Consider the following 59,073-nt stretch of genomic DNA (forward strand, 5'->3'; position numbering starts at 1 on the left):
ACGAGTTCCTGACATAATTGTTCATCATCAAAGCACGTATATAAAACAATATGCCTGCGCCCACCGCTGGCATGTCAGATTCCGGAGGGGCGAATCCTGCCCAAGCGCTTATCATAATCATTTAGCCCAATAGTGAGGCATGGTGCACGCATCGCCCCAGAATAATAACACTTAGAACAACATGGGCATGGCGTACGTGTCACCTCAATATCAATACCAAACCAAATCTATGGCCCAAACTCAATCATTTACCATTCATGTCTCAGATAAACATATCTCAAAATGCTCAGTTTAACAGTATTACACATAAGAGGGATCAACAACATGTGAGGAATCAAATAAGAAGTACTGAGACAGAGATATCATACACGGAATATGGCATCATGATTGAGAACATGTGTACAAATAAAGCATATAGCGCTAAGACAGCAAGAATAGCCCTATAAAGTCTCAAACAAATAACACTTAGCCTAGACCTGATGTCTAACATAAATCACATTTCAAATGATTACACAAGTAGGGAAAATGTGGGGATAACAAGATATGATATCAAAACTACCCGGTAATATCCTAAAGGCCTCCTCAAACCATGAACACACCGGTGCACGCACACACGCCCGTCACCTAACGCGTACGTCACCCCAATATCTTTCATACGACGTAGTTCTCAGGGTTAAATAACCTCAAATCCAAGTTTAGATGTGTTACTTACCTCAAAACGCGCAATTCAATATTCTAATAAGCCCTTCCCACACGTATCAGCCTCCAAACGACTCGAATCTAGTCATAAAAACTCAATATCAACAAATAATGTCGTAGGAAACAACTTCAAAAAATAAAGTTTCGTTCTTTATCAAAATCAAAAAGTCAACCTCGGGCCCGCACCCTGGAACCCGGTCAAACTCACAAATTTCAAGCACCTATTCAAAAACCAATTCAACCATACCAAATTCATCCAATTCCGACCTCGATTCGACCTTCAAATCCTCAATTTTCACTTTAGAAAGTTTTTAAAAAAATCTCTCATGCTTCACTTTAATTCACTAATTACATGCTAAAAACAAAGATGGAATCATGAAATAATAACAAATTTGAGTAAAAAATATTTACCCCGATCCAAATCTTGAAAATCCCCTCCAAAATCTTCCCAAATACGAGCTTCACAAAGCGAAATATGTTAAAATGAACCAAACACTCGAAATAAAGTATTATATTGTTTACCCAGGTACTGCACATCGCGAACGCAGGACCCTTGTCGTGTTCGCAAAGACCAAAATTGATCTGCCCAGAAAAAGGCCTTCGCGTTCACGTCCTCCACCACGAGAATGCGACGAAGCAAAAGTCTAAGCCTTCGCGAACGCGACCTAGACCTCGCGAACGCATAGACTAAAATCCCTCCCAGCACCTAGCTTCTTCGTAAACGTGAAATATCCCTCGCGAACACGAAGATGGGTGACTTCCCAACCCCATAACCCTTTGCGATGTGACCGCCTTGTCGCAAACGCGAAGAAGGAAACCAGAATTGAGGCATCAGCAGTCCAAAAACAAGGTGGAATGGTCTGTAGCCCATCCGAATCACACTCGAGGACCCCGAGACCATGTCCAAACATACCAACAAGTCCTAAAACATAATATGAACTTGCTCGAAGCCTCAAATTCACCTCAAGCAACACCAAAACCATGAGTCACACATCGCTTCAAGCCTAATGAACTTCCAACTTCTAAAACTAATGTCTAACCATATCAAATCAACTCCGAATGACCTCAAATTTTAAAGGGAAGTCCCAAATGACACAACAGACCTATTCCAACTCCCGAAACAAAAATTTGAATCTGGTATCAACAAAGTCAACTCTCGGTCAAATCTCTCTACCTTCCAAACCTTCAACTTTCCAACTTTCGCCAAAAAGCGTCAAACCAACCCACGGACCTCAAAATCAATATCCAAACATACGCCTAAGTACAAAATCACCATACAAAGCTATCGAACCCATCAAAACTCCACTTCGAAGTCGTCTACACAAAAGTCAAACTCCGGTCAACTCTTCCAACTTAAGCTTCCAACCTTGGGACTAAGTGTCCCAATTCACTCTGAATCATCCTCGGAACCAAACCAACCACCCCGAAAAGTCATATAACCACAAATGAACATAGAAAAAGGAATAAATAGGTGAACGGGGCTACAATACACAAAATTACCGGTAGGGTCTTTACATTCTCCCCCTCTTAAACAAATATTTATCCTCTAACGGGTCTGGAATCATACCTGGAGTATCAAATAGGTATGGATATCTGCTCCACATCTCATGTTCGGTCTTCCAAGTAGCTTCATCGACTGGCTGACCTCTCCATTGGACCTTTAATGATTCTATATTCTTTTATCTCAACTTTAGAACTTGCTGATCCAAAATGGCCATCGGCTCCACATCATAAGTCACATCCCTATCTAATTGAACCATGTTGAAGTCCAAGACATATGACGGGTCACAATAATACTTTCGGATCATAGAAACATGAAACACTTGGTGAATACCCGATAGACTAGGTGGCAAGGCAAATTTGTAGGCCACATCTCCAACTCTCTCAAGCACCTCAAAGGTACCAATATACTGATGGCTTAACTTACCCTTCTTCCCGAACCTCATCACACCCTTCATGGGTGAAACCCTAAGCAAAAACTTCTCACCCACCATATATGCAATATCAAAAACCTTCCTATCAGCATAACTCTTCTGCCTAGACAGTGTTGTACGAAGCCTATCATGAATCAACTTGGATTTCACCAAGGCATCCCGAACCAAATCAGTACCCAACAACCTAGCCTCTCCCGGCTCAAACCAACCAACTGGAAAATGACACAACTTCCCATATAAGTCCTCCTGAGGAGCCATCCGAATACTCGATTGGTAGATGTTGTTATAGGCAAACTCTGCAAGCAGTAAGAACTAATCGCATGAACCCCCGAAATCCATAACACAGGCGCGTGGCATATCCTCCAAAATCTGAATGGTGCACTTGGATTGCATGCCCGTATGGGGATGGAATATTGTACTCAACTTCACACGTGTACCTAACTCACGCTGTATAGCTCTCCAGAAATGTGATGTGAACTACGTACCTCGATCGGATATAATAAACACTAGCACACCATGAAGACGAACAATCTCACGAATATAGATCTGAGCCAACTACTCTTAAGAATAGGTAATCACAACCAGAATGAAGTGTGCAGAATTGGTCAATCTATACAATAACCCACACTGCATCAAATTTCTTCAAAGTCCATGGGATCCCAAAAATGAAATCTATACTCAAGTCTCTGAATCAAACCGCCTGGCCTCTGATGCTCGTACTTCACCAGCTAGCAGTTCAAACACTAAGCCACAAACTCTACTATATCTTTCTTTATTCTTCTCCACCAATAGTGTTGCCTCAAATCCTGATACATCTTGGCGGCACCCGGATGAATGGAGTACCGCGAACTGTGGGCGTCCTCAAGAATCAACTCACACAACCCATCCATATTGGGCACACAAACCCGACCTTGCATCTGCAGCATCCCATCATCTCCAATATAAACCACCTAGGCATTACTGTATTGCACCGTGTCCTTAAATACAAGCAAATGGGGGTCTTCATACTAATGCACTCTGATGCGCTCATACAAAGAACACTGAGAAACCACGCAAGCAAAAACCCAGCTAGGCTCCGAAATATCTAACCTCACGAACTAATCTGCCAAAGCCTGAATATCCAATGCTAGCAGTCTCTCACCAACTAGAATATATGCAAGGCTACCCATATTTACAACCTTTCTACTCAGGGCATCGACCACCACATTGGCCTTCTTTGGATGATACAAAATGGTGATATTACAGTCTTTTAACAACTCTAACCACCTCCGCTACCTCAAGTTTATATCCTTTTGATTAAACAAGTGATGTAGACTCTGATGATCTGTGAAGACACGCCGTAGAGGTAGTGCCTCCAAATCTTCAATGCGTGAACAATGACGGCCAACTCTAAATCATGAATGGGGTAGTTCTTCACATTGGGCTTCAACTGAAGAGAAGCATAAGCGATTACCCTAACCTCCCACATCAAGACACACCCGATACCAATCCGTGAAGCATCATAATAAACTATATATGAACTCGATGCTTACGGAAAAACTAGAATTGGAGTTATGGTCAATGCAGTATTGATCTTCTGAAAGCTCTCCTCACACTCATTAGACCACCTGAATGGGCCACCTTTCTGAGTCAATCTACTTAATGGTGCAGCAATGGATGAGAAACCCTCCACAAAATAGCGATAATGACCTGCCAAATCAAGAAAGCTCTGAATCTCAGTAGCTGGAGATGGTCTAGGCCAACTCTGAATTGCCTCAATATTTTTTGGATCCACCTTGATCCTCTCACTAGACACCACGTGACCCAAGAATGCCACATAATCAAGCCAAAACTCACACTTGGAGAATTTAGCATATAGCTTCTTCTCCCTCAAAGTCTGAAGCAAAATCCTCATATGCTTCTCATGATCCTCCTGGTTGCGTGAGTACACCAATATATCATTAATGAATACTATGATAAAAGAATCAAGATATGGCTGGAACACATTGTTCATCAAGTGCATAAAGGATGTTGGGGCATTGGTCAGTTCAAAAGACATCACCAACAACTCGTAGGGACCATAGCAGGTCACAAATGGTGTCTTTAGAATATCAGAATCCCGAATCTTCAACTGATGATATCCTGACCTCAAATCAATCTTCAAAAATACTCTAGCACCCTGAAGCTGGTCAAATAAGTTATCAATATGTGGTAGTGGGTACTTGTTCTTAATTGTAACTTTGTTCAACTTTTTTGTAATCAATACACATCTGCATAGTACCATTCTTATTCTTCACAAATTGAACCGACGCATCCCGAGGCGACACACTGGGCCGGATGAAACCCTTTATCAAGCAATTCTTGAAGATATTCCTTTAACTCTTTCAATTCCTCTAGTGCCATGCGATACGATGGAATTGATATAGGCTGAGTGTCTGACACCAGATCAATAGCAAAATCAATGTCCTTGTACGGTGGCATGCCCGACAGATCAGCAGGAAACAAATCTGTAAAGTCTTTCACTACCAGAACAAACTCAATGGTAGAAGTATCAGCACTAACATCCCTCACAGAGTCCAAATATGACAGACATCCCTTCTCAACCATTTGTTGAGCCTTCAAATGTGAAATCACTCTACTGGGACATAATCCTGGGAACCTCTTCACTTAACCCTAGGCAACCTAGGCATCGCCAAGGTCACGAACTTGGCGAGACAATCCAGAATAGCATGACATGGAGACAACCAATCCATGCCTAAAATCACTTCCAAATCAACCATGATAAGCAGTAAAAGATCAACTCTCGTCTCTAATCCCCCAATAGCCGCCACACACGACCGATATACACGGTCCACAACAATAGAATCACCCACTAGCATAGACACATGAATAGGCGTAACTAAAGAATCACAGGGCGTATCCAAATAACGAGCAAAGTACGATGACACATATAAATAAGTGGAACGAGGATCAAATAATACTGAAGCATCCATGTGGCATACTGAAACAATACATGTGATCACAACGCGGAAGCAACTTCCTCTAGACGAGCGGGAAAAGCATAGCATCGAGCATGACCACCACTTATCTGACCTCCCATTTCTGGGGTGACCTCGACCTGCACGACCTCCACCCCAAGCTGGCTGAGCGGGTGGTGTAGCAACTGGTGCAAGGATCAAAGACTGGCCTTCCTGTTGCACTGGACCTCTATAGTAATGGGGACAATACTTCCTCACATGCCCCAACTCTCCACAATCGCAACTACCTCGAGCTGGAAATGACGGTGGGCCCTGAATCGGACCCCGAGAACTAGAATAACCACTGGAAGAACCTGGTACCGATGAACCCTGAACTGATGGAGCACGGTACGAGCTTTGAGCTGGAAGTGCACTAAAAGATGACTGACTCGTACGAGTATTATATGAATCATGGCTAACTAATGCACCACGATGAATTGGATGAGTCATCTGAGCGGTCCTATAAGGACAGCCTCTGTTGTGTTGGGACTGACCTCCAAATGAAGTACCACTGAAACCACCTGAACCACGGGGCCTCTTGCCCTCCCACTCTTCGCGCTCAAGCCTGCGAATCGACTCCAAGCGCCTGGCAATCTCGACTACCTGGTCAAACCTAGCATCTTTATCGGCCTCTTGAGCCAGACTGTTATGTAAACCATAGTTGAGGCCATCAATGAACCTTCTGATCCTCTCCCTCTCAATGGGAACTAACCTTATAGTATGATGAGCCAAATCCGCAAATCTCATCTCATACTGAGTCATAGTCATATCCCTCTACCGTAGCTACTCAAAATTTATACGCAGTTCCTCTCTCCGAGTCTGTGGGACAAACTTCTCGAAAAAATATAATAGAGAACTTATGTCATGTGAGTGGCACTACGCCAACTGGCCTGCTCAACTCATAGGCCTGCCACCATCTGTAGGCTCTATCAACTGAAAAGTGGTAAATGAGGTCTCTAAAATACCCGTTGTGTGAATAATTCGCTGACACCAGTCTAGAAAGTCCTGAGCATCCTCTGACTCCTCCCCGCAGAACTCTGGAGGCTTAAGCCTCCTGAACTGCTCCAATCTCTTCTGTTCCTCATCACTCATAGGTGGGCCAACCTTGGTTCGAGCAGCAGCAAATGGCTGGGCTGGTAGTACCCCCGGAGTCTGGAGTCCCTGAGCTAGCTACTCTAGAGTACGGGCGATGGGAGTCTTGGCACCTCCCCCAGCCTGTGAAATAGTTGGTGCAGCGGAAATCAAAACTTTCTGAGCCAGAATCGTGCGCACAGTCAAAATCTGGGCTAAGACCTCCAGAAGGCCAGGAATAACAATGGGCACTATTAGTGCCTGAGATGGTCCCACCAGCTCACCAGTATTTGGTACCTTCTCCTCAGCTGGAGTAACTGGTGGCTCTATAGATATTTCTGTGACTGTAGTACGAGCCATGTCTCGACCTCTACCGCATTCTCGACCTCTCGCGGCCCGAACTGGTGGTACTGGTGGTCGTCTGCCTGATCCAGTTGTACGTGTCCTTACCATATGTGAGAGAATAAAAGCGTCAAGGTTCAAACTTCAGAAATAACAAATTTGCATGATAAGATTGCAAGAAAGTAAAGTTTCTTAATAGTTCGGTAGCCTCTCGAAGTTTAGTACAGACATCTCTGTACCAATCCGTAAGACTCTACTAAACTTACTCGTGACTCGTGAGAGCTAAGAAACCTAGTGCTTTAATACCAACTTGTCACGACCCAAACTCACTAGTCATGATGGCACCTAACCCCAACCTGTTAGATAAACAAACAGTCATATAATAACAATAAAATCGAATAAACATGGTCTGATAACTCAACAAAGAAAAAATAATATGAAATATCTGAGAATATAACCATAAAACTACTAAACATATCCCCAATATCAGGTGTCAACGAGTACACGAGCATAACTGAATAACAAGATACAAACAAAATCCTGTAATACAATTGTCTGAACAATCGAATAGTAAAGATAGAGATAACTGAAAGAAAACTTCAAGGACTGTGGACAATATAGTAGCTACCCCGTAGTCTCCCAAACGCTGGCAACAACTCAAGTCTTGAAATCACCTCGGACCAGATGTACCTAGATCTGCACAAGTAGTGCAGAGTGTAGTATGAGTACAATTGATCCCATGTACTCAAAAAGTAACAACACTAACCTTGGGCTGAAAGCAACGACGAGCTCAGAACTGTAGTCAAATGCCAATGGCATTAACCGGTAACAGTTCAGAATCTAAAGAAAAAATATAGAAATAAGTAGCTCAATGATATCATGTTCAATTTGTTCACATTTTAGAAATTTAGACATGTTTTCAAGTATAACGGTTAAAGCCCCAATAAGGATAAATTATTTAACAACTAGCATGTGGGAGGTATATTTTATGCCTACATGTCAAGTATACATGTCAATCAACAATATCACGGTGGATCCATCAATACTCACATTTAGCATTGTTTAAGTGCTTGGCATAACTGTCCATCATCAAAGCAAGTATATAAAATATTGTGCCTCCGCCTATTGCTGGCATCTCAAACTCCAGAGGAGCGAATCCTTCCCAAGCACTAATCATAATCATTTAGCCCAATAGTGAGGTCGGGTGCACTCGTCGCTCCAAAACAATAACACTTAGCCTAATATGGGCCTGGCGTACGTGTCACCTCAATATCAATACCAAACCGACTCCACGGCCCAAACTCAGTCATTTACCGTCCATGTCTCTAATAAACACATCTCAAATTGCTCAGTTTAACAGTGTTACACATAAGAGGGATCAACAACATGTCAGGAATCAAATAAGAAGTTCTGATACAGAGATATCATACACGGATATGGCATCATGGCTGAGAACATGCGTACAAATAAACCATATAGCGCTGAGACAACAAGAATAGCCCTATAAATTCTCAAACAAATAGCACTTGGCCTAGACATGATATCTAACATGAATCACAATTCAGATGATTAAACAAGTTGGGAAAACACATGGATAACAAGATATGATAGCAAAACAAGCCCGGTAATAGCCTAAAGGCCTCCCTGGACCATAAACACACTGGTGCACGCACATACGCCTGTCACCTAGCGCGTACGTCACCCCAATATCTTTCATATGACATAGTTCTCAAGGTTAAATACCCTCAAATCCAAGTTTAGATGTGTTACTTATCTCAAAACGCGTAGCATTTCCCACGTGCATCGGCCGCCAAACGACTCGAATCCAGTCACAAACAACTCAATATCAACAAATAATGTCGTAGGAAACAATTTCAAATAATAAAGTTTTGATTTTTATCAAAATCAAAAAGTCAACCTCGAGCCCGCACCCCGGAACCCGATCAAACTCGCAAATTACGAACACCTATTCAATAATGAGTTCAACGATACCAATTTTATCCAATTCCGACCTCGATTCGACCTTCAAATCCTTAATTTTTACTTTAGGAAGTTCTTACAAAAATCCCTCATTTTTTCACTTTAATTCACTAAACGAATATGGAATCATGAAATAACAACAAGTTTGAGTCAAAAACACTTACCCCGATCAAAATTTTGTAAATTTCCTCCAAAATCCATCAAATTCGAGCTCCACAACTCAAAATATGTTAAAATGAACCAAACCCCTGAAATAGAGTACTATATAGCTTGACCAGGTACTACACATTGCGAACGCGGGACCCTCGTCGCATTCGCAAAGATCAAAATTGATCTTCCCAGAAAATGGCCTTCGCATTCGCGTCTTCCACCTCGCGAACGCGATGAAGCAAAAGTCCAAGCCTTCGCGAATGCGTCCTAGACCTTGCTAGCGCGTAGGCTAATATCCCTCCCAGCACCTAGCTGCTTCGCGAATGCGAAATATCCCTCGTGAATGTGAAGAAGGGCGACTGCCCAGCCCCCATAACCCTTCGCGAACGCGAAGAAAGAAACCAGAACTGAGGCATCAGCAGCCCAAAAATACAGTGGAATGGTCTGTAGCACATCCGAATCACACCCGAGACTTCCGGGACCCCGTTCAAATATACGACCAAGTCCCAAAGCATTATATGAACTCGCTCGAAGCCTCAAATCACATCAAACAATACCAAAACTACGAATCTCACATCGATTCAGGCCTAATGAACTAATGAACATCCAACTTCTAAAACTAATGTCGAACCATATTAAATCAACTCTGAATGACCTCAAATTTTGCATGCAAGTTCCAAATGACACAACAAACCTATTCCAACTCCCGAAAGTAAAATTCGAACCCGGTATCAACAAAATCAACTCTTGGTCAAACCTCTCAACCTTTCAAAGCTTCAACATTCCAATTTTTGCCAAAAAGCCTCAAACCAACCAACGGACCTCCAAATCAATATCCGGACATACGCCTAAGTCCAAAATTACTGTACGAAGCTATCGAAACTATCAAAACTCTCTTCTAACTTAAGATTCCAACCTTGGGACTTAGTGTCCCAATTTACTTTGAATCATCTCCGGAATAAAACCAACCATATCGGGAAGTCATATAATCACAAATGAACATAGAAGAAATAATAAATAGGGAAATATGGCTACAATACACAAAACAACCGGCATGGTCATTACAATAAACATACATGAACCCTGGTTTGCTAAAGGTGACCCTTTCCACCTCATTGGGGGAAAATATTTCGATCATATTCCAGTCACAATCTTCCTTCACGACGAGAATGCTAACAGGGCGAATCGAAGAAGGATACTTATAGATAGGCCAATTTTTGTCATTATGGGGGTTGATAATTTCCTTTTGGACTTGAACATTTGATTGTAAGTTAAGGTGAAGAGTTATGATGGTGTTAACGGTAGGAGGCTTGGATTCAACATCGACTTCCTTTGTTCTGTTCTTTTTGGGGCCACCACCGATGATAATGCTAGAGTTTTCGGGGACAGAAGAAGTAGGAGACATAGTTGTTGAAAATTTGGATAAGAAGATTTTACTGATAAAGTGGGGTTTTGGAGTTGAATTCTGAGAAAATTCGATGAGGATGGATTTGTAAAAGTGAAAGAGAAAAGTGAAAGGTAGTGGAGAAGTTTATAGGCAACAGAATTCACAGTCATGATTACCTTGAAAACTGGCAAAAATATTTGTTGAATCATGGAATAACACGTGTTAGGTTCATTAAATGCAAAGAGATGTTCGTCCTTTCAAGTGTCAGAAACCATTCAGAGACTTACCCGCTAAGGAAAGTAGTTTTATCTACTTTCCGGCAATACCAAAGTGTTGTCATCGAAAAGTAAGGGGATTATCTATATAGGGTAAAATTGATTAATGCCAGGTGAACGCTCTACGAGTTGACACGTGGAACTGAAGACCGATATGATATGAGTCAATAGGTGGTACCGGATATAAACATGTGACTGGTGTTGAATAAATTTCAAAGGCATTGGAACCAAGAACAAATATTTGAAAGGAAGACGTCAGTTGAAAAAGATAACATTTAATGAGCAGTCGTTATAAAAAATCTCTTTGTTAATGATCAATTGTTATGTAGCCATCAAGTGGGGTTTTATTCTCATTAAATGAGAGTTTGATTTGAGAATCTTGTCTCCCTGAATAAAGCTATAAATAGGAGAATTTGTATTCATAGTTGGACACGAAACATTCTGTACGCACAAGCTAAATTTATTCTTATTCTATCAATCTACTTTCTTTATTTTGCACTTGATATTGTTCTTACCATTGCTTCTGGAGAAGCTAAGTCCATAAGTAGGCTTGTATTTTTTTTAAATTTATTTTGATAATATTATTTATGTTATTATTTTTCTATATTCTTGAATCAAATTAATTCACGTGTCTATAAATCACGCTACAAATTTAACTGCATCGCTTTACGGGTAAACAATATCATGATTTGCTTCTATCTTCTCAAGACAAAATTATAGGCGGATCCAAGATTTAAACTCAATGAGTTCAACCTTTATATTTGTTAGTATTGAATGCATTATATTTTTAAATCTATGAGTTCATATATATCTACTATTTCTTACAATATTAGTAGATATTTATACATAAATTTATACTCCGCACCGAAAATTATGGGTTCAATCGAACCCATCACTTTAATACTACATACGCCCCTGAACACTATATATTCGAGAAGCTGTAAGATAGGAAAAGAAATAAAAGTATAATAAATCTTTGTCCTCATTTAATATTAATTCGAGCTAGTGGCACATATTTGTTGGCATGGCTTGGGCTCGATCTCTAGGTAGAATTTGGAGGCAATGGAGTGTTTAAAATTATATTAGAGTTCAAAGGCAGAGCGTAGTTTTCTGAAATAAGCCAAGACCATAGAAGACATTGTCAACTTGAGCTCCCAACTTCCCATTTGTCCATTTCTCCAACCTCACTCTTATCACCTCTCAAACTCTCTCTCTCTCTCTCCCCCTTTGAGCTTCCCATGCATTCCCACACAATTAATCCCATTCCCTTGAGATAATGTTGAAACTTTTTTTGCATGCCCAGCTTACAGCGTAAGCCATATTATTATTTCTCATTTGTAGCAGCCCTTTGTAAGGGCGCGCACCCACAAGTGTGCGCACCCCCACTCCTAGTCTATGCAATGTCGGCGGCTTACCGTTACAGCAATCACAACCGCCATCATCATCCGCGCCACCGCCTTCTCCTCCTTGCCGTGTTGCTTGCGGCGGCTGTTGTCTCCGCCTCCTCGGGAAGTTCGGAAGCGGAGATTCTCTTAAGGTTCAGTAAGTCCTTGTCGAAAAATGACGCATTTTCCAATTGGAATCCCAACGTACCACCTTGCGATCAAAAGACCGATAACAACAATTGGGAAAATGTCATTTGCGAAAACGGTTTCGTTTTCGGTTTGCGGTTGGAGGATAAGGGATTAAGTGGTACAATCGATGTGGACGCTCTTAAGGAATTGGCCAATTTCAGAACCATTAGTCTCATTAACAATAATTTCGAAGGCCCTTTGCCAATTTTGAGTCAACTTGCGGGATTGAAAACTGCTTATTTTTCAAACAACAAATTCTCTGGCCAAATTGACAATAGTGTTTTTGAAGGGATGCATTGGTTAAAGAAGCTTCATATTGCTAACAATCAATTCACAGGAAAAGTACCCTCCATTTTAGGTCAATTGCCTAAGCTTACGGAATTGAGGCTAGAAAATAACAAATTTGAAGGACAATTACCTGATTTTAATCAAGAGAGGATTATGGATATGAACTTCTCGAACAATTCTCTTGTGGGTCCAATTCCTCGTGGCCTTTCTAGTCTCAAACCTTCATCGTTTGAAGGTAATATTTTATTTTTTTTTGTACATTGCGAAAACTTACATACACCTGATATTTACCAAACGAACAAAATGTGTGATAATGTGTCGATTAAATAAACTTACATCATCTAGCTAACAATGGTTAATTAACATGTAGTCTTACTTTAAAATGAATCTTAAGCTTAAATTATTTCGTCTGAATGCAAACTCAAGGTGTCTAATTTTCGTAAGTCCCAATACGTGACTGTCTTGTTCCTTCCTCTATTTTCTTAATTAAACTGCCATAATTTTAGGTCCTTATGCTATAGGTATTTATGATTTATGTCCTTCACTTCTCTTAAAATGCTAGAAAAATTAATGCATGTTTTACATCTCATGAACTTGTACCCAACAAATTCCTCTGATGAGTTAAATTAGAAAATATGCTCTCATTTTCATCCAAATAATGTTCTGATCAAGATTATAATATCTTGGTTAAAGATATGTGCGTGAAATTATATTTGATTCTCCTTTTTATTTCTTTAATAAAATAGGTAATGATCTTTGTGATGGGCCATTATCCAAATGTACAAGTGAACCAAAGATAGCACTTTGGACAATTATATTGGTGGTTATCGCAGTGGCAGCAGCTATAGCTGCAATTATTGTTGTTATCGTCATCCTTCGCCAACGCAAGCAGACGCCTGAAACGGAAGCAAGATCAGGCGCAGCTAATAATTCACCTGGGGGCGCCACTCACCAGAAGGCGCCCTCGGCAGATTTAGATAAGATGGAACAGGGCCAAGTAGTGGCTCCTGACCGTTCTCCGGAGGGCGGAAAGAGACCTGAACAAGCTCAGAAACTTCTATTTTTAAAGGATGATATGGAGAAATTTGACTTGCCAGATTTGTTGAAGGCATCAGCTGAAATATTGGGAAGTGGAGTATTTGGATCAACTTATAAAGCTGCACTTAGCACTGGACCTGTTATGGTTGTCAAAAGGTTTAGGCAAATGAATAATGTAGGCAAGGAAGATTTTCATGAACATATGAGAAGGCTAGGCAGGTTAAGTCATAAGAACTTGCTTCCTGTTGTCGCTTTCTATTATAGAAAGGAGGAAAAGCTTTTGGTCTCCGAATATGTCAACAATGTCAGCCTTGCAGTTCATCTTCATGGTACGTACTCTATGCTTATATTATTTTTGCACTTTTTAAAGATCAATGTTAACATGTCAAAAATTGAGCCGTCCAAACACATTTTTAATTTCATATCAAATTTCACCCAAATCAGTTTTTTTTTTTTTAATATTTGGGATATTATGTCCAAAGGGGTCCTAAGATATCCTCACCTGAACCTCTGGAGTATTGAAATTTGAGCCTTGATTAGTTGGTCTCTGTAAATTTACCTTTAAGCTAAGGTAGGTCTGGACATGAATCTACAGAGGAATCGCTTTTTCACGCTTATACCGAATTGGCGTCTCATCCAAAAAAATTAATCTTTAAAAAAAAATACATTTATTTACTTAATTGTATTTGGTCTCCAAATATGTCAACAATGTCAGCCTCACAGTTCATCTTCATGGTACGTATTTTATGCATATACTATTATTTTTGCACGTTTTAAAGATCCTATGATAACAAATAATTAAGAAATCCTCACTTGAACTTGGAGATTGATATTTGAGCCTGGATTAGTTGGTCGCTACAAATTTTACCTCTAGCGAAGGTAGGTCAGGCCATGAATTTGTTAACCGATTCAAGCCTATCCCAAATTGGCCATTGTAATATGTTGAATTATATGATCGTCTCATCCTAATCTTTTAGAACTATCAATCTACGATTCATCCTTCATATATGATTCTGATTCTTTTTCATTAGCTATGAACGTGAAAATTCTTTCTCTAATATTTTGTTAAATCATGTTACCATTTAATCTAAAACCTTATACTTTTAGAAAAAAATACATTTATATATTTATTTAATTATGTCGTCGTCAACATATATTTATGTGAATTTTTATCAGGAAATAAATCCCGTGGGCAGCCAAACCTAGATTGGCCAGCTCGGTTAAAAATAGTGAAGGGAGTAGCCAAAGGACTTTTATACCTCTACAGCGAGCTTCCAAGCTTGACAGCACCCCACGGTCACCTCAAATCCTCCAACGTTCTACTAAACGAATCCTACGAGCCGTTACTCACAGACTACGCCTTACTACCAGTTGTGAACCTAGAACATGCTCAAGAACACATGATCGCATACAAATCACCAGAGTTCAAGCACACCGGCCGAATCACACGTAAAACTGACGTATGGACACTCGGAGTTTTAATACTTGAGATCCTAACGGGGAAATTCCCGTCCAATTTCTTGCAACAAGGAAAAGGAAGTGACACGGATTTGGCAACTTGGGTACGTTCTGTTGTTAACGAGGATCCGTCAAACGTAGAGGTATTCGAAAAGGACATGAGAGGAACAAAGAATTCCGAGGCGGAAATGACGAAGCTATTGAAGATAGGATTGAGTTGTTGTGAGCTTGATATGGATAAGAGGTTTGATATGAAGGAAGCAATGGAAAGAATTGAGGAAGTAAAAGAGAGAGAAGGGGATGATGATTTTTACTCTTCTTATGCAAGTGAAGCTGATATGCGTTCTTCTAGAGGATTATCTGATGACTTTTCTCAAGTCTCATTGAACATTTGAAGTGTACGTTAAGGCATTTTAATTTGTTCAACTCATAATCATCGTAATGGAATTGGACTTTATTTTGTTTTGATGCATGGTTGGGGGTATAAGGTTGATTTTTTATGGTTGGGGATAGCTATATAGCCACTGAACAAAATAAATAATATTTTTTTAAAAAAAAGTGATAGAAAAAGTACTTTCACTTTTTTTTTTCCTCCAATTGTTTTCCTTATCAACAGAAAAAGAAAAAGGAAACATTTTATAAAAGAAAATATTTTCCAAAACTCTTATTAACCTTCCCCACCCTATTCCCCACCCTCACCAACACACCCCACATCCACTCATCTAATCCCACCCTATGCCTACCCACCCCACCCTCTCTCTAGAAAAAGCTTTTATTTTTTCGAATTTTAGTTTTTTTTTCGTCATCACCCACCCTACTAACCCTCGTAATTTCAAATTTCTGTTTTTGTCGTTTTTCTGCACCATTCATCCTGCACAAAAAAAAAATTACTTTTTATTTTATAATTTTAAATTTTTATTTTTTCCTTTTTCTGCACCCCCACCCCCCTTTTTTTTAACTTTTACTTTTTTTTTGTAATTTCAAATTTCTGTTTTTTCGTTTTTCTGCACCACCCTCCCCCACCCCGAAAAAAAATATTTTTTTTTTTATATATTTTCAGTTTTAGTTTTTTCATCTTTTGATTTACATGTTCGAAATTTTACAAGTTCCAAAGTTATGAGTTCGGAGGTTTATGTGTTTGGAAGTTTACGCGTACCAAACACCGGAAAATGAATAAGATTACTACTTATTTTCCAAAAAAATATTTTCTTAAAAAATATTTTTCACGGAAAACATTTTTCGTTATACCAAACACACCCTAAACTTCTACCCAGTAACCAGATACTAAGGTCAGCAAAATAGGAGAATGGGAGAGTAGTTGAATGAGTAGAGGCACTAAACTGGGGCTTCATGTCCAGCCAGTGTAGTGCGAATTAGCTAGTTTGCTGTGTTTTCGTTTTTTGAGCTGTATATATTCTCAATTTTGGTTAATAAAATTCTTTATTTACCAACCAAAAAAAAAAAAGCAAAAGTCATAGACTTTTAAAACTTTTAGACTAGATCGGGTAAAAAGAAATTACACAATGAAGCTCTGAAAAGTTTCCAGTCAAACTGACTTTGTTTTTAACCAAAAGAGTGTGTACACTAAAAATACTGAAAGAAAGAATCAAAACCGCGAATGTCAAAGATATTTCGAACACCTTTCAGCTACATTTTTCAGTTATGTTAATTAGAGGGTTCAAAATTTAATATATTTATATTTTCCAGAAAACACCTTTCAGAAAAAAAATATTTTACTTATATACAATATAGTTTTTTAACGAAGGATGTTCTACGGACTAACCCGACATTATAGCCCAAAACAGTATGGGAAAGTAGATGGCTGGACTTGAATGAGATCTGCAGAAAGATTAACTGAGATTACGTTTAGCAAGAAAACTTGAGATTTACAATTTGCAAAAAATATTACGTAATAGACTTATCTTGATGTCAATATTTTTGACAAATCAGTACTCCGAAGAGGCGAAACAGAAGTAGAAGATCAGTATCCCCAAATTTATTCATGTTAGTGCGTTCCAAAAAGAATGATACATTTGTACAATTAAAAATAATTCAATTTTAAACTTTTCATTTTACTCATTTTATCCTTAATGAGAAACTTTTATAATCACACAAATGTCATGATCTTACGGAGCTTTTACCTTTTAAGTTGATAAGACCACAAGTTTCAAAAAAGAAAAAAAAATCTTTCTTAAACTTCGTACTGAATCAAACTACCTCGTTTAAATAAGATAGAAAAGAGTATTATTTTCAGCAACGAATTTGGGAAGAAGAGTATTCTGCCCGTTGATTTCAATGTATAGTAAAGGGCCCTAGTGAAGAGTAGACTGACAGTGTAGTAACTCAATTTTCTAGGGACAGCACCTGCTACTCCTAAATATGCGGGGAGTATCTCTTTTTCTCCGCGGAATATGTAGGGAGTTCTTTTTTTACTTAGTTCTTGCAATAAAGTTAGTACTTAATAAAATAAAGAAATGAATCTCATATCCAAAAATCATGTTTAATCCTATCGCATTTGTTCAACTTATTCAATTACGTTTTTGCTTGTGGTTGATAAGAATGATAAATAAAACTAAAATTGCAAATATGTTATTCCCTTTATCTCAAATTATCTGTTGTGTTTCTCTTTTATACGTCCCTTAAGAAACATTAATTGGGAAAGGGATTAAATTATTTTACCCTTATTTATGTCTTAAATAAAATCTCTCTTCATTGAATATTTATTCTATTTATGTATTATCTCCATCTTCAAGAATAATTATTACTAAAGGTAAAAAATATATAAAAAAAATTAATTTTATCTTGAACTTCTAATATAACAAATAATTTGAGACAACTATTTTTAGTAACCACGACTGATATTATAAGACGGAGGGAGTAAACAAATAGTATTCTCGATATCCTATTTTATGTAGTACACTTTCTTTTTTTCCAAAACTGATGACACCTTTTATATTTAGAAACACTTCTGATTTTAAACTTTTAATTTACTCTCACCGAGATGATGTATAACTATACAAATGTTTAATTAAAACTTGTTTTAGATCACAAATTTTAAAATATTATTTTTTCTTAAACTCGTCCAACCAAATAAAATGAGACGTAAAGACTGAAAACTAAAAAAGAAAAAGAAAAAAAAAAAGACACACTAACTAAAATATTATTTTTGTATTTTTTTTAATCTTTTATGTCTTTCAATTTTCTTAACAAAACCACTTAACCCAAATTAGGAGCGCGGTGCATGGAGTATTTTATCAAAGAGAAGAAACATTACACATTGAGGAATGCACAATTCCCCATATGGAGAAATCTGCGCAGGTCAAAATCCATTAATCAATAAGGTCAACTTAAATAGAGGATTTCTAGATATCTGCGACTGCGAGTATTAATTTAGTATATATTTTGAACTAACTCACAATCATGTGCAACTCCGTGTTAGATCTGAAACAAAGATATAAACTTAATATTAAAAAATCTCATTTCCGAAAATCATGCTTGATCTATTGATGATACTTTAATTTCTTCTTGCTTCCTACTATACGCCACGATTATATATCCTTTAGTACTCCATCTTCTTCTTCTTCTTCTTGATATTAAACTGTTATGGCAAAACATCAAACCACTTTTTCCACTAGTTTCCGATCTTCTAGCTGCATTCTTGTTTTTCTCTCGGCCTTATCATCCATTCCTCTCCTCTACTGGTCTTATTTCATTGGCTATGGCTATTGTCATAGTGTCCAGATGACAGTACTAAACCATGTCCAAATGAACAAAGAAAACGTACCAATTAATCTCCTTAAATACCCAAAAGCTTGGAACAATCTCGTCTACTCATCAAAACCACCTCAAAGACTCCTTAAAGTTGCTCTCTTTGTCAAGAAATGGCCAGCAAAAAATCAGGCAGGAGGAATGGAGCGACATGCACTAACACTCTATCTCGCCTTAGCCAAACGTGGGCACGAGATTCATATTTTCACAATGTCGTCTTCATCCTCCACCAGCTCATCGTCGTCTTTTAATATGAGCAATCTCCATTTTCACTTCTCGAGACCTATGGGTTCTGGATCTCTGGACCAAATTGTTGCTTGGAAGCAATTTCTAACAGAAAGCGCAACTGCATCAAGGCCGTTTGATGTGATTCATACGGAGAGTGTAGGGCTCAGGCTTACTAGACCAAATAACTTGAATAATCTTGCGGTTAGCTGGCATGGAATTGCTTATGAGACCATACATTCTGATATTATACAGGAACTCGTGCGAAATCCTGAAGATTCACAATCATCTTCATTTAATGGTAAAATGATGAAGGTTGTTGAAGAGGTAAAGTTTTTCCAATATTATGCTCACCACGTCGCCACGAGTGATCATGTAGGCGATGTACTTAAAAGGATCTATATGATCCCAGAAGAACGCGTGCATATCATTCTAAATGGTGTCAATGAGGAGATATTCAAGCCTGATATTTCAAAGGGCAATGATTTTAGGTTAGAACTTGGTATCAGAGCAGATAAATCGAGGTCGTCCATAATCCTAGGGTTAGCTGGGAGGCTGGTTAAAGACAAAGGACACCCTTTAATGTTTGAAGCCTTAAAACAAATTTTCAAGGAGAACTCAACATTCAGGGATAGTGTCATTGTTCTAATTGCTGGAAATGGTCCGTGGGCTGATCGATACAAAGAGCTCGGATCAAATTTGATGGTTTTGGGACCACTGGAAAGAGAACGACTGGCAGGCTTCTATAATGCTATAGATATATTTGTACACCCGACTTTAAGAGCACAAGGTTTGGATCAAGTTCCGTTGGAAGCAAATCTAGTTGGTAAGCCTGTGATGGCAACAAAACTGGCAAGCTTTACTGGTTCTATCATTGTTAGCAAAGAGATGGGGTATACATTTGCACCTACAGTTGGGGAATTGAAGAAAGCGTTGTATGAGGTTTGGGAGGACGGAAAAGAAATTCTGCAGCAGAAAGGGAGAATTGCTAGGGAGAGGGGTTTGAAGTTGTTTACTGCTACCAAAATGGCTGCTGCATATGAAAGGCTATTTCTTTGTATCTCAACTACTGATGATAGAAAACAAGCAGAGAACCATGATGAAAACTATTGTATCTACCAACCGACCTCATGATCGGATACATCAAACCTACTAATTTATTAAAGCTAGGTCATATATAAATTAAGGTGAGAATGCGTATGAAGTATGATTTAGTGCTAAGAGTGATATGTGTCATGCATTCATTGAATTGATGTTAACATCGAGCTCAGCTCATTTTGATTAACTAGGCAAGTTAAAAGGAAACTGAATTGCTTGTATTGATCAACTTTCTATTCCTAATAATGGTTTTAGTTAGATGTAACCGGGCAGCATTATTATAGCAGGTTTCTGTACTATCTATTATTTCTAGAACTAGAGTTTTGATCGTCCGGCCAAAACCCATTGGTACAAATCTTTTCCTGTCAAATGAAGCCCATAATATATATTTCTACAGAATATTCCAACTAAAGTTCCAATATAACAAAAGGTAAGTCTCCCTTTTCTCAATGAGTAAAACCATTTTCTATAGAAAATATTTTCCTCCGTGGTAAACGCACTCTACCATATTCACGGCAATATTACTTCGATAACCAGAAACTCCTTTAATTTTCTTTATCTTTTTCTCCTTTTTTTCTTGGTTAATTTTTTCAAAAAGGAAAGAAAAATACAACATTATATATGTTTAATACTATCTTCCTTTATATTATCTTTTACAAAGTAGTAGTAATTAAAAATAATTGTTTCACAAACACCCCTTAGCTGCCCTCCTAAGCTAGCCTTGGTATTTTCAAATTAATTTATTATCCTTTTGTCACATATTTTGCAGAAACAATTTTTAAAAGAGTTCAAATTTTACACTTCGAGAGTGTATAATAAGTACTCATACGCTTTCCAAGTAATCGGCACATGTTAGCATAAATATTTAAGAAACTCAAAGTGCAAATCGATGGTGATGCCAATTGGCTTGAAGACTTCACTAAGACTATTAGCAAACTGCAAATGTGTGATGATATAACTTCTCTCATGAGTCAGTGGACAGCAATAAAATATTAGTATATAAATAAATAAAAAAGAGATGTACGGATATGTTTATTGTAATTTACCATTAAATATTTTAGTGAACTATATGGCATATAATAGTAACATTTCTGGATCTTGCAAATTCTCACGTATTTTCGATTTTATGCTACAAAATTTTTGAGGTGTTGCGTCGAGTTGGGGAGGTTGCTTATGAGCTTGCCTTGCCTCCCAGTCTAGCAGGAATTCATCCGGTATTCCACGTTTCTATGCTCCGGAAGTATCACGGCGATCCGTCTCATGTGTTGGATTTCAGCTTAGTCCAGTTGGAGAGGGATCTATCTTATGTTGAGGAGCCAGTGGCTATTTTGGACAGGCAGGTCAGAAAGCTAAGATCAAAGAACATTGCTTCCGTAAAGGTTTATTGGAGGGGAACCTTTTAACTTGGAAAATAAAATCAACAATCCCGCAAACTATTTCTCATTCTTTTTCTTTAGAAGTTAAAAAAAAAAAAAAAAATTTATGCCACGTCTTCTCAAGTCAATCTTTAAAGATAACCCCAGAAACTCAGAATCTAAAATAAATATAGTTAACAACAGATGAAACAAATTTCTGGACGAGCTTGATAAATGGGTAAATCTGCTAGAGCCTCCAAAAGAAATAGATATATACATTTAGATGTTTATGTGTGATACATAATAACAAATATACATATAAAAAGTAAATAAAGAGAGAGACAAAGATTTCAACAAAACAAACTTTAAAAGATATTTGATTCTGAGAAAAGGAGAAGAAAGAAAAAAACAAAACAAAGGGAAATCATAAAGGAACGTGGGACCTCAAAAGGAGTCCCCTAATATCTTGAAAGAAAGGGAAGGGAAAAGAGAGAAACAACAAGAATTGATTTTTTTCTGAGATTATGATGATGAGCCAAAAGAGCAGTAGTGGAGAGAAAAAGGGGGAAGAAAAGGCAACAGTTGTAGCAATAGACAAAGATAAAGGAAGCCAATATGCATTAAAATGGGCAGTTGATAATCTTCTTGGCAAAGGCAAAAGTGTTACTCTTCTCCATGTTAAACTCAGACCTTCTAATTCCATTCCTAATGCAGGTTTTTTCTTCTGCCTCTTTACCCTCTTTATGTAAAATCCTCTTTATTTTTTCAAACAATTTTCCAAAATCACCACAAGATATATTGTTTTTCTAAAGCTTCTCTCCTTAATTTTGAGGGGTTGAGGAGAGGATTAATTTCCTTCTTTTTTTCTTTTTGGTCGATGTACGTTGATGCTGTAGTTTTATGTTCTGTAGTTCTTTTCTCCTTAATCTTATGTGCTGTAGTTTTAAAGAGTATACCAAAAAATTGACATCTTTTATCTCCTGTAATTATGTGGGGGTTTTCTGTGCTTGCATGTACTCACATGCAAACCATGCACAGCTTGCATATTTTTTCTCTTCAGTGTCGACCAATTTTAATCATATTGTTAATTTTGTGCTTTTGTTCTCCTCCTTTCTGAGTCTAATCATATTCACATTGTTCTTGAAAGCCAAATAGTTAACGAGGTTATAATTCTAGCTCCAATTTGGCATTTATTTGTTGGGGCAATCCATTCAGATTCTTTCAGAACTTTTCTTGTCCATTGTAAATTTTTCATGTAGACAGTACTCTCCCTTTGTCTCAATTTATGTAGCATAGTTTGATAGGGTCGGATTGTGAAAGAATGAAAAACTTTTGGAACTTGTCATCCTAAACATTACCAAAAGATCTATGTGGCTACAAAAGCATAACATTAAAGAGTAAAATGAGAAGTTTAAAGTTCAATTGTTTTCAAATACAGAATGGTACCGTTCTTTTTTGAACAAACTAAGGAAATAGTGTCACACAAAAAAGAACGGGAACGGAAGGAGTATCTTATTTCTGATTTTGGATGAAACCTTTCATTATATCCTTGTATACACAATAACCCAACGAGTGAGTTACGGTGAAATCTAACCCAGATTTAATTCTTCCCAAATATTGGAACAACAACTTCAAAATGGAAGTAAATTTCTCCACAAAAAATGATATGAAGTATTTTTAGTCAATAAAAGGTCTCTTTCTTGGCTTCAGACATAGACGGATCCAAAATTTAAACTTGATGGTTTCAATTTCTAAAGTTCTCTAAGCACTGAACTTTTGAAATTATGAGTTCATAATTTGGTATTTGTTAAAACTGTACTGTTTTTTCACATATACATCTATGTTCCGAGTTGAAAATAGTGGCTTCAGTCGAACCCATTGTCCAAAGCCTACATCTGCCACTGGCTTTAAACATGCACTCCATACTATCCACTACCTCCAAAGAAAAGAAAAGATGGAACACGTTCAAAGCATTTTTTACGTACTTGGAACAACGTTTCTTTCTCAGATGTTAATGACGGAACTCCCAGAGTATATAGAAGTGATCCTGATAGTCAAGCAAAGGAATTGTTCTTACCTTTCCGTTGCTTCTGCAACCGCAAGAATGTGAGTGTCTGCTATTTCTTACTCAGTCACTCTTTCTCAATTATTCTTCCTCGCGTTCTTGCAAACCTTCTTTCATTTTCTGAATCAGTGTTTCTCTCTTTGTCATAGATCCATGTCAATGAAGTTGTAATCGAAGGCATAGACATAGCAAACTCCATAAGTGACTATGTTGCAGCCAATGTCACAGAGAATCTGGTGGTAGGAGCTGCATCAAGGAATGGTTTCGTTAGCAGGTACTTTTTATTATTCCCAATAAGCTGTAGAATTCACCAATTCCATATCTAGCTACTTACAACACTTAGACTCAGAAGATTCAAGACGATGGACGTTCCAAGCTCTGTCTCCAAAACTGCACCTGGCTTTTGTACAGTTTATGTGATCGCGAAAGGCAAAGTTCTATCAATACGTAATGCATCTGCTCCTGTCCCCAATCCACCCCCTTCCCTGCTGCAGAATCAGACCAGCTCCTCTCTTGGTGCTAAGCTTGGCTTCATTGAGGCACGTTATGCACCAAGCAACGACTCAAGAGGTCTGCTTTGCACTAGCGTATTGCATTAATTCTGTCAATAAAACAATAATATTGTTAAAACAGGTTTAACCTGTCCTATTTCAACAGGAAGTATGGCTGATAGGTCACCGTACGCACCACGAAGTTCAACTGAAGATTCAGATTTCATCAAGTAAGTTTTTCAGAGAATCAGGAAATGGACAATACTTTATGCAGTATATAAGAGGAACTGCAAAATTTACTACTCGAAAGGGTTGATTAGCATAGAACTACTCAACTTTTATGTCTCTCTTTCAACAGGTCCCCATTCAACAGAGGTAAACCTGTAAACAGATCATATGGAGACCTCTCAGTGGCAGAATCTGACATATCATTTGTGAGCTCTAACCGTCCAAGCTCAGATTGTACATTTCCGATCTCCTCTGACAGTCACGATTTGGGTCTTCCCCCTCGGCTTTCAAACAGCTCAGACACAGATAATAGATTTTCTGCTCCTCGGCTTTCAAACAGCTCAGAAACAGATAGCAGATTAAGCTTTGGATCATCATTCTCAGCAACCAGGTTATCTGAAGTTAATGCCTTCTCATCAAATTCTTTTGACAGTGCCAACGGATCAACCAATAACCTGGTATGCATTTCAACATCCAAAGTACAGTAATATCTGCAAAAATCTGTCAAGAAACACTAGATATACAATATCACACAAGCAATCTACCAAGCACAAAATTGATTTTATAACTTTAACTTCAAGAAAAATAAAGGAAAATAAATATGGTGCAACAAACTCTAATCATTTCAACCAAGCACAAAATTGATTTTATAACTTTAACTCATCTTGGCCAAAAGTCTTTTGCTGGAACTTATCCTCCTCATGCTTCCAGAAAATGTATTTCATCACCTTCTTTTGTTATGGTGGTGTTGTTATTTAAACTTTCCTATGTTTCAATAAAGCTGTGACAGTGAAAGGTTTCTTTTACAACTATTACCACCAAATACAGAAGATTCATGGTAAACATTTTACTCTAAATGTAGGAAGACATTGAAGCGGAGATGAGAAGACTCAAGCAGGAGCTCAAGCAGACCATGGACATGTACAGCACAGCATGCAAGGAGGCACTTTCAGCAAAGCATAAGGTATTAATTTGAGGTGGTGAAAAATTCTGATGTCACCACAACATGGTACTTCTTATCAAAGTATAGTACATTAATGTATCAGAATATGTTGGAAAGTTCCCTCTTGCAAACTGGAATCTAGCCTAAGTTCTTTCATGCAGGCACTGGAACTTCACCGCTGGAAAGTAGAAGAAGAACAAAGATTAGAAGAGGCACGATCAGCTGAGGAAGCAGCACTGGCCATTGCAGAGAAAGAAAAAGCAAAGTGTAAGGCAGCCCTTGAAGCTGCAGAAGAGGCACAGAGGATCGCCGAACGGGAGGCACAGAGAAGAATCCATGCAGAAAGGAAAGCATTAAAAGAAGCTGAAGAGAAGAAGAAGGTATTGGATGCCCTTGCACAAAGTGATTGCCGCTACCGTAAGTATACAATAGAGGAGATTGAAGCAGCAACGGATAACTTTGCAGCGTCTCGTAAAATTGGGGAAGGTGGATACGGGCCGGTATATAAGTGTTGCTTGGATCACACGCAGGTTGCAATTAAGGTTCTTCGTCCTGACGCTGCTCAAGGAAGGTCACAGTTTCAGCAAGAGGTATGCGAATAGAGGAATTCTTCCTTTGGCAAAAGAAAGTCACTATGTGAAGACATTTAGGGAACATATGTGAACTGTTTATCTTGCAGAACAATAGAATATTAATGTTGTGCTGTAGCATTCTAGCATCATGGTTCACAACCACTAAGCATCTTAGTAAATGCTTGTGTCCTTCTTCGACCAAACTACTCAGCGCTCAACAAACAAAACATGAGTAATCGGAACTACAGAGTCTCGCTACTTGCATATAATACAATATTGACCACACCACACCACCACCACCACCCTCCCCCCAAGAAAAGCGATACCAAGCAAATCCAATCAGTTATACAGTAGTCCCAAAAAGGTTAGATTTTCTCATGCCCCTTTTCATTTGCTCTGATGCAGGTTGAAGTTCTAAGCTGCATAAGGCATCCAAATATGGTTCTTCTACTTGGAGCCTGCCCTGAATTTGGCTGCCTAGTGTATGAGTACATGGCCAATGGGAGCTTAGATGATCGCCTCTTCCGAAGAGGAAACACTCCAGTTCTTCCTTGGCAACTAAGATTCCGTATAGCTGCAGAGGTAGGTACTAGCCTCCTTTTTCTTCACCAGACCAAGCCAGAACCTCTAGTGCACCGGGATCTGAAACCTGGCAACATTTTGCTTGACCGCAATTATGTAAGCAAGATCAGTGATGTTGGTTTAGCTAGGCTCGTCCCCCCTTCTGTAGCTGACTCCGTGACACAGTATCGAATGACATCAACAGCGGGAACATTTTGTTACATAGACCCTGAATATCAACAAACTGGGATGTTGGGAACAAAATCTGATATATACTCATTTGGAATAATGCTTCTCCAAATTATCACAGCCAGACCTCCAATGGGTTTGACCCACCATGTTGAGAGGGCAATTGAGAAAGGCACTTTTGCTGAGATGCTTGATCCGGCAGTTCGTGACTGGCCTGTTGAAGAGGCTTTGACGTTTGCCAAGTTAGCACTCAAGTGTGCCGAACTCAGGCGTAAAGATCGACCAGATCTTGCCACTGTTGTGTTGCCTGAACTTAACAGGTTACGTTTACTCGCTGAAGAAGCCATACCACAAATGCCTTTTGGAAGCAGCCCAAAAACTCCATCTAGTGAAAGTCGATCTAGCTCTCAAGTAAGTGAACTAGAAGGCTAAGAGTAATAAGAACATCTTTTTTGATAAAGTTATCAAATCTTTTAACAAATTAAAAACAGTTTCAACTTCAAGAAAATAGCATGAAAATGCTACAGGCGGAAGAATGTTAGCGATGTTGATTGGCATACCCACCCTGAAGAAGAAACTTTCAAACACATAACAAATCATGATTTTTTGCAGGTAATTTCAGGATATGATAGCAGTAAAAGCCGCTCAACCAACCCCTTTTCATCAGACGCAACATCAAGTGGATAACAAGAATATTCAAAACTCAAAGAGGCTGGAAGAGCCAAGATATTGGCAAGATATTGTTGACACCAAAGATACCACAAGTGATTTCTTTAATTTAGTTCATCTTCTAGGATATAGCTAAAGACAGCTGGTTTCATCTAGCTTCCAGTATTTATTTATTTCTGCAAAAAGAAAATGATGCTTTAACTAAACTATGTTCATAAATATTGACAGACTTCTGACACCATGTTTCCGTTTGCTTTAGTTAAAGTTCTTTTCCGTTAAGATCCAATATAAGAAAGGTCATGTGGTATGAGAAACACTATAAAATTAAGGAATAGGAATTTCCTGTCCTCATTAGCTCTGACCAAGTAAATTTGGCACCTGAAGGTTAACAAGTTGGTGACAATTGATAAAATCCAAGAATTCCTCCATTACGATAAAGAATGTCTGACATCTCACTTTGCTTCGCAAACCTTATCATATTGAAATTACACCTATAACTCATGGCACATCCCCTTCTGAAAAAAAACTCAGATATTTTCTTCTCTAAACTCTATTTTGACCACTCACTTATTGGCCCATAGACTCCCACAAAGCCTCTCGAATATGCTGCCTATACTTTTAAAGACTACTGTAGTGGAGAAATTCCTCTTTTTCCTATCCCCTATTCTAACTTCCCCCCATCCCATAACACCAAAATTTAGCCAGCTCTCAGTTGGAATCATTTCTTTTCTCACCTATCTCCTTCTCCTCATGCACTTGATATCTTATGCGGGTAACTTCTCCCGTTTTATTTCTTGTATACATTACTGCCCTGTTGCCTATCCCCTCAATTCCACCTAGGTGATGGCCCCACTGCTCAGGTCATTTACCCCCCTCACATTGCATGAAATTATCTTAAACTTCATAAGACTCTCTACACTCTCCTCAAGTATCTCTTGCCTCCTCCCACTCTAATTATTTCCTAAGTGAATCATAATTGATAGAGCATTCCAAATTAAATAACTCCCTCATCTTTTATGGTTTCAACCTCAAAATGTCTTCCACGGCTAGCTTCACACCATTTTTGTCTATGTTACTCGGACTCTTCAAAAATGTTGTTGAGTGCGTGTCGGATCCTCCAAATTTAGTGCATTTTTGGAGGATCCGACACGGGTGCGGCAGCACTTTTGGAGAGTCCGAACAACATAGATTTTTGTTGTATCTCATATGAGAGTTATATTGTCCCCTCCTCGAAATTTCCGAAGGACACCCAAGAATTCTTCGGAAATCCAAGATTTGTTTCTCCGCCCACTCTGATATTTTACTCTCCTCCAACAACCACCACCACCCCCCCCCCCCAACCACCACCACCACCACCACCCACCCACCCCAACCACCACCACCCTCCCCCCCACCCCCACCCCACACACACAACCCGCCCTTCCCAAAAATTCCTTTTACCCCTCTCATGTTTCTTCCTTCATTCGTTCTTTTTTCCATATCCATGTTTCCCATCCTCTACCTTTTACACAAGAAAAACCCATATTGTCACTTCTAGCACCGCATACATTGCCCTCAAAAAAAAAAATGATAACAGTATATTCCTCAGCACAAACCTTGTGCTGGTAGCTGTATTTAAAAATTACATCCATACCTTGTACAATTTACAAGGCTTCCAAAAACTGTAAAATATATTCTGCATTCTTCTACACAAAATTCTTTACACCAAAAATTGAAACTTATAATACAGTTCATCTTAACTTTTTGAATGGAGCTACTCTTGTCTTCAAAAACATCTACTATTTCTTTTCTTCCAAACAGTCCACCAAATACTGGTAAAGCCCTCCACCATTTTTGTCTGACAGTTCCACCAACATAATTCCAGGATTTCAGCAGATCATATGTGTTTCCTGGCATTACCATTTCCGGTTTACCAGGGCCAGAAACAGCTGCCCCAGTTGAGATGTAAAGTTGCAATGAAGAAAGAGATGACTATTGGTTTCAGATTCAGCTTTGCATAGGAAACATCTTGGAGTTAGCTGTGTACCATTTCTTTACAGATTTTCTTGAGTTAAACAGGCCCTCCTTGCAACTAACCAAGAAAAGCAGTTTACTTTATATGTTATCTTGACTTTCAAGATTTGTTTCCATGGCCATTTTGTATCCTGTTGTCCAGTACTGCTGAAAAAGACATATCTCTAACTGTTTATACTTCTTGCTTGTACCTTTCCAAATCATAGCATCTTCGTTTTCATTGCTTCCTTTAAATACCTCCAAAGTTATGAAATAATCCAATCACTCTCCCTGTTCCCAGTCATTTAGAGCTCTCCTGAAGGTAAATTCCATCCATATTGACTCCATACTTCACTAATTGTAGCCTCATGCTGTAAGTATAGTCTGAAGATTTCAGCATATCTGTCTTAGTGGTTCATAGCAAATCCACTTATCAATCCAGAATGCTATTCTCCTTCCACTTCCATGGCAAATGACAGAGAATGCAAATGTTAAGGTGGATGTACAGTCATACAAGATTAAACAAGATTAAAGATGATGACATTGGCAGAAGGTGGAAGTAGCGCACAAGAGGATAAAAAGGTCGCTTCAGTTTTGTTCAATGTTCTCCATTGACCTCGAGATGCACTGGTCCATATGTGTGAAACCATGATGATTCATGGTAGCAAAAGGGGATAAGATAGACCTAAAATCACATGGAAGGAAGTTGTCTAAAAAACATGCAATCTTTTGAAATCCATGCAAACTTATTGAAAAATAGGGCACAAAAACAGTGGAAGAAAAATATCTGTAGTAGGCAACAATACAAATTAATCGAGATTAAGTTTTACTTATGTTGCTACATTCGCTTTAAGTCCACCGCTCGCTAGGAGTCTCTTAGTCTTGTTATAGATTTATATACCAGTAGAAAATGTAGAAACTTCTAGTGCTAGAGAACCCTCTTTTCAAATACTAGATTGATATCAGTTTAAATTGAGCACGACATAGATAGTGAAGAATAATATAGCTAACCCCAACTAGATTAGTATTGACACAAAGTTGTAGTTGTAGTTGTAGTTGTAGTTGTTGTGGTATATCAAGGTATAATATCTTTCTTTTGCAAAGAGAATTATTCTTTCTGTCCAAGGATAATGAATGCACTTAGATACACTTCATAGAAAGGAGTATTCTTTACATGCATATTGTTGATGCATACCACATCTTTTGTAAAATTCCAGGACAGAAATGGACATGACCGTTCTTAAAATAAGACTTAAGACATCATATCTCCTTTTGATAATGCTTAAAGCATCATATCTCCTTCTTCCATGCATTCACTTTTTAGGTGTTACTAACACTCAGGTGTAAATCCACCTAATACACTAAGGCAGATTTTGTGTCCATATATATATGTCACAAAACTGCCCTTCCACATACCTGCTGGAGTTTGTCTTCTTTCAGGTTACTAATCTTTAGTGTCTATTTGATTTTCTGTTAGCTTAGGTATCTGCTGCACCACAGGCAAAAAGAAACAGCAAGAACAAAGAGTTTAAGCAAACTATGGAATTAGAACAGAGAACAGTAACCTAGCAACTAAATTGTGCCACTCAGGTGAACTAACTGAAATGAGCTGGACAAGAATGTGGCCAAGAAAAAGCACAAATGACGATCTAAAGAAAAAGAGAAAAAAGAAAAAGAAAGAATTGTAAACAGCAGCTTCCAGTTATATCCTTCTGATAAAATCAGTGAACGGGGAGCTGCAGCCAGTGGCCGATAAAACACTTTTACCAGAGTATCTGAAGAACTAGAGAGAGAGAGAGAGAGAGAGAGAGAGACAGATATAGAATAAAATATTTCAATCTTGTCAGGATCAAATCATGTTTAATAAACTGTTTCATCTGTTTCACATATTATAGCATACTTCGCAACATGTCTGAGGTGGATATTAATGTCTCGCATATCAGAGGTTACTTATTCACATTCGTGAAGTTAAATTAGCATTCAGTAAGGAAGGATGAGCATGATTACTTGTTCAAATAACTGCGCACAATGTAATTGCGCAGAACTTCCAGAGCATGCTATTCATCATCAGTAGTTCCAAAATATTTGATTACGCCGGACGTATTTCTTGAGATAGATTGTGATAAGCTCCTCATATGTCCAATTCTTTTTCTTACTGAACTCCAAACGTGCCTCTGAGCTTAAGTGGAAATCCCCTTTCCCCATGGCCTCAAACACAAGGGGTTCTGTTGCTATTGTAACACAATCATATGTATTCAATTTCTGTAAAGCAAAATCCAAATTTCGTCCCAGACTTCTATCCAAGTACGCATCAACAACAGAACCGTAAGTCACAAGATCGGGAACTACCTTCTCATGCTTCATATGTTCAAGTGTTACATGCAGATCCCAAAACAATGACATTTTTGAAAACGCCAAAGCTCTAATATTGAAAGTAGTAAGATCAGGAAAAAATCCACTTTCTACCATTCTCACAAATTCTCTCTGCAAACTTTTCATTTTGAAGTTGGCAGCATAAGAAAGAAGTAACAGGTTCCACAGGAGATTTCCCACATTTCTCCGACAAAGGCCCACATCTCTTACAAACTGACCTAAACTATAAAACTTCTCTCTCTTCAGATAAGCCAAGGAGATTGACCTGATCGCCTCTTCCTCTATAAGAATTCTTGACATCTTAAGACGGCCATATGCAACTTCCATGTCACTCAGCGTACCAAAATTGCTGTAGTATATTACATAAGCATTTCCGGTAGCAGAATCAACAGGGAACCCCATGGAAACCATCTGTTCCAACATAATTTCCATCAACTCAAGCTGTCCTCTCTTTCCAAAACGAGAGATAACCCGAGCATAAATATCAGGAAGCAGGTCGGAATCTTTCAACTGAATTTGATGCAATATTCTAACAGCGACGTCGATATATCCATTGCAGCCACAGATATTAATCAGTTCTACAATTACACGAACATCTGGCAGAAATGAACTGATTAAAATTTCATCCCAAGCAGCTAATGCTTTGGCAAATAAACCATTACCGGCATAGCATAGCATCAGTGCTGACAAGGTAGAGTTATCAGGTATAAAACCTTCAGATTTCATATCAAGGAAAAGCCTTTCAGCAGCAAAAGGCAATTTTTTCCTAGTGAAGCCCTGTATCTGTGAAGCACAATCTGCATAAGTACCATGTCGATTAATATTTCCTCCCTGTTTCTTGCGCCACGGTCTCTGCAATCAGCACAGTATACAACTTCCTTGTAAGGGAAACATTATGAAACTATTGATCATATCTAAGGGGTTATTAGAGTCAGGGGCGGATGCAACATAGACTCGGTATTTCTTGCACGAACATAGAATTTGTGAAAAAAAAACATTACAATTTAACAAATAAGTCATAGACGTGTGGCTATAAATATCTCTTAAATATGAAGTTTAAAGTTAAATTGTTTCGAAATATAGAAAATATTATTTTTGGGATTGACTAAAAAGTAAAGTGTGCTACATAAACTGAGATAGATGGAGTATTAAGTAATGGCAGAAGTGAACCGATCAAATTTTAATCATGAATAGGCTGATTCGAGTGGGTATACAAAACTAAAACTTCCATTTATTTACTTAAGTGAAGGGTATCATTTTCCAGAATGTTCCAGCCAAGATGGATAGTAGCGAAAATTGTACCTTTTCTGCAGAAGATTGATACCAAAAGGGACTTGGTTTTGGAGTTGCCGATGCGAAGGCTGTGGACACAACTAACCCAACTGCCATGGCTGACTACCCTCACTAGCTCAGACGCACAGTTCTCATGCCGCTAAACTAAAATCGGGGTTCCATTTCCCGGGAGTGCACGAATAGCCGCTTTTTAGGGTCGCTTTTTAAAGAATAGCCAACATTTTCGATGTATTTAAAGTTTAGCCGCATAATTTGAAGTTTTTGTTATAACAATTCAAACGAACTCAAAAGTATCAATTAAGGGGGGCGTGGTGGTAAGGCAACTGTCTTGAAATTTGAACTATTAAAAAATTTGAAAAATAAACTGCTTATTCAACCGATTAAATTTAAATATCCGATGAATATATAATATATATCCTATTCATAGTATATAATAAGTATTTAGCAATATATAATCAGTATATAATTTATATATACCGTCTAAAAAATGTGAATAATAAATTTGAACGATTATTTATACAAAGATCCTTAAAAATAAAAATTCTCATTAGAGAACTATTAAATATATGAATCTCACACCACTTCTCCATATAGTCAATTTTCTTCTTTTTTGCAGATAGCAAATTTGAAATGCCATCCAATTTACTTAAATATAAGTATTAATTTTCTATGTCTTAGTTAGGGGTATTTTTCTTTAAACTTTATTTTTGCACTAAAACGTAATTATTTTTCAATTACATCTCAAAAGGTGATTAAATATTAAAAATTTGCTCAGTAAATGTCATTCCACATCATTCTTACATTTAATTGGTCCATCTTTCATAGTACCAGAAAGAAAGAGGAAATGATCTCATACTATCACTTACAATTTGATTAGAATAAAATAACCTTATAAAGATCTCATATATTTTATATACGAATCTCTTATGTTATCTTTTAATAATTTCTCATAAAAATACGTTATAACTAAAATAACATTTATGCTGGACCACAAAATCAACTCATATCTCCCGCGCAAGGAGAGTTTGCACGAATCTATACTCCCAACGCCAAAATGTTAAGAGAATAGATAAAAGGAAAAAAGAAAATATAATTACCCAATATTACTTTTTCTGAATAATTGAGTATACAAAAAGCTATACTTGTTTACCCAAAAAACGGATAGAGTTGAATTATATGTAGTTCTAAGAATACATGGTATAACTTGGCACAAATCGAAAAACTGAGTAGAAATATATCGATTATTGACTGTAAAAAGAATGAAATACAAACTAAATTGAGTGAAAAACGATTTATGAACAAGCAAGACGAATCAATGTACAAAGCCCAAAAAAGGATAATCTCTATATGAATATTAATAATCTTTTCAATGTGGGAGTCTGTAGATGCCTTGATGCCCTTTACAGAAATGATAGTCGTTCTTCTTATAATGGAGAAAACCCTACTTTAGAATTAAAAAAATACATAGTGGGGATCTCATGATAGATTAGTTAATTGGCTTTTTCTTAATTCCCATCAAAATTCTGTTCCTTAGTGCGGCTATAACGGCTCTTGTCTTCTTAGCTCGATCTTGATCGAACTTGGTATTGGTCGATCTCCAGATTTAGAGCTCGATATTGACTCGGGGTCCGGTATTGATTCGATCTCGGTATTAGTCGGTCTCTGGCTCTTGAACTCGATAACACCACTTCACATCATAGTTCGATTTGGACCAGAGCTCGATAGTGACTTCGAGCTCGGTATCCTGGCTTCAGATCTCATCTCGATATTATGAAGACTACCTTCGGTCCATTATGTTCCAATCTTGACTAATCATATGAAGGCCGAAACCAGTTTTGACCGTATACAGATAGTCACCTCGTTTCTCGGGAAGGATGTGGCGAGAAACGACATGATTTTTTAATGGCACGACTAGATATACACTGACCTTTGCATCGAGCCCGACCATGATGTACGTGATAGATGTCCCGTCGGTTCAGCTACTAAGGCATTAAATGTGTGTCAGACGATAGTCGGCCACTGCTGATATTGAACCGTCATTGTCAACTCTATAAATAGCTCTTCTCTTTACCACTTTTTACTTTTAGATCTCCAATCTCCAAATCTTCTAAGTTCCTTTTCGCACCTTCTGAGTTCTTCATCTGCGAATCTGTGATTTTCACTACAAAATCTCTCTTTAGAACACCAAATCTTATCATCTCCCTCTATTTTCAATCTTTAAATCCAAATGGGGAAAATGTCAAAAATTGTTCCTCAAAAAGAAAACGCTTCTTCTTCACAGCCCGCCGGCGACAAAATACCGGTGGAGCCACGACCTGAGGAATGTGTTCCCAGGGAGTGTATTCTCACTTCTGATTTTAAGACCAATAAAGCCTCATCGGTTCCCGGTCGATGTGAGCTAGTATCAAGGTATATGTGCTCGATAACTGAGGGATATCTTAAACAAGTAAGGAAAGATTGCAACTGGAGAACAAAGAAGTGATAATCCCAGCTCCCGAAAAAGATATTACTACTTATGTGAAAGGGTTTTTAAGTGTTTATACTTACCCTTTCACGTTGGACCCCCTCGACCCTGTTGTCATCGATTTTTGCCGCCAATACCGCATAACCCTAGGCCAAATTCATCCTTCTTTTTGGTGAATCGTTATTCTGATCTGCTTCTTTGTAAACAAAATCGAGGGGGTGCCCTTCACCCTCGACCATATACCGAGGTAGGTTAATAAAACTCCAGCGCCGGGCTACCAAAGTGCTATTCTCGAGCATAGACGAGGACAAGGACCGAGGCTGGATGGGCCGGTTCGTTCGAGTAAAGACTTCCGACCTAATCCCGGCCGAGAAGATGCCATTTCCCTAAGAATGGAATATGAAGCGTAAGTATAATCCTACTGTTAGCTCCTATTATTTTGCTTCTTCGTTTCTTTCTCACCGATATCCTTTTCCATTATGTAGCGGTTGCTTAGATGCCCGGTGCAATTCCTAACCTTAAGAGCTGGGTACGGGACCTGGCTTCGACCTCTACATACGTCGAGCACTCGTGGCGCGATTTATCAAAGGGCCGATAGGAGGCCAAAACACATGGTAAGCTTCTTTCCCACGTCATTGTTGACTTTGTAAAGCGTTTCTTATTTTCTTTTTATACAGGCCTTGGCAAAGATATTGTTATGAGGCCCTTATCCGGTGAGGAGGAGACTTCAATCCCGGTACCGAAACCGACGAAGGACAAAAAGAGGAAAAAGATCTCGACCTCCAAGGATCAGAAACCTAAGAAGGCGGCTCGTAAGCCGAGAAAGAATATCATCCTCCTGACCGAAGACTCTATTCGGCGTCTTAGGGATGAAGATGAAGAAGAGGGAGATGATGACTCCGGGCTGGTGGCCCGAGTGAAAATGAGCATCGAGGCCTCAAAGGCTACTGAATCGGTGAACAACATAGATTCCATCTCGTGATGAGGGAGTCTTGGGAAGAGAATTGGTTGAAGTCCCCGAGTCGTCGAGGATCGAGGCTACCTCCCACCATAATGAGCCAATTATGGGTACGGCTACAGGGGCTGATCTTGAGGCCCCTCGATATGGAGAGAACGCCCCAAGTGGTTCACTTGGGGCAATAGAAATTGGAGGCTCCCCGCTGCTCCCCTCGTTTTCCGAGGGAATGATTCGAGAGGCTCGAGCCTTGAAGACCCTTTCCGTCGAAGGAGGCCACGAAAGGGAAGATCCCTTTTGTGATTATTTTACTGGGTTCGAAGATTCTATCGGCCTGAGCAATTTGGAGGTCATGAGGAAGGACTCGGGTGAGGCATCGAGCCTTTTCAATGAAGTGCAGCAAGCTCTAAATCGGGTAAGCCTTTTCTCCTCTTGTTGGTATTACCCTTGTGTTTGTTTCTCTCTTCCTGTCTAACTTTTCTTCTTCTTTCTGCGTAGGCCTCAGCATTTAATCGGGAAGCATTTTCTCGGTCTCGAGCTGAGTTGAGTCGATATGAGGCCGACCTTCGAGGGCTCACGGAGGAGAGGAATGCCCTTAAACTTCTTTGTGGGCAAATAGAAGAGGAGATCAAGGACCGCCGAGCCTAATTGGCCAAGGCTCACCAAGACCAGACCGACCTGACCGAGCAGGTAATAAAAATCTTAATTTCTATCTAATTATAATTTTTTTTTATGTGTAGGAGAATGTGGGTGATGCAATTAGAAATGGTGGCGGAAAGTCAATGTGATCTTAATGTTCATGGGCTCGATTCGGGAACGGTGGATAACATTTCAATCTCACAGCTGCAGCAGAAGATCGAGATGATCGGGCAGCTCCGTGAGGAGGTCGATATGATAAAGGCGGAGACCTTGGGCTGGAAAGAAGGTATGGAACGCTTTGTTGCAGAAAAGGAAACTGTTTTATCTAAATTGTCATCGGCCGAAAGTCAGCTTCGAGGCATGAAGGAAAAAAGCTCAATTCAAGAAAAGAGGATAGAGGAGCTCGAGGCCCGGTTGGCTTCCGAACTTGCAAAGGCCAAGTCTCAAGCTGAAAAGGAAAAGGCCGAGGCAGAGGCGATTATGGTCGTATACCGGGCTGATGCTGAAGCCGCTTAAGTACAAGCGAGAAAGGAAGTCGAGACCGCTCAAACTCGAGCATATTGGATTGCCGAACTTGCCAAATGCCAATCTCGGAGGGAAACCCTCGAGGAGATCCATGCTCGAAGTTTTGACCTTACCGAAGAGAAAATAAAGGCTAAAGAACTTGAAGTCAATGTTGGAGCCTTAGCTTCCAATGATAACGATGATGATGATGAGAGCAAGAATGGGTCTGAGAGCGGGGAGGAGCTCGATGGAGAAGAAACTTACAGCGGAGAAAATCAGGAACTTTAGGGTTTTTTCTCTTTTTGATCTTTTTGTGTAGGGTCCTGATCGAACCTTGTAAATACTCCTATGTATATAAAGATCTTTTCCTTTCCCAACTTGCCTTTGTTTCATTTTCTGCCTTGTGAAAATTTTGTTTCATTCATGCCTTGTGAAAGTTTTCATAAGTTCGAGGCTTTAGGCTTTAAATTCCCAACTTGTAGTCTTTATAACCGAGTGAGAGTTTGCTCGAACTCAAAGTAATGTAGCTCGTAGGCTTTATGGTCGAGTTAGTGTTTGCTTGAGCTCGAAGTAAGAGTAACCCTTAGGCTTAATAGTCTAGTGAGTGTTTGCTCGAACTCGAAATAATGTAGCCCGTTGGCTTTATGGTCGAGCGAGTGTTTGCTCGAGCTCGAAGTAAGGATAGCCCTTAGGCTTAATAATCGAGTGAGTGTTAGCTCGAACTCAAATTAAGAGTAGCCCTTAGGCTTATAGTTGAGTGAGTGTTTGCTCGAACTCGAAGTAATGTAGCCCTTAGGCTTTATGGTCGAGTGAGTGTTTGCTCGAACTCGAAGAAAGAGTAGCCCTTAGGCTTAATAGTCGAGTGAGTGTTTGCTCGAACTCGAAGTAAGAATAGCCTTTAGGTTTAATAGTCGAGTGAGTGTTTTCTCGAACTCGAATTAAAAGTAGCCCTTAGGCTTAATAGTCGAGTGAGTATTTGCTCGAACTCGAATTAAGAGTAGCCCTTAGGCTTATGGTCGAGTGAGTGTTTGCTCGAACTCGAAGCAAGAGTAGCCCTTAGGCTTCGTAGTCGAGTGAGAATGATTTCTCGAACGCGAAATAAGAATAGCCCTTAGGGTTAGTGGTCGAGTGAGGACTTGCTCGAACTCGAAATAAGGTAGCCCTTGGGCTTCGTAGTCGAGTGAGAATGATTTCTCGAACTCGAATTAATGTAGCCCTTAGGCTAAACGTTCGAGTGAGTGTTTGCTCAAACTCAAAGTAATGTAGCCTTTAGGCTTTATGGTCGAGTGAGTGTTTCACTTGAACTCGAGTTAATGTAGCCATTAGGCTTTATGAGCGAGCTCGAAATAAGGTAGCCCTTGGGCTTCGTAGATAGTCCCCGTGAGAATGGTTGCTCGAACTCGAAATAAGAATAGCCCTTAGGCTTAGTGGTCTAGTGAGTGTTGCTCGAACTCGAAGTAATGTAGACCTTAGAATTCGTAGTTGAGTGAGAATGATTTATCGAAATTGAAATAAGAATATCCCTTAGGCTTAGTGGTCTACTGAGTGTTTGCTTGAACTCGAATTAAAAGTAGCCCTTAGGCTTAATAGTCGAGTGAGTGTTTGCTCGAACTCGAATTAAGAGTAGCCCTTAGGCTTATGGTCGAGTGAGTGTTTTCTCGAACTCGAACTAATGTAGCCCGTAGGCTTAATGGTCGAGCGAGCGTTTGCTCGAGCTCTAAGTGAGAATAGCCCTTAGGCTTAATAGTCGAGTGAGTGTTTGCTCGAACTCGAATTAAGAGTAGCCCTTGGGCTTCGTAGATAGTCCCCGAGTGAGAATGGTTGCTCGAACTCGAAATAAGAATAGCCCTTAGGCTTAGTGGTCTAGTGGGTGTTGATCGAACTCGAAGTAATGTAGACCTTAGGATTCGTAGTTGAGTGAGAATGATTTATCGAAATTGAAATAAGAATATCCCTTAGGCTTAGTGGTCTACTGAGTGTTTGCTTGAACTCGAATTAAAAGTAGCCCTTAGGCTTAATAGTCGAGTGAGTGTTTGCTCGAACTCGAATTAAGAGTAGCCCTTAGGCTTATGGTTGAGTGAGTGTTTTCTCGAACTCGAAGTAATATAGCCCGTAGGCTTAATGGTCGAGCGAGCGTTATCTCGAGCTCGAAGTGAGAATAGCCCTTAGGCTTAATAGTCGAGTGATTATTTGCTCGAACTCAAATTAAGAGTAGCCCTTGGGCTTTGTAGATAGTCCCTGAGTGAGAATGGTTGCTCGAACTCGAGTTGGGGTAGCCCTTAGGCTTTATAGTCGAGTGAGTGTTGCTCGAACTTGAAGTAATATAGCCCTTAGGCTTCGTAGTCGAGTGAGAATGGTTTCTAGAACTCGAAATAAGAATAGCTCTTAAGCTTAATGGTCGAGTGAGTACTTGCTCGAACTCGAAATAAGATAGACCTTGGGCTTCGTAGTCGATTGAGAATGATTTCTCGAACTCGAATTAATGTAGCCCTTAGGCATACGTGGAGCTTGATCGTGTTGATTTTTCGGTTGACAGTCCCCGATTTATTGGGTAATTTTTCAAACTCCGGTCATGGTCGGCCCTTGAGCCTGTTTGCATAATAGATCATGAAATAGAAGAATCTTTTCGAGATATGAGATATCGGTAAAGACAAAATTTCTCTTTATAAGTCATTATACACGTTCATGTTTTGTACCAGGGCTTGAGCAAACTATACGGGCATGGTTCGTTTTGACCATTTGGCCCTTACAATTTTCCTATCGAAATCCTGTTGCCATGAAGTAACTTTCTTGCATCGAACTTAATATATTCGAGGGTAATGCCCCCAGTATTCGAGGTTGATTGTAAAGAGGCCTCGGATACTGTTGAACTGTTCTAAGTTAGCACGATCAATGGTTGCCTCATTAAAAACCTTGCCGAAAAACCCGTTTGGGATAAAACCGGTCTAAGGAAAAAAGAGTGCAACGCGTGCTTTCAGACCTAAAGTCTTCGGGTTGAATAATCCATCCATGTTTCTGGTCGAGTACCTACAAGGGTTAATTTCAAAATATAAACGAACATGGGAGGGTCATACCTTAGTAGTAATATCGTTTTATGTGCGAAACATTCCAATTGCTCGATAGTTGTTTGCCTTTTATCACGCCGAGCTTGTAGGACCCTTTTCTGACGATTTCGAGGACCTGATATGGTCCTTCCCAGTTTTCCTTCATTCGGATTTCGGGTGTTGAGAGTGACTTTCCTTAGTACCAAGTCCCCGATTTTAAAATATCGAAGATTGGTTCTTCTATTGTAGTATCTTTTGATCCGCTGATTTTGGGTGGCCAATCGGACGAGAGTGGCCTCTCGTCTTTCGTCCAATAATTCTAGGCTCGTGCTCACGGTCTCGTTATTCGAATCCATTCTTGCGTATCGAAACCTGATGCTAGGTTCTACAAACTCAACCGGGATAAGAGCTTCGGTGCCATAAACCAACGAAAATGGTGTTGCCCCGGTACTGGATTTAGATGTTGTGTGGTATGCCCATAGGACTTCGGGCAGTATTTCTCTCCATTTTCCTTTAGCGACGGTTAATCTTTTCTTAAAATTTTGGATGATGGTTTTGTTTGTCGATTCGGCCTATCCGTTTCCACTGGGATGATAAGGTGTTGATATGATCCTTTTGATTTTGTGATCCTCGAGAAATTTAGTTACTTCGTTGCCGATAAATTATTTTCTATTATCACATACAATCTCGGTTGGCAACCCGAATCGACATACGATGTGGTCCCAAATGAAGTCTATCAGTTCTTTTTCTGTGACTTTCTCGAAAGCCTATGCTTCAACCCATTTAGAAAAATAATCAGTCATAAACAAAATAAACTGAGCTTTACCTAGGGCCGATGGGAGGGGGCCGACGATGTCCATCCCCCATTTCATGAAAGGCCATGGAGATAGTGTTGATACCCAATTTTTCCCTCATATTTGCTAAAAATGCATATATATACTTTCAAAATGGCATATTTGTATCAACATTTAGTTTAAAAACTTATACAAGCATTTTCTATAATTTTTCATAATTTTTAAAGCTCTAAATCAATTTCTTTCTACATTTTTATTATATAAATATCTAATAATTATCCTTTAAATTATTTCGTGATGCCTTAATCATCCAAACGTATTATCTACACCAACATGTATATTTTATAACATTTTACTTCATTTTTTTAATAATTGCATTTGTATTTTTAGGCTAATTGCATATTTTTGCAATAATAGCCTATATTCATGTATAATTACATTATTTGCGCCAAAATAGCTTTTTATATTTTTATAATGTTAAGTTATTATTTTCAAAATATTTAGTGCACAAATAATATTTTTTGTTATTTATTAATTAATTTTATAAATTATGTTTGATAATTTTTGAGTATTTAAACAACAGCCCAATTTTTAAACCAATTTCGGACCAAATGAATGGCCCAAACACTCAAATACCTAGCCCAATTACCCCAGCCCAAAGACAAACGACCCATTTCTAAAACCCGATCGGTACCCGTTAATCGACCCACCCCGTTCAAATTTTTAATCCTGGCCGTTGATCTTTCAAGATCAACGGCCCTCATTCAACCTCTCCTTTTAAATCAACCTCACCCAAACCCTAACCATTATTTCGCCCGTCCGCCGCCCCCAAATCCTCTCGAACCTTCTCCTCTCTCCACAGAAACCCTAGTCGTCCCCTCAAATCTCTCCAAATCCGTCTCAACCATGGATTCTCTCCATGATTTCCTTACCTTCTGTGTGTTATCTCGTTATTTTCTACAAAACTATGGTATTACCTAGTACTTGACTAAACATGGCAAGTACTATCTCTCAGAATCCAGCCATTCGACTTCAATCTCTTGAATCTGGACAGTATTTAGACCATATACATCATGACCATGGCTATATGGGTCCGATTAGCCGAGATTTTCGGCCAATCTTTAATTTCTGTCAATGAGGGTTTACCTATTTTTTTTCCTAATCCGATTTTTATTGATTTTTCATGTTAATACTTCCTAATTTATGTTCGATTTTACAGTTTTCCTTGTGGACTGGTTCGATTTCTGTCACTATATAAACCCCTCCCCATCCCCCTTTGAAGCAGAGGTGGAATCGATATACTTTCACTAAAAGTTGGAGATTTGTTTTGTGATTCCCTCATTCTCTTGTTATGTGCCTCATTTTTGGCCGGCTGAAAGCCAATGCCACTGAGATTCTATTATTCGAACTTTCCCTTGGTGCGAGCATTGCCCGGAGTTCTTTTGAATCTCTTGGGAACTTTGACGCATTAAGATTCTAGGTTCTTGTGGAATTTTTGTTCTTTTTTGTTGTCTATTTATCTGGTAAGTTGCTTGATCTTTTGCAATTTCATTTTTATGTGTCTCTGATTTGCATGTGCTCTCGCTTCTGAAATCTATGGCTTAATGTGTTTCTGGGCTACTTTTATGTATAACTCTGTTAGCTTTACACTCGTTTTAAATCTCTCTAGCATTTAACTCCTCCTAATGCTGCTAGTTCTGAGATTGTCTATGTCTAACTTGGATAATCTGAACTTTCCTAAGCTCGTTTAGCTAGTGTATTGGTGTCTGAATGTTCGTGAATATGCTTACCTGCTTTGTCCTAAATCTCTGTAATGAATGCCTCACATCTATAATAACATGTGTTAAGGCCTTCACTGTTAACTATGACTTGTTTCTCTGCTATTGTGTCACTCAGCATGCTCACTTGATCTCATACCCCTTTAATGATGGTTTTAAATTATAGAACAGTTATCTCAACTTGTTTTCCCTACCATGTTTGAACTGTTTTAAGATGAATCCCTGGCATAGCTTAGATTTTCCCTAGTTAATTAGTCTACTGGTCAATACTTGAATGCCTACGTTTGCCATTTGACATGAGTTTATTTTCATTCTGTTCTGAACCTCTGCAATACTCATCTTGCATATGTAATGTGTTCTAATCTGTGTTAAGATTTTTTTCCATCAACTATGACCTTGCTTCCCTGCTAATATGTCCCCCAGCATGTCTTTGGCTCACTCAATTCCTTGTTCCTTCAGTAATTACTTGACTTGTCACAATGTGTGTTCCCCTATCATGTCTAAATGTTGTCTTGTTCCCTAATGAGAGTTAACATGTCTGTCTTATGACACTAGGATGTATACTTAGCATAATTTGGACCTTTTAGGTTTCAATTTGTTGGTATTATGCACTTGTGCATGATAATATTTGTCAATCTTGCAAACTTATTTTTTCCCTAACTCTTTCAATATGTGGCCGTCTATGTGTTATTTTACTAAGTGTTGAACCTGCTTCTAATGCTGAACCTACATTTAATTTTTGTGACCTGTTTGATTAGTTGCTTTGTGTTCTCATCCTTGCTATGTCTACTTTAAGTTATAAGTGTATTCCCTCAATTCCTGTCCCTCAACCATTGTCCACTCTCCCCCATTTGTTATCTATGCTATCTCTAACCTCTCATTAGTGGCCGGCTGAAAGCCAAGGACACTAAAGTTTTTCTCTATTAACCTCCTTAGTGTGAGCACTGCTCGGGGTCCATTTTGAGACCCTTGTGAACTCTGACACACTAGGGCCTCAGGTTTATTGGCAAATTTCATTACTACTCAGTTATGTCCTTATTTCTGCCTGTTGAATGTGCAAATTGACTTGTGTAAGTGATTGTTTCCTAGATCCTATGATCAAACCATGGCTGTTGGGTTTGGTTCGAGTTCTCTTATGGTTTTTGGGCTATGTTGAGATCTGTGTGGAGAAAGAGCTTAGTTGAAGGCTTGTCAGTGATGGGTATCTTTTGGGCCTGTCTTGAGCCTACTGTTATTGCTTGTACTACTTTATAATTTATTCATTATTGGGCATGTAATAATTATGTAATAACAATTGGGGTGATAATGGAATTGGGAAATGGGTATCTCCTTTTACTTGCATGAAAAGGGGTAGAAAGTATGTTTATAGGATTTGTGTGATCTATTTGCTATCCGACCTGTTATATGTGAATCTCTTTGTGCACTATTAGAAATCATGTCTTTAGGGAATCACACACTCACATAATTAGTATGTTGTCAATGCATGAGTATTATATCTATTCTTATGTTTACTGCTATGTGTTGCTGGATAGCATGCCTATACGAAATAATTGCTAATGACTGCTCCTTAATCTGTTCAATAGATATCATGCCCATAGGGTTTTAACTAATTAATTCTCTATTGCAATCTCATCGTCCATCTAGAAAGCATGCCTATAGGAGCTAATTGTATGAGAATTAGTTCCAATCACCAAGCTTTAGAAATCATGCCTATAGGACATCACTACTCGCTTTCCAAACGCTGTTTTATTGTTCATCCACGCGATTATTAGGAAGCATAATAGTTTTGAGCACTTCTAATGAGTTTCACTGTTCCTTATTGTATAAATCACCTAGAAATCATGCCTATAAATTTGTCCACTGATAATCTGTAATAGCCACTTAACAACATCTGGCACTTACCAACTGGTAATTTAGAAATCCTAGGTTTATAGTGGCTTGCGCATCTGAATCAGATCATCTAGAAACCATGCCTATAGAGTTTAACAACTGCAATCCCTTCAATTCTGAAAACTTCCTAATATGTAAAATCTGTTTGCGTGCATTTGTCCGCCTAATTGCGGATGCTAATGTGAGCCTTTAATTGGATTTAATCGCAGTCCTATTTGTTTTGAATTGTCGCCTAGTTTTAACATTTTTGAGCAGCCTTAGTCAAGTCTAGAACCACCCAAAAAATAGAGGTCCAAATGCCTCCTGGACCATAGGCATGGGACGGGTAGTGCACGCATAAGCCACGATTTAGAATCAACTAGTGCACTTTAGGTAATAATTTAAGGATAGTAATCGGGTAGCAGGAAATGATAGTCTGTGCCCGCTGAATAATACGAGTAACACCCCATCTCGAGAGAGTTACGAAGTATTATTTATGTTGCACGGGATGATCCTTTAGGCTAAAAAACTTAGGACCCCCCATTTATCTTTAAATCAAGTGTTTGTATTTACTCAAAGTATTTGATAATCAAACTTCCCAAACTTCTTATTTTCTCTGTCTTTGTTTATCTAACTAATTAATATAATTCAAGTTCGGTCGGGACCCACATTTGTGAACCTCGAAGAGTGTCTAACACCTTCTCTTCGAGGTAATTTCGAGCCCTTACCCGATCTTTGGTAATGCAAACTAGTCAAACCCGGGTCATATGCAAATAGGTGCCTAACGTACCTTAAACCGTTAGGTGGTGACTCTCCTCTTTTAATACCTCCTTAAAAGAGTTGTCACACGTCGAGGCCCGATTTTGAGAGAAAACGGGGCGTGACAGCATGTCGACTCTGCTGGGAAAATTTAGGCTCTTACCATAGCAAACTTGATTTATATGAATTAGTCTTCTATGATAGACGTGTTTCCTTGTTCTTTTATTATTTTGTTGCTACATGAATATCCCGCTTCTGTTTTCCTTTTTATTGTTGCATGCACACCCTTTCCCTTATTCTCCCTCTATTTGAATTCGTATTAATATGCAAATCCCTTCCCTTATTTTTCCTTCTTTTGCTCAAATTGGCTCTAACATGCGTCTTCCTCTTTTAGTCGTACTTATTTGCTCCAAGTTGCCTTCTAAATTACTATACTATGTTTCTCCCCACCCTTACTCCCTCGCTTACTTTTTATGATTTCCACATTGCACGAACTAACTTCTTCTTGTTTTCCTTTCTTTTCATGTCTTTTACGTTTCATTCTAATACTGCATTTACTGTTTTCATCATGCAAAATATTTGACAACGTGTTGTTTATCTTTGCATAAAGCATGCTCCACATCATATTCTACTCATGCCCAATTAATACCATAGCGGCGCTTGATGAGTGTCCGCGCTCTTTCGAAATCACCCTTTAAATTTGGAAAGGCTTATTTGCGATAAAACTAGTTGATCAGCGTTACAGTCGATGGTTTTGTACCTTTCCCTCTCAAGTTGTCCGCTTGAGGGTACCGGTCTAGACTCTTCTAGAAACCCCAGTCTAATATTAATTGTGCATGCATCATGTCCAAACCTAGTATGGGTTAGAACGTTGTACGTGTGATAACCCGCTAAGGCAAGCCTTGTCCAAAGTCCACCGGGATTTCCGTAATCCCAATGGATACCATCACGATGTGTGCACTATTTGGAGAAAACATGCTCGTATGCCGATTATTAATGTGTAAATAGTCAAATTCGGAGGGGGAAAGGGCTAACTTTATTTGTTTTGCAGAAATGAGGCACGAAGTCCCCAGGTTTAGCATGGTTCAAAATATCCCACCTTTGCTGCTGGATTGGTGGAAAAACCTCTCACCAAGTGACAAAAATCATGTAAAAAGAGTCATCGGGAATTTACCCTCTTTATTAGACGATCAGCTAAACAATGCATTAATAGAGGCCGCCACCATGTTTTGGGATGAGAAGAGAGCCGTCTTCCATTTTGGCGACATAGAATTGACTCCTCTTTTAGAGGAAATAGGAGGCTTCGCTGGACTCCCATGGGATAGCCCTGGTTTGTTGGTACCGGAAAATCATACTTCCCGAGGTTTCTTGAAAATGATGGGTTCCAAGAAATATAATGAGTTACTCTGTCTAAAGAAGTCTTATATACCATTTGAGTTCCTTTATGAGCGTTATGGGCACAGCAAGTCATATCGCCTTTACCATGATGAACTTGCCATTACTTCTTTGGGTTGGACACACCACCAGGTTTTCGTATTCATTGTCTGTTTTCTGGGAATGCTGATATTTTCGATGAAGGGAGAAAGGATCCACACTCGCCTAGCTATGGTCGTTAGGACTTTAATGGAGGGAATTGAGGGGAAAACTTAACCATTGTCCCTATGATCTTGGCGGAGATGTACCGGGCTTTAGACCGTTGCAAAAAAGGGTATGGGCACTTCGAGGGTTGCAATCTGTTGTTGCTGGTATGGTTGTTAGAACACTTCTGCGACGACCATGGAATGACCACATAGCCTATCATCATCCGAAGAGAATGACTTTTATCCCAAACAGGGTTGCACAACCGGGAAATGTTGTGAGCTGGGTACGTTTCTTCAGCAATTTGACTGATGAAAGAGTGCATTGGATGTTCGAATGGTTCCCTAGCAATGAGTTCATCATCAGGTCAAGAGAGACTCCTCATCTAGTGCTAATCGGGTTGAGAGGAATCTATCCTTATGCTCCTATAAGGGTTATGAGGCAAGCTGGGAGAAAGCAGGTTATACCTCGGGTTTCCAACATGGTCCAGTACAAAGCAGTCTTCAAGGGGAACACCATTCCATTCAAGTTTGAGGCATAGCATATGTGGCATCAAAAGATCATTCTGGAGAAAGATACCATCGAGCTAGATCGGTATCACGTCGGCCATGTGTACTTCTATCCATCATGGTTGGTAGATGATATAGCGGGAGATGTCAAGCCAGGGATTAATCTGAAGAATAGGGTCATAGATGACGCTGCTGAAGCACAAGTCAAATACAGGATGTTGCGCAAAATGGTTTTTGAGTCTAAAGCCAGGCATTTGGAACAACATAAAGTGGACATGGAAGCAATCAACGAGTGGAAAGGAATCGCTACTAAATCAACAGAGAGGTTGGAATGTTTTGGAGCAGGGGTTGATGGAGCTTGAGGGAAAGATGAGGAAAAGGATCTCAGACTGTCAGAATACAGAGAGCAACGAAGGAGGGCATCTAGCAAGGGCTTATCTGCTATTGGACATGCGCGACCTGGGGAACCTGATTGATGGAGCTAAGAAGGCCAAGCATGGAGAAGGTCCCTCTGGGACCAAATAGATTAGGAATAATGTTTTATCTGCCTTCTAGACTCGTTTTAGATTTTGATTGTAATAAGGCAAATGTCATTAGTAACTCTTTATAATTATTGTCGTTTTAGTAGAGGTTTGGTTCATTTATCACATTAATGAAATGATGCAATTATTGGCATCAGTTTTCTCCAAACCTATATGTCACTTAGTCCTACCTCAGGCACAGTGAGGTCCCCAAAATTAGGACACGAATTTATAATACTACAAATATCCTCTTAATAACCCTTACTGACTTGGTTACTTTTTTTGTTTTTCCTTTGTTTATTCTCATTCCCCAAAGGTTGGTTGGTGCATACTGGCATCATCCGCATATTATACTAGATCCAGAGGTCCTCCACCTCCTCCCCCACCAAGTGATCCTAAAGTGAAAAGCAAAGTGAAAGAAAAAATAGACAATTTAAGTGGTATCAGAAAGGACAATACAGAGAACGTTGAAACCTCGGACGGTCGGAATACTCCAGCACAGAACAAATTGGTCCTACGTCTGGAACAGAAAATATTGGAGCTACAAGGGGAACTTGAGCAGGTCTGGAACTTGGCAAACCTTTCCCTCACCCTAAACGTCCCCGACCTTAACCAACAAAACACAAACGCCCAAAACCCAGTACCTCCCCAAAACATACAAAATCTGCCAAATCCTCCCGCACCACATCAATATGCCACACCTCCTCAGAACCACAACCCTCCACCGATACCTACTCCTCAACAACATTATCACCACCCAACTCAATACCCACAAACAATCACATACCACACCCCTCAGAATGCACCACAACCTACTCCTGACCCGAAAAAATCAACCAATGACCACCATTATGCCCAGATTCCCGGAGTCCACCAAGGCAATCCCATATATGTGGAAACCTTACCCCACACTCCATAACATACCCTATACATACCCGAATCTACCGAGAAGAACCTGCTCATCAAGAACATAGTGGAGGAACTCAAGAAACTTACTGGCAGAGTTCAAAGTGTTGAAGGGGGCAAAGGCATTGAGGGTTTGAATTATAAAGATTTGTGTATTCAAGCAGATGTAGAACTGCCAGAGGGTTACAAACCTCCTAAGTTCGAAATGTTCGACGGAACTGGTGATCCGAAGGTGCACTTGAGAACATATTGTGACAAGCTTGTAGGAGTTGGCAGGGATGAAAGAATCCGCATGAAGCTGTTCATGAGAAGCCTCACCGGAGATGCCCTGTCTCGGTACATCAGTCAGAACCCAAAGAAATGGATTAATTGGGTGAGCATGGCATCAGATTTCATGGATCGGTTCAGGTTTAACATAGAAAATGCACCAAACATTTTCTACATTCAGAATCTCAAGAAGAAGCCAACGAAAACTTTTCGCGAGTATGCTACCCGGTGGAGGTCTAAAGTTGCAAAGATAAGGCCAGCACTGGAAAAAGAACAAATGAATAAGTTCTTCGTCACAGCTCAGGATCCGCAATACTACGAAAGACTAATGGTTATTGAAAACCATAAATTTTCTAACATCATCAAATTGGGAGAGAGAATATAAGAAGGGATCAAAAGCGAAATGGTGACAAATTTTGAAGCACTCCAAGCCACAAATAAAGCCTTACAGTCAGGAGGTATCTCTAAAAAGAAAGAAGTAGGTGCGGTGATGGTAGCCCAAGGTCCAAAGTCTCCTCTTACATATCAGCCTTCACCTCCCAGATACCAACAACCTACCGCTACTTACCATACTTATAACACCCAACCAGCATACTACCACTTACCACCAGCCATCCAAAACTACCAAAAACCTAGACCAAATTTCGACCGCAAACCACCTAGACAATACACCCCAATTGTTGAACCTATAGACCAGCTGTACGCGAGATTAAAGGTTGTCGGTTATATCACTCTTATTCCCGTTGTTGCTATGGAAAACTCTTTGATAGAATATAAGGGTCCACCAAACTCTATAGAGAACCAGGTTCTCTATCAGTTCCAATAGAACACACGCACACTGCAGTAAGTAGCTGACAAGAGGAATTTTACGTGGAAAATTCCCAGCTCAACGGGATTAAAAACCACGACCTACCCTTGTAGGATTTCAACTTCACTACTGAGCAACTTTTAGATTACAATCTATGCAACCTAGGAATTAACCTCTTAATCCCTCACTAACTTGTAATACTCTATTACAAGCCACTTTGTTATAAATCTATTACAAAGACTTTACAACTCGACTAGCTCTAGCCAAGACTCAAACACAAAGGTTTAAGGTTTACAAAGAGTTTCCTACATAGTACTTCTAAACAAGCTAAGTAGGAAATATAATTTAAGAACTATTACAAAGTCACAACTTAACTAAGGACATATAATGACTTGTTGTGGGAAACTGGTCCGTAGTAGTGTTGTTCTTTGTTCTTGATGCACTTGAATATTGATTGCTTGATGACCGTGTGAGAGCTTGAATGATTTCTCTAAGTGAACAAGTGATTTGTTTTACCTTCCTTGATGTTAATAATGCATTTGTGACATTACTAGGATGATGTAAGCAAGGTAGGTAAAATACACTCCCCATAAAGTTGATTGGTGCACTGTTTCTGCATTGTAGAGTGTACAGGAAGCAACTTTACAGCTGGAGCAGTTGACTTGTACTGTTTCCTCGGGAAACGATAGTTATCTGTTCCCTCTGTTGTTTCTCTGACTCTGAAGAGTTGAAGCATATTCCAAGCTGGAACCTTTCAATCTTAAGGTCTTGAGGATATGTAACTGGTTCCTTATCTGGTTCTTAGCAGTAAGTTTGTTAGATCATCAAAACATAAATCAAGGTAGTTGTAACCTAACACTGTTCCTAGTGAATTAGCCCAAATAAGCCATGTGTCTATCACTCAGGCATGAAAGGTCATACTATTTATGAGTGTCGTACTTTGAACGATAACATTCAGACACTAATTGACACCAAAGTCATACAGGCAAAGGAGGCTGCACCAATTGTCCATAATAATCCTCTCCCAGATCACCGAGGTGGAGGAGTGAACGTGATAGAGATCGATGAAAAATGAGACTCAGAGGGATCAATTGGGCTAATTCGGAAGGGGATAATTCTGAAACATCTCAAGTCACTCTGACGCCTATTATGGTACAGACTCAGGCACCAATTGAAGTTGAGGTAGCTACACCAACTCCGTTTGAGGTTGAAGTAACAACGCCCTTCACCGTGATGGTGGCACCTACGCCGTCTTATAATTCCAATGCTATACCATGGGATTATGTTGCGGAAGCAAGAAGGAAAGGAAAGGCAAAAATGGAAGAAACAAGTTCAGCACAAGGCATGACCAGAACTGGTAGGATTTATACACCCGAGTATTTGGGAGGAACAAGCAAAGAAGCCGCCTCTAAACCGCCTGTCATTAAGACTGGCCCAGATGATCTTTGGAGAAAGGTGCAGGCAAAAGAGTATTCTGTGGTTGATCATCTGAACAAAACCCCTGCTCAAATATCCATTTTATCACTGCTACAAAACTCTGAGGCACATAGGAATGCCCTGATGAAGGTGTTGAATAAAGCCTATGTACCCAACAACATCACCAGTGGAGAGATAGCCAACATGGTAGGGAAAGTGTTGGAAAGACACAAGATTACTTTTCATGAAGACGAGTTGCCACCAGAAGGACTAAGTCACAACAGGGCACTGCATATCACAATGCAGTTTGAAGACAAGTTCATTGCCAGAGTCTTGATAGATGGGGGTTCGAGTCTCAACATATATCCACTAACTACTCTAAAAAGATTGGGTAAAGGCCTACACGAGATACGAGCAGGAAGTATGAATGTGAAAGCATTTGATGGGTCTCAAAGGGCCACAATTGGGGAAACCAACCTCAGCCTACAGATGGGCCCAACCTGGTTTGATGTTGAGTTTCAAGTATTGGACATATCTGCTACCTGCAACCTATTGTTGGGACGACCTTGGATACATGTCTCTGGGGCCGTAGCTTCTACTCTACATCAGGTCATGAAGTTTGAGTGGAACCATCAGGAAGTGATCATCCATGGGGACGAAAGTAATCCCATTTACACCAGTCAAATTGTTCCGGTCATCGAGAATAGAAGGAAGTTGGGTGGAGAAACATACCATCGCATCGAGCACGTCAACGCAACTGAAAATGACAAATGGTAGAGGAGTAGGATAGAAGGCATATTGGCATGGACAGGGTATGAGCCTGGCAAGGGTCTCACTAAGAATCTCCAGGGGATCACCGAACCGATACAGCTAAAGTGTCACGGCATAACTTTTGGGCTTGGGTATGAATACACCTGGCATGAGTATCAGAATTGGTCGCCACCATGGCGTGGTCCTTATTACCCTCTAGAGCAACGAGTACCACATTTGAGCCAGTCATTTCATCAAGCTTACATGATGTGGGAGTTCGAAGAAGATGAAGTTCTAACTGGCATAAGGAATCTATTTATGGATGATGAAAACATGGATTGCGGTGCGATAGTTGAGGAGGTGTAGGAGGAAGGCCTCATTATTTAGACCGTGGAGGAGGGAGCTGTTCTCAAAAATTGGACTGCTGCACCATCAAGGGCCCGTCGAGTTCCTGGGTAGCCTGGCAATTAGCATCATTTATTTTGAAAGCAATTTTATGAGCATCTAAGACATTTTCAGTATTTTGTTTTAAGCATATTTTGTTTTGAAATAATTGCTCGAGTCACCGAGTCGTACTTGTTTGACATTTTCAAGATTTATCTAATGCATTGTTATTTTAGTATTTATTATTATTCTTTACATTTTTTCTCTACAGCATTATTATTACCTATCCCGATGAACTTACGACTGTGCCATGTAATGAGACAACGCAACATAAGGATAATGATTCAGAGGATCTAGAAGAGGATATAATACCCGAGGAAATTGTCAGAGAAGTGGAAAACTTTGAAAACAAGCCTAAGTCCAATTTGGATGAGACCCAAACAGTTAATTTGGGAGACTCCGAAACAGTCAAGGAAACGCGTGTGAGCATTCACCTATCACCGTCATAGAAGGAAGAGTACGTCCGGTTCTTGAAGGAGTATGAGGATATTTTGCATGGTCCTATGATGATTTGAGCACGTCCATAGTTGCTCATAAACTACCTACCAACCCTATGTGTCCGCCTGTAAAGTAGAAGCTCAGAAAGTTCAAACCAGATATGAGTCTGAAAATAAAGGAGGAAGTCACCAAGCAGATCAAAGCCAAGGTTCTCAGAATGGTTGAATATTCCACCTGGTTGGCTAACATTGTGCCAGTTCCAAAGAAAGATGGGAAAGTCAGAGTGTGTGTCGACTATCGGTACTTAAACAGAGCAAGTCCCAAAGATGATTTCCCGTTGCCCAATATATACATACTGATTGATAATTGTGCCAAGCATGAATTTCAATCCTTTGTGGATTACTTCGCAGGATATCATCGGATCTGGATGGATGAAGAGGATTCCGAAAAGACAGCCTTTATTACACCATAGAGAGTATATTGTTACAAAATGATGTCGTTTGGCCTAAAGAATGCTGGAGCCACCTATATGAGGGCCATGAGAACCATTTTTCATGACATGATACACAAAGAGATATAGGTGTACGTGGATGACGTCATCATCAAATCCAAGAGAAGCACATATCATATAGAAGATTTGAGGAAATTCTTCGATCGACTTCAAAGATACAACCTAAAACTAAATCTCGCAAAATGTGCCTTTGGAGTCCCTGCCGGAAAGTTGTTAGGGTTTGTCATCAGCCGTCGAGGAATTGAGCTAGACCCGTCAAAGGTAAAGGCTATCCAAGATTTTCCACCTCCGAAGAATAAGAAAGATGTGATGAGTTTCTTGGGGCGTCTCAATTTCATCAGCCGTTTCATAGCACAATCAACTGTGATTTGTGAACCAATTTTCAAAATGTTAAAGAAAGACGTTGCGACAAGTTGGACTGAAGAATGCTAGAAAGCCTTTAACAAGATCAAGGAATATTTATCCAAACCACCTATTTTGGTCCCACCAGAACCTGGGAGACCTCTGCTACTCTATTTATCTGTAATGGATGGGGCTTTCAGCTGTGTCTTGGGACAATACGATGAGATGAGAAGAAAGGAACAGGCCATATACTACCTAAGTAAGAATTTCACACCCTACGAAGCACGGTATTCTTTGCTGGAGCACACTTGTTGCGCTTTGACGTGGATAGCTCAGAAGTTGAAGCACTACTTCTGTGCCTACACCACATAGCTCATATCAAAAATAGATCCGTTAAAATACATCTTCCAGAAACCTATGCCTACGAAAAAGTTGGCAAAATGGCATATAGTACTGAGTGAGTTCGACATCATCTATGTAACTCAGAAAGTGGTTAAGGGGCAAGCGTTCGCGGATCATCTGGCAAAAAATCCTGAGGGTGGAGAATACGAACCGCTGAAAATGTATTTTTTCGATGAAGAGGTATCATTTGTAAGAGAAGATATCACTGAAACCTATGATGGTTGGAGAATGTTCTTTGATGGAGCTGCAAACTTCAAAGAAGTAGGAATTGGAGCAGTTTTAGTGTCATAAACTGGTCAACACTATCCAGTATCCGCAAAGCTCAGGTTTCCATATACCAACAATATGGCAAAATATGAGGCCTGCATCTTGGGGCTCAAGTTGTCCATTGACATGAACGTTCGGTAATTGCTGGTAATTGGAGATTCAGACCTTTTGGTACATCAGGTTCTAGGAGAATGGGCTACAATGAATACCAAAATATTGCCATATTTGTACTATGTACAAGAGTTGATGAAGATGTTCACAAAAATAGAGTTCAAACATGTTCCGAGAATCCAGAATGAGTTCGCAGATGCGTTGGCCACTCTATCTTCCATGATACAACACCCAGACATGAATTTCATCGATCCTATTCCAGTAAGGATCCATAATCAGCCAGCTTATTGTGCTCATGTTGAAGAAGAAACTGATGGGAATCCGTGGTTTCATGACATCAAAGAATACTTGGCAAAAGGAGAGTACCCGGAGCAAGCAAATCATACTCAGAAATGCACACTCCAAAGATTGTCCAACCATTTCTTCCAAAGTGGAGGAATTCTGTACAGAAGGACTCCAGACCTAGGATTATTACGGTGTGTTGACACCAAGGAAGCTTCCAAACTACTCGAAGAGATACATGCCGGAACTTTCGGACCACACATGAACGGTTTTGTTTTAGCCAAGAAGATATTAAGAGCAGGATATTTTTGGATACCTATGGAAACGGACTGCATCAGGTATGTTCAAAGGTGTCATCAGTGCCAAATACATGCAGATATGATACGAGTGCCACCCAATTAACTCAATGCAATAAGTGCACCTTAGCCTTTCTCCTCCTGGGGGGATGGATGTCATCAGTCCAATCGAACTCGCCGCTTCAAATGGGCACAGGTTCATTCTAGTGGCCATAGATTATTTCACAAAATAGGTTGAAGCCGCATCTTACAAGGCTGTAACTAAAAAGGTCATTGCAGATTTTGTTAGGGATTGTATTGTCTGTCGATTCGGGGCACCGGAATCAATCATCACCGACAATGCCGCCAACCTTAACAATGATTTGATGAAATCCGTGTGTGAAACCTTCAGGATCAAGCATAAGAATTCCACAGCATACATGCCACAAATGAATAGAGCTGTGGAAGCCGCTAATAAGAACATCAAGAAGATATTAAGGAAGATGGTAGATAATCACAAACAATGGCACGAGAAGTTACCATTTGCCCTACTTGGATATCGTACCACGGTTCGCACATCAACTGGGGCAACTCCTTATTTGCTGGTCTATGGCATTGAAGCCGTCATTCCCGCTGAAGTAGAAATTCCTTATTTAAGAATCATACAAAAGGCTGAACTCAGTGATGAAGAATGGATACGAAGTCGTTATGAGCAACTGGCTCTCATTGACAAAAAAAGAATGAACGCAGTATGTTACGGTCAACTTTACCAGAACAGAATGTCTAGAGCTTTTAACAAAAGGGTCAGGCCTAGACAATTCACACTGGGGCAGCTGGTGTTGAAGCGGATCTTCCTGCATCAAGATGAAGCCAAAGGGAATTTTTCACCCAATTGGCAAGGACCCTACACGGTTCATAGAGTACTAGCAGGAGGAGCGCTCATACTCACAGAGATGGACGGAGAAGTTTGGCCAAAACCTATCAACTCAGACGCAGTCAAAAGATATTATATTTAGATTGTTTACATTTCTTCATGTAACTGAACTATGCTTGACCTGATTCCCGTTTAAGAGGGGATACGTAGGCATCCCTGTGGGTTCGGTCACATCTCAATAAAATCATCATTTTTTTGCCATGGTCAGAAACTGGGGCAGAATTTTGAGGAGGACCCTCAAAATTCTGGAGCAAGTCCAACCAACTTCGTCGTGCACAGAACAGTCAAAGAATTGCTTTTAAACTGGGACAGATTTTTTAGGAGGACCCTCAAAATTCTAGAGCAAGGAAGCCGCAATGTCTCTAAAATATGTCACAGTCATTGGTTCATCTAACTTAGTCGATATTGCATACTACTATATTTTAAATAACTACATTCATCAAATTCACGCATTTCTTTCGAAAAACTGTATTTCTATAAATAACCAGATGTTACCCAGGGTGACTCAAACAGGAGCACAAGCAAAGCAAAAGACAAAAGCGCGAACCAACCTTCCCCTACAAAACTCACAATATTTCTTTGGATGCAGGCACAGTAAGACAATAATATCTGCAGACACATCAGGTCACTTCCTTCAAGATAGCAGATTATCTATCCCAAGCATCTCTAGTTAAGAAACACTCTACTATCACTCATTGTTTTCTTTGCATAAGGCTAAGCATTGCCTTTCCTTGCATGAGACTAATCATTGTCTCCTTTCTTTGCATGAGGCTAAGCATTGTCTCCCATTTTGCATAAGGCTAAGCCTTGCCTCCCTAATTGCATAAGGCTTAGCTTGCCTTTCCGTGCATGAGACTAAGCATTGTCTCCTTTCTTTGCATGAGGCTAAGCATTGTCTCCCATTTTGCATAAGGTTAAGCCCTGCCTCCCTAATTACATAAGGCTAAGCACTGCCTTTTCTTGCATGAGACTAAGCATTGTCTCCTTTATTTGCATCGAGACTAAGCATTGTCTCCCATTTGCATGAGGCTAAGCATTGTCTCCCATTTTGCATAAGGCTAATCCCTGCCTCCCTAATTACATAAGGCTAAGCATTGCCTTTCCTTGCATGATACTAAGCATTGTCTCCTTTCTTTGCATCAAGATTAAGCATTGTCTCCCATTTTGCATGAGGCTAAGCCCTGCCTCCCTGACTGCACAAGGCTAAGCACTGCCTTTCCTTGCATGAGACTAAGCATTGTCTCCTTTCTTTGCATCGAGACTAAGCATTGTCTCCTATTTGCATGAGGCTAAGAATCGCCTCCTTAACTGCATAAGTCTAAGCATCGCCTCCTTAACTGCATAAGGCTAAGCATTGCCTCCTTAACTGCACAAGGCTAAGCACTGCCTTCTTTGCATGAGACTAAACATTGTCTCCTATTTTGCATGAAGCTAAGCACCGCTTCCCCTTCTTTGCATGAGACTAAGAATTATCTCCTGTTTTTGCATGAGGTAAAGCCTTGCCTCCCCCTCCTGTATAAGGCTAAGTACTGCCTTTTCCTCAAGATTAAATACTATCTCCACTACGCCATCTATGACCTAGCACTATCCTTTGTTCACCTAGGGCTAAGAACTGCCCTCATCTTACACAAGACTAAGCCTTGTCTTGTCTCATATTCGCATGTGACCTAGCATCATATCGTTGCATCTCATGGGCTGAAACATTGCCATCTTTGTCCAAAGGCGTCATAGTCCGAAGGCATCATCCTCATAGCCGGAAGACACCATTCCATGGCCTGAGGATCTTCAGTATTACACATCATTATTCAAAGGCGTCATGGTTCAGAGACACCATTTTCATGGCCCGAGGACATCATTTCATGGCCTGCAAATCCCTTATCACATGATTCATAGCCCATGACGTCATGGTCTAAGGACATCATCCTCACCGTCCAAAGACAACTTTCATGGTCCAAAGGGAATTTGCATCATGTTTAAATTCTCGCAATAAACCATACATACTTGCGTGCATCGTGTTTTAAGTTTTTCCAGGAAGTAACCGTTCTCCTAACGGGAGAAATCTTCGCTCCAGTTTTCGTTCAACGTTCACATCCTGCAATTATTTCAAACGAAACCAACCACCATCAGTTACCCACTTTTACTTGATAACTGTTCAGATACCCGTTCTAAGATACATCCGTTCATGATTTCGTATAAACTCATTTGATATTGTCCTATCTAAAAGAGCCTCCGAAGCATACGACTATCCCTATAACAACTTCATCGGTTCAGTTTACCGTTGGATCCAGAACTACACACGGCCTGATTCCCGTAACACCAGGGACATGTAGGCAACTCAGAAACCAGAGTTCGGCCTCCATTTTTCAAATCATCCCATTCGGTCAAAATCGGTCATCGTTTCTTTACCCGACAATTCTTTTATCATTCCCGGGTAAAGAGGGATAGTTGTTGATACCCAATATTTCCCTCATATTTTCTAAAAATACATATAT

General features: G+C 39.5%; 4 protein-coding genes across 16 annotated transcripts; 3 read left to right on the top strand and 1 right to left on the bottom strand.

Moving 5' to 3' along the window:
- Window positions 1-12,046: 12,046 nt before the first annotated feature.
- LOC107818920 (pollen receptor-like kinase 2) lies at window positions 12,047-15,662 on the top strand. Its single transcript, XM_016644999.2, has 3 exons — window positions 12,047-12,931; window positions 13,443-14,063; window positions 14,911-15,662. The coding sequence occupies exons 1-3, from the start codon at window positions 12,130-12,132 to the stop codon at window positions 15,585-15,587; spliced, it is 2,100 nt and encodes a 699-aa protein (XP_016500485.1). The 5' UTR covers window positions 12,047-12,129; the 3' UTR covers window positions 15,588-15,662.
- A 2,940-nt stretch (window positions 15,663-18,602) lies between these two features.
- LOC107818921 (uncharacterized) lies at window positions 18,603-20,329 on the top strand. The gene has a single exon (XM_016645000.2). The coding sequence runs from the start codon at window positions 18,796-18,798 to the stop codon at window positions 20,317-20,319; it is 1,524 nt and encodes a 507-aa protein (XP_016500486.1). The 5' UTR covers window positions 18,603-18,795; the 3' UTR covers window positions 20,320-20,329.
- Window positions 20,330-20,416: 87 nt separating this feature from the next.
- Window positions 20,417-28,669, top strand: LOC107818918 (U-box domain-containing protein 35-like). Its single transcript, XM_075227883.1, has 10 exons — window positions 20,417-22,352; window positions 23,647-23,744; window positions 23,853-23,977; window positions 24,056-24,273; window positions 24,361-24,424; window positions 24,553-24,880; window positions 25,285-25,386; window positions 25,527-25,955; window positions 26,343-27,098; window positions 27,300-28,669. Exons 1-10 carry the CDS (start codon window positions 22,163-22,165, stop codon window positions 27,372-27,374), a joined length of 2,385 nt encoding a protein of 794 aa, XP_075083984.1. The 5' UTR covers window positions 20,417-22,162; the 3' UTR covers window positions 27,375-28,669.
- Window positions 23,413-33,225, bottom strand: LOC107820793 (pentatricopeptide repeat-containing protein At3g42630-like). 13 transcript variants are annotated; one of them, XR_012697978.1, is made up of 6 exons: window positions 33,024-33,225; window positions 31,356-32,573; window positions 24,391-24,923; window positions 24,038-24,304; window positions 23,716-23,949; window positions 23,413-23,570 (listed from the first exon to the last, which is right to left on the bottom strand). XR_012697978.1 is itself a non-coding variant. In XM_016647134.2 (2 exons), exons 1-2 carry the CDS (start codon window positions 33,108-33,110, stop codon window positions 31,416-31,418), a joined length of 1,245 nt encoding a protein of 414 aa, XP_016502620.1. In that variant the 5' UTR covers window positions 33,111-33,225; the 3' UTR covers window positions 28,914-31,415. The 13 variants fall into 13 exon arrangements, 1 of the variants encoding a protein (XP_016502620.1); XR_012697976.1 differs by having other exon boundaries at window positions 23,413-23,949; window positions 24,391-24,877; XR_012697977.1 differs by having other exon boundaries at window positions 23,413-23,949; window positions 24,391-24,913.
- Between the last annotated feature and the right edge of the window lie 25,848 nt (window positions 33,226-59,073).

The sequence above is a fragment of the Nicotiana tabacum genome, chromosome 13 (genome assembly GCF_000715075.1).
Source record: "Nicotiana tabacum cultivar K326 chromosome 13, ASM71507v2, whole genome shotgun sequence".
Taxonomy (NCBI): domain Eukaryota; kingdom Viridiplantae; phylum Streptophyta; class Magnoliopsida; order Solanales; family Solanaceae; genus Nicotiana; species Nicotiana tabacum.

Bases quoted from the DNA above. Each gene is read 5' to 3' on its own strand.
- LOC107818921 (XM_016645000.2), top strand. From the start codon at position 18,796: ATGGCAAAACATCAAACCACTTTTTCCACTAGTTTCCGATCTTCTAGC.
- LOC107818920 (XM_016644999.2), top strand. From the start codon at position 12,130: ATGCCCAGCTTACAGCGTAAGCCATATTATTATTTCTCATTTGTAGCA. The intron at 12,932-13,442 runs GTAATATTTTAT...TTAATAAAATAG, and splicing joins CAAACCTTCATCGTTTGAAG to GTAATGATCTTTGTGATGGG. The intron at 14,064-14,910 runs GTACGTACTCTA...AATTTTTATCAG, and splicing joins CCTTGCAGTTCATCTTCATG to GAAATAAATCCCGTGGGCAG.
- LOC107820793 (XM_016647134.2), bottom strand. From the start codon at position 33,110: ATGGCAGTTGGGTTAGTTGTGTCCACAGCCTTCGCATCGGCAACTCCA. The intron at 32,574-33,023 runs GTACAATTTTCG...TGCTGATTGCAG, and splicing joins ATCAATCTTCTGCAGAAAAG to AGACCGTGGCGCAAGAAACA.
- LOC107818918 (XM_075227883.1), top strand. From the start codon at position 22,163: ATGATGATGAGCCAAAAGAGCAGTAGTGGAGAGAAAAAGGGGGAAGAA. The intron at 23,745-23,852 runs GTGAGTGTCTGC...TCTTTGTCATAG, and splicing joins GCTTCTGCAACCGCAAGAAT to ATCCATGTCAATGAAGTTGT. The intron at 23,978-24,055 runs GTACTTTTTATT...TAGACTCAGAAG, and splicing joins AGGAATGGTTTCGTTAGCAG to ATTCAAGACGATGGACGTTC.